Raw genomic sequence first — 72,089 nt, forward strand, 5'->3', positions numbered from 1 at the left:
GTTGCAAGCCAGGAATTGAATTCTGTTGTCTTCAAATTGTTGTACATGAAGGGACTGTATCCAGCTTTAACGTTGAGCATGAACTTGTTTACATTCTGCTTGTGTAAAATTGGAAACAACATCAGACTAAGATTAATTCATGGGACATGCAATACTTCTGTAAACAAGTGGGACTGCTCTGAACAATCTTTTTCCGTTCAGTCACGGCAGATTCAATCTTTTGATGGCTTTCCGATAAACCTTGACTCGAGCTCTAATTGGTGGATAGCCAATATCCATAATAGTTCATTCCTCTTTCTTCGTTGTTCTAGAAAATCAATAACGTGTTGGATTTTTTCAAACTATTGAAATATGAATGTTTGCAACAATTGTCAGCTGTAATATATATATCTTTTCCGAAAAAGTTCTGGGGAGCATATACTTGCACACCTTGTGCATCTGGCATGCTTTCCGGAGGTGCCGCAGCGGCAGGTGACTTCGGGAGGTGGCATTGAGAAGCTGAGGCAGGAGCCTCGCGGGTCGGAGCCTCACAAGTCAGAGGTGGAGCCTCGCGGGCTAGTGCCCAGGCCTTGCGGTGGGGCCTTGCTTGTTTTCTTTAATAGCAATCATGGCTGTGGGATAAAAAAAACATTTACTTGTAGTGGTCAGGATTCTAGGAACAGAAATGTCAGTGCATAAACTATATAGAATGGCATACTGTCAGAGATAAAAGCAAGGAACTCAGTCTCTCCCTGTTGAAAAACGTGTCCTTAAACACAGAAAGAGGCAGAGTGTTGGTGTAACTCAGCAGGTCACGCAGCATTTTTTGGCGATAAAAGTTACTGCAGATGCTGGCTTACAAAAAAAAAGACACAGTGCCTGAGTAACTCAGCAGGTCAGGCAGAATCTCTGGAGATGAAAGGATCTGCAGATGTTGGTTGACAAAAAAAAGACACAAAGTGCTGGAGCAACTCAGCGGGTCAGGTGGAACATGGATAGGTGCTGCATGAAGAAGGGGCCAGAACCAAATTGTCACCTATCCATGTTCTCCAGAGATGCTGCCTGACCCACTGAGTTACTCCAGCACTTTGGGTTTCATACTGATAGAGGTGGTGTTTTTCAAATGAAATGTTAAATTGAAATCCTGGCTTTACTCCTTGCATGGATGTAAAATATCTCATAACAACTATTCAAATAAGAGCAGGTGAGTTCCAGCTGGTTTACTGCCCAACATGTATTCCTTATACAACATCACTAAATAATATCTTGACATAAAAATTAAATAAAACAGGAAGAGGAGGAGGAGGCCCACATGCCTGAGAGGCTACCTAACCATTCAACTTAATTTTAGTGTAGCTTGCAGCTTATAGGACTCGATTAACTGCTATTTCCAGTGACTTCGGTCAAAAGTACTTAATTCATTATAAACAGTTTAGGACAGTGTTTTCTTTGTGGACTAAAAGGTGCCAGTACGCACGGTTAATAAACATAAGTGTTTATAATAATCATGCACAATAATCATGTGGTAGGAAAACAAAATAATGACTTTTAACATTTGAGAGGTGCTGTGCCAGCACATAACATCCCAAAAAAACATAGAATTAAACGTTGAAAAAACATTATAATATTCGAAGGCTGTAAATTGTTGTTTACCTAAATTGAAAAATTATCAATTCAATATTTCTGTCTTATTTTCTCCTTCAAATTGTAATGCGTGCATCTATCTATACACAACTAAAACTCTCATCTTGTTATCTTCCGGTTTGCATTGTTTTTACTTTTGCGCAAAAACGATATGCGATAGCATTATGATTTTTCACCACCTTACTCACCGTTGTCCTGTGCTGCAAATGCACCAGGTTTTGCTCCGATCGGTGGTATATTTTAAAAATTATTAAGGTTTAAAAATCTTAAAAAGTGTCTGCGCAGATTGGTCTACTCTCCTGTCACCAGCGCCGCACTGATTGGCCGCCTCTCGCTGTCAGTCACCGGACGCGGCCCGCCTCCCTGCCTAGCGCCCACCTTCCTGCCGCGCGGCCCGCCTGCCTGCCTGCCAGACAGTTTGAGAGGTGAGATGGGAGAGTGGGGGAAGAGGGGGGATAGAGGGAGAGGAGGGAGGTTGGGAGGGGAGAGGAGTTAGGGAGGGAGGGAGTGGGAGGGAAGGAGAGAGGGAGCGAGAGAGGGTGGGAGGGAGGGAGGGAGAGGGGGAAGTGAGCGAGGGAGGGAGGGAGGGAGGGAGGGAGGGAGGGAGGACTGAGGCTAGGGAAAAGGAGAGGTGAGGGAGGGGTTGAGGGAGGGTAGGAGGAGAGGGGAAAGAAGAGGGAGGAGGTGAGGAGGGAGAGTGGGGGAGGAGGGGGAATAGAGGGAGAGGAGTGGGGAGTGGGGGAAGGTAGGGAGTGGGGAATAGAGGGAGGGAGCAGTTGGGGAGGTGAGGAGGGAAAGTGGGGGGATACGGGAGGTGAGGAGTGGGGGAGGTGGGGGATAGAGGGATAGGGAAGGGGGAAGGGAAGGGGGAGTGACTGAGGGTAGGGGAAAGGAGAGGGAGGGAGAGATGAGGGAGGGATTGGGGTAGGGGAGGAGGAGAAGGGAAAGAAGAGGGAGGTGAAGAGGAGGGGGATAGAGTGCTGGGGGATGAGGGGAAATGAGCCGTGCCTGAGCAGTTGGGGGCTATGGGTGAGTGGTGGAATATTGCGTTGGGTGACCAGGCCTCCCGTGTGACCGGGACCCAACGGGTCCCACTTAGTCTAGTGCTTGATACAATCATGAGATTGGTGAAATTATTATACTTTTAACATTCAGAAAGCTTAATTCCATGTTTTATTAATTAGTATCTTAGTATCGCATTAATATTTATATCGGGAATTTGCACAGGGGAACTACAAAACTAAATTTTAGTAGACTAAAAATCTGACCTGTTTACATAATGTGTAGGTATCTGATTACAAAAATTAGATACATTTTGAAAACATTTCCTACTAACTTCCAAAAGGAAATGTGACTGGAAAATGGAGGGTGGAAAATAGAGGAGGGTGGTATGTTTTGGCTGAAGTATTTTCCTTGAACCATATTGTTTATTGGAAAGCACAACATTCTAGTTACTGTAATACTCTGTGTGACGTTCATTTGTGCAGTCGTTAACTGTTTTGAAAACAATTTTGTTAAGAGTTCATTGAAATGTTCGCTTTTAATGTGTACTTCAGGCAGCTAATGTTGCACAGATGTGGAATTATCCTACGTGTAGATAAAGAGGCCACAGTGGTGTAGGCTTTAACCTTTACACATGCCATGAACTCCAAATACATAGGTTTTACAGTTTCACACAAATAATGCTGACACAAACCATCTTAGTGCAATAATGCAGCAATTTAGAGAAGCGGGTATAGATTGATAATTCTAAAGCTATCCTAATTGCCTAAAGTAAGCACTAAAATCAATTCCAGTCAAGTCAAATCAAGTCGAGTTTATTGTCATATGCTCAAGCACAATGAGATAGAGCTACAATAAAAATGTTACTTCTCGCATCATCACAGGCACATAGACAAACACAAAAATATAAATGATAAGGTAATTACAAATAAACATTGTGCAAGACCGACAAATGAAAAGAAACTGCAATAGAAAAAGACAATGCAAAGCACAATTAGAAAAAAAACAAGTCCATACTGCATACTCCAGGGATATTGCCTGACCCGCTGTGTACTCCAGCATTTTGTGTCTTTCCTTGGTAAGACAGCATCTGCCGTTCCTTGTTTTTACATCAACGGGCTCACTCTTTGGTATTCTGCTAGCTACAACCTCAAAAAACATTGAGCAGAATATATCTGGCAAAAACAATTTCCCATTAATTTATTCATGTTGACCTGAACAGTTCCATCTTCTTCTTATTGTGCATGGCGTGCACAGCCTAAAGTTGTAGGACAACTTCTTATATTTGATCTTATTTGGTAGTGCACGCCAGGTTGATTGTATTCGTCGAAACAGGCCGGACCACGTGAAGGTTGCAATCTCCCACCCCAACAGTTCCATTATTGTTACCATTCATTAATAAGCCATTGGCTTATGGAGCCATTGGCATGGCAGGCACAGCACTGGGAGCTGCACCGGCAGGAGCCTCTGGCTTGGTTGTCGGAGTGAGGGCTGCGGTGGAGGGCCTTGCCTTAAGCGTGGAGAGGGCAACGGCAACGGATAGTCCCAGTGCTTTAACGTTGCCAGACCCTCCAAAGTGGAGACATGTTGTGAAAAATGGTCGACGTCATGCTCCAGAGAACACTATGGTAAGCCAAAATTGCCAAAAAAAAAGCCAATATTACCACCGGGCAGAGAAAGAAATCCACGCTCTGCCTATTATTGGTACCAGAGCTGCGGGTAACATTAAAATGATCAAGACTAAGCTGGTGAGTGTTTTTGCCTCCAAGTTTTCACCGGACCTAAACTCCGAAACTTTATCTGTGTATCTTAAAGAAAAACTTGGCCGTGAGGTTACCTGTCAAAAGATTGACACAGTACACAGTAGATACTGTTCATTTAAAGTATTTACAGACAGGAGCCTGTGTTTGAGTACAAGAAGCTCATTAATGCAAGATATAAGTATGCTGTTCGCTTCGTCTGTAAAAATGAGCAAGCTATGAGGGCTGATTCCATGGCTAAGAAGCTGCTAAGTAACAATGCTACTGATTTTTGGAAAGAAGTGAGAGCACTTAACAGTCGCAAAACATCTCTACCATGCACTGTAGTTGGAATCTCCGGAACAGCTAATATCGCAGAGTTATGGTGACAACATTATAGTATTTTATTCAACTGTGTCCGAAGAATCAAATACACAGGACAAGATGTTAAGAAGTCCCTTGTGCCAATAGGTGGGGAGCATTTCACGACATTCGTTGATTGTTGAGAGTGGTAGACGCTCAACATCGGTGGGGGGGCGGGGGGGGGGGGGGGAGGGGAGTGGATACGTATATCTTGGCCTGGGTAACCTTCAGGACAGTTGGGCACAGGACACATCATCAGTAGTGTACCCTTGCATCACTGGGTGTTTCGGCCTTTTAACACTATACACCCTCCACAAGGGCGGCCCGCTGCAGGATGATCAGCCCTCAGCGCGTGTCCCGTGTCAAACCGTCCCAAAGATTCACCCTGAAATACTTGGGGCCCAGCATGGGTCTTTCCGCTTGAGCCAAATCCACCGGCTGCTTCTTTCAGCCGCCTCTTAGAGTGGTCTTATGGTCTTCCGCAGAGCCTGACCGTGGATTCCAAGCTCCTTCAGCAGTCTGATGGTAGATGACGCAACAAATCCTCTGCATCCCACTTCAACTGGATAGACTTTGGTGTTCCAGCCACGCTGCGTTGCCTCTGCTGCAAGCTCTGCGTAACGCAGCTTCTTACGCTCATAGGCCTCCTCAACAGAGTTCTCCCATGGAACTGTGAGCTCTATGATGTAAGCAGTCTTCTGTGAAGGGGACCAGAACACCAAGTCTGGCCTGAGGTTGGTGGAAGCAATTTCAGGTGGAAAAACTAGTTGTCGGCCGATGTCCGCCAGCATCCTCCAGTCGCGGGCCCTGCATAGGTTTCCTTCTTCTGATCTGGTGGAAGGATGTTTAGATGTTTTCTGTCCTTCTCGGACAAAGGTTGTTGCCCTTAGGGAGGGGGGGTTGCTTGCTCTCGGAGGCAAGGAGTTGGTCGCACACCGCCTGTTCTCAAGGGCTGATGCCAGGCTTTTTAGTACCTGATTATGCCGCCACGTGTATCTCCCTTGCGTGAGGCTGGTCTTGCAGCCTACCATGATGTGTTTGAGGGTCGCTGGAGTTGGGCAGAGGGCACAGGTTGGATCCTCGCCGTACCACTGATGGAGGTTCTTTGGTGATGGAAGCACGTCATAAGTCGCTCTGATGATGAAGCTGATCTTGCTTGCTTCCATTTCCCATAGTTCTTTCCAGCTGATCTTCCTCCGCTCCACACCTTCCCACTGCATCCATTGCCCCTGTTTGGCAAGAGAGACCGCCTTTGCACTTCTTGCGGCCTCCTCTTGTCGCCGCACCTCCTCGACCACCAATGTCCTCCGCTCTGATGTTGTGGCCTTTCGCCAAGTTGGTTTACTTGTCGTAAGGCCAAAGCCTCCTCTTCCCTGCTGGACTTGCCCCACGATGTCTTTGTGTCTCAGGGCTGATGAAGCTTGCTGTACTGCATCAGATGGTGTCCACTTCCGGCCAGTTACTAGGGGCGGCGCAACAGCACTGATGGTCTTGTCTCTAGAGTCCCTCAGTGTCATCTGAAGTCTTACTTTAGAACACTTGTATTCCTCTGTTAGACTAGTGAGAGGTAGTTCCAGGAGCCCTTTGCCATATAGGCCGATGTTAGTTAGACATCGTGGGACCCCGAGCCATTTCTTCGCATATGAAGTTATGGTTCGCTCCATCTTCTCCACAGTTGTTATTGGGGCTTCATAAATGGTCAGTGGCCACATTGTCCGAGGAAGGAGTCCAAACTGTAGGCACCAGAGCTTCAGTTTCCCAGGCAGTAGGGTCTGATTGATGTTCTCCAGGCCATTGACAATTTCTTGCCTTAGTTGTTCCACCTGCTCTTTGTCCTTGAGACTTGCGTTGTACCATCTGCCCAGGATTTTAACTGGCTGTTCAGACACTGTTGGTATTGGGTCGTCGCCGATACAGAACCTTGTGTCTCTAAGCACCCCCTTGACTATGGAGATGCTTCGAGATTTACTTGGTTTGATCTTCATTCGGGCCCACTTGATGTTCTCCTGCAGCTTTCCAAGTAGCCGCTTGGTGCATGCTGCAGTAGTGGTTAGTGTGGTCATGTCGTCCATGTATGCCCTGATGGGTGGCAGACGGAGCCCAGCCCTGGTTCGTTCACCGCCCACCACCCATTTTGAGGCCCTGATGATGACTTCCATGGCCATTGTAAAGGCCAAGGGTGAGACTGTGCAGCCTGCCATGATGCCTACTTCCAAGCGCTGCCATGTTGTACTGAAGTCAGCTGTTGTGAAGCACAGCTGCAGGTCTTGGAAATAGCTCTTGACCAGTGTGGTGATGAGCTCTGGTACATGGAAAAAGGCAAAAGATTCCCAAAGGAGTTCATGGGGAACTGAACCAAATGCATTGGCCAGATCGAGGAAGATCACATGTAGGTCTCTCTTCTCCTTCTTAGCTGCTTGGATCTGGTGCCAGATCATGCTTGTATGCTCCAAGCAGCCCGAAAATCCTGGAATTCCTGCTTTCTGTACAGATGTATCAATGTACTTGTTTGTTACCAGATAGGTGGACAGCCTTTGTGATACAATGCTGAAAAAGATTTTTCCCTCGACGTTGAGGAGACATATTGGCCGGAATTGGCTGATGTCTGACGCATCCTTTTCTTTAGGTATTAGCACGCCGCCGGCCCTTCGCCACGCCTTAGGTATTGTTTGCTTCTTCCACACCACCCTCATGAGCTTCCATAGAAAGCGTAACACATCCGGTGCGTTCTTGTAGAGCTTGTATGGTACTCCGTTTGGCCCCGGAGCTGATGCTGCTCTTGCTCGCCGGACAGTGTTCTCTACCTCTTTCCATCTTGGAGGGCTGGTGTCCAGGTTGAATTCAGGTGGTTGAATAGGCGGGATGTCATGTGGGATGACTAACTGCTCATGCCTTTTCGTGTCTTGGTGGGCCTTTTCCAGGTGTTCCTCCAATTCCCGTTTTGATGTTTTCAAAGTTCCACTTTTTTCCTTTGCGAAGAGGTCTTTGATGAACTTGAAAGGGTCTTTGTAGAACCGTGTTCTTGTGTGTTCTTTCTTCTTGCGAAGTTTCCTCAAGTTCTCTGCTTTTCGCAAGGTTGCCAATCGGCTCTTGATGTCCTCTTGGAGTAGCATGAGACCGTCTCTCTCTGCCTCAGTTGCTTTTTTCCATTGCTTTTTCAACTGTCTCCTCTCTCTGATTAGCCTCTCGATCTCCTGCTGCCTCCTGGACTTGATTGGTGTTGGTAATTTCTTTCCACCTCTCCCTTTACTCACCCCAAACCGTTCTTCTCCATAGCTGTAGATTGTGTTGCCCATCCTTTCAAGCTTTTCCACTGCTGTGCCCGCTTGTTGCTCCAAGATATGTATAAGGTCACTGTTGACCGTCTCCCACTCTTTCTTTTCAACAGCTTTGGGCCATTTCACTCCAGGTTTGTGCCCTTTGATCTTTCCCTCCAATGGAGGTCTTTGTCGTTGTTGCGTGGGCTCCTCCACCGGCATTTCTGTGCTTGTATCACCCTCTTCAGTGACATGGGTGCTGATGCTCTGCGAACTTTGGTTTGAGTCCTGTCGCTGTGCTTCACTCGACTGATTTGACTGGTGCTTCGTAAGAAGTACTGGTCAATGCGAGGCCCATGTCTCTGCTCTCTCAAGCACTTTTTCCTCCCTTGGTGGATCTTCAAGCCCTTCACTGATGTAATTTTCTCTGTGTCCAAGGTGATTTGTATAGGGTGGACAATATTGAGAGTAATGACTCAATGGTGATTATGTCACATGAGGTGTATCATGCCACGAACAAGCTGTCCAACAACAAAGCAAGTGGCTTGGATCATATTTCTGCTGAACATCTTAAACATGAGGATAGCTCCTCTGCTTGCTATTTGTTTTACTGGCTTTATGATTCATGGCTTGTTACCAGACTCAATGTTGTCTATTCTGCTAGTTCCGGTCATTAAGGACAAAGCTGGTAAAGTAGGCAGCTTAAATAATTACAGGCCCATAACTTTAGCCAGCATATTGTCAAAAGTCTTAGAAAGAGTTCTGCAGGATAGAGTAAATGAGTTTGTTAACTCCACAAATAACCAGTTTGGTTTTAAAGCTAAACATGGCACTGACTTGTGCATATATGCCCTAAAGGAGATTGTAAACAAATATAGAGGCAAAAACTCTTCAATTCTTATGTGCTTTATTGATGCTTCCAAAGCCTTTGACTGTGTTAATCACAGAAAGCTGTTTGTTAAAATGAGTCAAAGAGGGGTGCCTATATACATTGTGAGAATTCTGGCTTACTGGTATGCCCACCAGACTGTGCAAATAAAACGGCCAATAGGGTCTCAGTCCCATTTGGGGTTAGCAATGGTGTTAGACAAAGGGGGGGGGGGGGGGGGGGGGGGGGTTGTCCCCAGTCCTTTTTAATCTTTATATTGATGATCTGTCCAAACAATTGAAAGCCTGTAATACTGGGTGCATGATTGGTAATATTTTAGTGAACCATATTATGTATGCAGATGACCTTGTGGTCTTTAGTCCATCTAGCGTTGGTCTCTAGCAGCTCCTTACTATATGTTCTGTGTATGGTGTGGAACATGATATTAAATGTAATGCTAGTAAGAGTGCTGTTATTATCTGTAGAACCAAAGAGGATAAATGTCTAAAATTTCCTGATTTTAAATTGTCTGACAATAATCTCAGTGTCTGTAATAAGGTAAAATATCTTGGGCATTTTACTACAGAACAAATGACAGATGATGATGATATTTATAGGCAACAACGTATGCTGTATGTACAGGCGAATATCATCTTGCGTAAGTTTGGTGCGTGTACAGATGTGGTGAAGATGTCGCTGTTTAAAGCATATTGCACACCACTCTAGACTGCGCACCTGTAGTCAAACTATGGAAAGACAAGTTTGCAGAGACTAAAGGTGTCCTATAATGATGCCATGAGAACACTGCTAAGGAAACCTAGATGGTGTAGTGCTGGTAACATGTTTTTGGCTGCAGGAGTCAGTACTTTAGAAGGTATCCTAAGAAATCATATGTATAAATTCATTTGCAGGATAAATGACTAAAAATGTAATTATTGTGGCCTTGTCAAACATAAGGTTCAGCACTACACGCTACGAATCCCAGTTGTGGAGACACTGGTATCGTTGTCTCGTTGCAGGACATTGATCATTCTTTTTTATTCTGGATTTTAATTCATGTATTGTGTTTTTTTAAATTATTATATATATAATTTATGATGCTTTTATGCAAGGTTGTCCCTTGTCTGGACCTTGAGTCCGAAATAAAGTTTATTACTAAAATAGTGCTTTCCCTACCATGATATCGGGCCTGCGGGTCTGTAGTTCCTTAGGTAGGCCAGTTACACTTGCTATCTTTCAATGAGAACGATTCTAGCTCCCCATTCATTCCAGACCTGCATCCTCCATATTGCAAGGATCTCATGCCTTCTCCATGAAGACAGACACAAAATATTAGTTTGACTTCCCTGCCATATTCTTACTTTTGGACTTCATTCCTCTGAACTTTCAGTCACCTAATACTATAATGGACATGGTTTCAAGAAAGCCCAGTGTAAGCTTAAGAAACAAATCTCATCTCTTGCCTGGGCATGCTGATGCTCTCAAGAGCCAATATCAGGTTATTCCTTTTTGTGTCAAATCTCGTCGGTCTAATGTAAAGGGCCTGTACCACTATACGAGTTTACCCAAGAGCTCTCCCGAGTTTAAAAAAAAATCAAACTTGTGGTAAGTAAGTAGAATGTATGTAGCGGGTACGTCGGAGCTCAAGACGTCTCTTAGCGGCTCATAACGCTAACGGCAGGTACTCGGGAAAAACGGTAAGCTCATGAAGTTTTTTCAACGTTGAAAAAGGTCCACGAGAGCTCCGAGTACCTACGAGCGGCTATTACCGTAATTCTCCGAGTTCGAATCAGGGGAAACGCGGGAGAACTCTTGAATTACCTCGTACAGTGGGACAGGCCCTTAACCGTCTACCTTAACTCAATTTTTTGCTCTGTGTAGATGCCGCCTGTTTCCAGCAGTCTCGTTTCATCTTTCCAGCAACTGCTGTGTTTAGCCCATCGCAGTTCCAGCGTGATCTTTTGATATTTATTTTGCAACTGCCCAGTTTCATCTACAAACTAAAATGGCTCTGAAAGCATTGTGCCACTGAGACAAGCTTGGTTTCTACCATGGTAGTTATTCCTTTTTCTCTCTCCAGTCCTTTGGCTCTCTGCAACTTAAAACATGTTATCTCACTTCTGCAGATCTGATGAAGTCCATTCATCCTGAATATGAATATGTCTTTCCTCACAGAAAGCTGCCTGGCCTTCAGGATATCCCTAGCGCTTTCTGGTTTTAATTAGAATTTCCCTTGTCTTGTCTGTAAGGCAGCCACATTAACTTCTACTAATCTTTTCCTCTTTATGCATCCATATAAACTTTTAGTTGTTTATATGTTTCTTGCTAGTAACAGTCTGCAGATTCTGAGGGATATAAATCTCACCATAATTGCAAACATGTCGGTGGAAATTCTTCTGCGTCACAAGCAAAGAAAGGGCAATGGGTACAACTACTGTGTACGAAGGAACTGCAGATGCTGGTTTAAACTAAAGATAGACACAAATGCTGCAGTAACTCAGCGGGAAAGGCAGCATCTCTGGAGAGAAGGAATAGGTGACTTTTCCGGTCGAGACCCTTCTTCGGACTAGTGAAGTGACTCGTGACTTCACTTTAGTCTGAAGAAGGGTCTCAAACGGAAACATCACCCATTCCTTCTATCCTAGGTTGCTGCCAGTCCCGCCGAGTTACTCCAGCATTTTGTGTCTATCTTAGGTACAACTACTGTACTGGGGATGACAGATGGCACAATGGGCTAAGTGTTCGGCTGGCGACCGGAAGGTAGCCGGTTCGAATCCCGCTTGGATTGCATACTGTCGTTGTGTCCTTGGGCAAGACACTTCACCCACCTTTGCCTGTGTGTGAATGTGTGTGAATGTGTGTGAGTGATTGGTGGTGGTCGGAGGGGCCGTAGGCGCAGAATGGCAGCCACGCTTCCGTCAGTCTGCCCCAGGGCAGCTGTGGCTACAGAAGTAGCTTACCACCACCGAGTGTGACTGAGGAGTGAATGAATAATGCGATGTAAAGCGCCTTGAATATTAGAAAGGCGCTATATAAATCTCATCCATTATTATTATTATTACTGGATTCACAAACAGCTATAGAAAACGATATTCTAAATTAGAGATCATTCTTATACCTAGCAGAGAGTTAGTGCAATAAATCTAAAATGTAGGGAAATTGGCTTTGCTCATGGAGCTACAGTAAATGCATGCATAAGTATTTCTCACCAACTACAGTCAGTGAAGATATAAAAACCCTGTAGATGCTGGCAATCTGAAGCAAAAACAGAAAAGAAAAGAAAAACCTAGGTCAGGCAGTAACTGTGGAAATAGAAACAGGCAACTTTTCAGGCATGTAACCCTTCATCAGAACAGGAGTATTTTGGTTGGTGTGGATCAGTTGGGCTGAAGGGCTGGTTTTCATGCTGTATGACTCCATAACTGACTATAATCACCTCTCATTTGATTCCATTGATTTCAATACAGCCAAATGTCAGGAGACAAATACGAATAACATCTGAGAGACGGAGATGAAAGTATATTTTTCAACCATCTCTACTGGAATTTTACTTCGGAGTCACGTGAGTGATTCCGTGAAGAACCCGCTCAGCACGCATGCGCGGCATTACGTCCAGCAGAGCAACAGCGGCACAGCGGGAGTCAGGCGCTCCCGCTATGGAGGTGAAAGAACGGACCGTCAGGTAAGCTGACGTCGGGTTTTCTTTCACAGGGAGCCTTCTGCTTTCAGGCAGAGAAGAAAGGCTCTAGAACAAACCTGTCCCCCGCTCGACTCCACGGAGGAGCGTCCATCTGGGGGGGGGGGGGGCAGCATCAGAACAAACCTGTCCCCCGCTCGACTCCACGGAGGAGCGTTCCATCTGGGGGGGGGTAGCATCAAGGCGGTAGGATCACTTACCCGGCGCTCCGCTATCCCGACATCGTGCCGAGCCCAGCCCCGTTAGCGCCTGAGCAGCGGGATGGAATTACCGCCACGGAAGAGGCGTCCGGCCGGTGGCTCCGACTTATCGGACGGGACGTTTTTCCACCCGCACGGGGGGGAAAGACAGCCGCCTGAACAGACCTGCCCCCCGCTCGACTCCACGGAGGAGCGTTCCATCTCGCGGGGGCAGCAACAAGGCGGTAGGACCGCTTACCCGGCGGTCCGCTATACCCTGACACCGCGCCGAGCCCAGCCCGCTAGTGCCTGAGCAGCGGGCTGGAAGTAAAGCCATGGAAGAGGCGTCCGGCCGGTGGCTCCGACTTATCGGACGGGGACGTCTCTCCACCCAGGCGGGGGAAAGACAGCCGCCTGAGCGGCTCTTGGAGCAGGAGCTCCAGCGAGGTGCACCCCAGGAGGGGCGCTCTTGCAGAGGGGGGTCAGGCACTCCTTCCACAGTGCCTTGTGCACTGTCCATTGCTTCCTCCTTTCCAGAGGATAGCTTTGGTGACCAGGACTGGGCTGGTCAAGAACAGGGGCAATGGCTGAAGATCTCGGGAGTATGCAAGGGGTGCAGGAACAGGGAGAGCTGCTAGGTGTGGTGGACAGCTACGTGGAAACCCCACGTCCAGGAGGCCGTTAAAAGCCTGACGTCAGCCATCACATCGTTTCTCCTCGTTCCATGGACAAATACGGAGATGACCACAACCTTCGTAAACAAGTCATAAGACCTGCCATAAATCCTACATTGCGGGGTTGTGCATACCCCAGCGACTGAGCCAGACCCACTGCTCTTTGGCAAAAACCTCACAAAGCATATGAAGGACATGCAAGAGGTTTTACAAAACTTTCGGCTCATGAGGGCAGGGCCGGGACGAGCAAACCAAAAACAGTCATTCCTACGCAGCAGCACCCCATCGCGTCCATCAGTCAACGTCTACCATATCGGACTGATGAAAGCTCAGGGTCCGCATTCTATCACCGAAAGTCTTCTTTAGACCAGGGCCCATGGAAAATGTGCCACCCCCCAACGTCACCGCCACGTCAGACGACGTGCAACACTCGTTGGACCGGCAGGAAACAGAAGATTACCCATAACCATTGAGGTAGGTGGGTCTGGTTCCTACCAGTATATAGAGCAATACTAACACATGGGAGTCTATCACGAGTGATCAGTATATACTCAATGGCATTAGTGAATACAAATACAGTTCATACTAGAAAAATTGCCACCAGGTCAACATTCACCCCAGAGGGTATTTTTCCCCTCTCCGTTAAAGAAACAAGCGGGACAAGCTGAACTGGTGAGAATAATTACAAAGGGTATCATGGGAAAACCTGAACCCTTGCAATTCGTATCAAATATATTCACTATACCCAAAAAAGATGGTGGATGTCGCATCATCATTGACTTAAGTTCACTAAATATGTTTGTTAAGTATATACATTTCAAAATGGAACCGGTTGTTACTGCCAAACAACTAAATTCCAAAGGATACTTCATGGCAAACATTCATCTTAAAGATGTTTACTATTTAGTACCATTCACAAGGATCATCGCATATTTACCTGGATGGGGCAGCTATAGCAGTTTAAAGCATTACCCAATGGGTTCACATCAGCCAAGAGTGTCACCAAGACACTAAAAACCAGCTCTGGCAATATTCAGAAGACAAAAACATATTGTCATGGCATATCTTGATGATATCCTAAATGGTAGGCAAGACCATGAAATTGACTATGTTAGCTGTTCAGCTACCAAACAGTTATTCGAAACCCTGGGGTTGTCTTACATCCAGATAAATCTAAGTTGAAGCCATCCACTATCATGGACTACTTGGGCTTCACAATTAATTCAGTCTACGTGACTGTAACATTGCCAAGAGACAAAATAGTTGAATTGGCACAATCATGCAACAATTTAATGGTCAACAAACTACCAACTACCCGACAAGTTGGGAAAATGGTAGCAGCATTTCCAGCTACATAATTCGGACCTTTGTACCAAAAACGACATACAGGTCATTATGATCATTTCATGAAGTTACCCACTGAAGTAATATCAGAACTACAGTGGTGGGCAAAAAACGTTTGACATAGTTTTCAGCCTTTTATCATCACTAACCCTACGTCAGTTATCCAAACAGATGACAGTGCTCAAGGCTGGGGAGCAACTAACTCTATATCCAGCACAAGTAGTAGATGGACTAACCCTGAATCATCGTTACCACTTACACTTATAATTAATGGGCATTAATTATCTAGAGATGTTGGGTGACTTTTATGGTTTAAAAGCATATGCATAAATATGCATCACTTGCATGTACGGTTATAAATAGATAATACTACGGTGGTGGCCTACATTAACCATATGGGCGGCATAAAATCGGTATCATGCGACAAGTTGGTCAACACAATTTGGCAATGGTGTGTCCAAAGACATATTTGGCTATCAGTAACTTACCTGCCAGGTAAGCTAAATACAGTGGCAGACACCAGGTCACATAAATTTAATGACAACATCGAATGGATGTTAAAAACCCCCAAAAAAAATTTCACAAAAGTTATCAAGCAATAAGGCACGCCAGATATCGATTTATTTGCATCAAGGCTAAATCACCAGGTACCTGTGTATGTCGCTTGGGAACCAGACCCTGAGGCAGCAGCGGTAGATGCGTTCGCGCTGGATTGGGGAAATTCTTCTTCTATGCATTTCCTCCCTTCTGCCTCATCAGTCGGGGACTACGCACAGTACAAATGGACTCTGTTTCAGGTATTTTGATAGTACCCGGCTGGCCTACACAGCCATGGCTCCCAATACTCCATGACATGGTTGTTGAAACTCCGATGGTATTCCCCAGTGACCCAGAGTTATTAACACCCAGTGTCGGGCACAAGCCACCCGTGCCATGAAAAAATCAAACTCCTGGGTTGCAGATTCTGCACAAACCACTTCTGGGACTGGGATTATCATAACAAACCGTCGACACCATGTCAGCATCCCTCCGAACATCCACTAAAAAACAGCACTTGTCCAGCATCAAAAAATGGGAGAAGTACTGCTTGGATACAGGGACCACCTATTCAACCGCTACAGTTACCAACATACTGGAATTCCTGGCGAATCTTCACCACGATGAAGGACTCAGCTACAGAGCCATCAACACAGCTAGAATTGTCCTGCCTGTCTATTTAAAACCAGCTCCAAGACAACAGGCCATGGGGTCCCACCAGCTGGTGGTCAACCTAATGAAGGGTATTTACAACTCTAACCCCCTAGACCAAGGTACACCCATGTATGGGATGTCAGTGTGGTCCTGACATACCTCAGGGGATGGCCACCAGCCAGATCCCTCAACCTGGAACCATCTATGCTCAAAACACCCATGTTGATGGCACTTGTATCTGCACAGAGGGTCCAGCCACTACACCTATTGCGACCTGACACCATGCTCACAGCTCCAGACCAGATCTCTGTCGTTATCCAGGGAATGATCAAACAGAGCAGACCAGGAACACCTAATCCAGTCGTGGAATTCCGGGCTTACCCGTCAGAAACACGGTTATGTGCCATGACCCTACTATCCTACATAGACACAACCAAAATACTCGAGGGAGATGAAAAGCCTTGTGGGTCAGTCATAAAAAACCTTATGGTCGGGTGACGAGCCATTTCGAGATGGCTCAAGCAGGTGCTAAAAGCTGCTGGGATAAAAACTAACATGTACAAATTTCATTCCACCAGGGCAGCATCCACGTCGACGGCTAAAAGAATGGGACGTGCCTATAAACCACATCCTGGCTACAGCAGGATGGTGGGGGGAAAGACCGTTCAGAAATTTTATAATAAGCCGTTGGCAAAACCTGTTTTATTTGCAGGCAAGATTTTACAGACTGCAAATATTTAATTTGAAATCTTCACGGAATCACTCACGTGACTCAGAAGTAAAATAGTAAGATTAAACGAGAACTTACCAGTTTGAAGTTTGATCTGTATTTTATGAGGAGTTACGATGAGGGATTACGTGCCCTCCGCTCCCACCCTCAATAATATGGGTCAAATTCGTAAACTGATGTCTCCTTGTCTTTACTATGTTTACTTCAATAACTGTGTCTATCTGTGATTCCACACCGCTGCTTTGAAGTATGCCGCGCATGCGTGCTGAGCGGGTTCTTCACGTAATCCCTCATCGTAACTCCTCATAAAATACAGATCAAACTTCAAACTGGTAAGTTCTCGTTTAATCTTACTATTAAATGTGCGTAGCCTGTGAAGCATACTGGTAAAAAAAAGTGTGCAGTGAGTGACAAGTTACAGAATAAAAAACATTAATTCTGCTGATATTTCACATGCTGTAAGTGGTTTGCTGATTCAATTCGGTGAATGTTCAGTTCAACATCCATTAATGGAACATACACATTCCTAACTCAGGTGTCAAAATTGCTACTGCAGATATTACAACAATGATAATGATAAAGAGTATATTGCAAAGATGTAAGGAGAGAGCAATCTGGAATATTATTTAACTGAGCATCCTAAAGTACTAAACAGATCATTTATTGTACTCTGGTAAAAGTGCTGCAGAACCTTTAATTAAGTGTTTGACGCTAAAGAATAATGTTGTTCAAGTCTGAATCATACTGTTGATGGCTTTCATAAAGCAACCAAGACCCATAGTTGAGTACATCATGTTCTAGTCAAAGCTCATTGACAACACAGATGATCGTAAATCCACTATGAAGCCGATGAAAGAACTGGCACTTTTTAATTTGATATTTTCAATTGATACAAATACATCGATAGATGCTCCTGAACACATCATCAGTGATGTAGTCACATCATCAATATTTTAGTGCACACTTGGTTGCTTGATTTAAGTTCAAGCCCAAGGGTCCTAGGCTTTTACCTTGATCATCAAAAGATATGCAATTACCAAAAATAAAAGATGTGATAACAATGAAAGTGATTACAATGTGTTAAAGAACTGGAAGATCAAGACTGTGATTATTGAAGATAGCACAAAATGCTGGAGTAACTCAGCGGGATAGCAGCATCTCAGGATAGAAGGAATGGGTGCCGTTTCGGGTCGAGCCTTCTTCAGACAGTGACTATTGAGATTATAAGTGCCTCTTTCGTGGATTATTCTGGATAAACTCTTGCACTGTTGTCAGTGAATAGGAGGAACTTGATGGTTGACAAGATGAAATTGTATGTTCATAAATTGAGGATTACATTATTATCTATGCTGATATATTCATGGCAATGACAATAACTAACCCTTTTCACTTAAATAACCCATTTTATGGACCACATCAACATTTTTCATTATTATAAACCACAATCAAAAGCTGTAAGTCTGCGTGACCCTAGGTTTTCATTCCTTCACTACAAACCAATGTGAGAGGCAAATTCTTAAATTCATTAGGAGCACCAGTAAAATATACATCTCTCTCTTTACTGAATATAGATGATAGCGCATATTCAGATGGAAATATGCATTTTCTTCTGGTCCTAGAAGCAAATCTGTGCCTAAAAAAGTACAATGTAACCCCATTTTAGTCAATATTTTCCATTCAGCAGGTTCTGACTTCAGCACAACTAAATCAGACAAGTCTGATTTATCTGCGGAATTCCCTGCCTCAGAAGGCGGTGGAGGCCGGTTCTCTGGATGCTTTCAAGAGAGAGCTAGATAGGGCTCTTAAAAATAGCGGAGTCAGGGGATATGGGGAGAAGGCAGGAATGGGGTACTGATTGTGGATGATGAGCCATGATCACATTGAATGGCGGTGCTGGCTCGAGGGGTCAAATGGCCTACTCCTGCACCTATTGTCTATTGTCTAAGTCATTTTTGTGAATAATTGAGGTATTTGGATAACTGAGGTATGTGCCTACATCCTGCCATCTGTGCTGAGACTAGATTCTGAGACTAGAAACAGCTACTTTAATTAAAGGAGATTAACATGGAATTTTAAAAGTTAAAAATGACTTCCATTACGCCAGTTGGCTGACAACTTTCAGTTTATAATAAACTGCCAATGTGTTTATTTAACTTTAAATATATTTTGAATTGAAGTTACTTCCGTGCCCTGCAAATATCACTTATTATTCATGACTCAGAAATGGCTCCAAATTACTTTACTGTATGTCCTGGGAACATTTGTAAAGGTTACATGAGATTATAGATTTAATGAGTTTTTCAGTTTATAGGCTGTCCCAAAGTGCATACATTCCCGTGTGTTGCCATGAGCACTTTATAAACACTGCACTGTAAAGAGACGTAATGCACATTGGGTAATTACTTCTGACCTGACCCATTTGTACTGTCCCTGGGAACATCAGCTTTCATTGTCCATGAAATGGTCAAAAATAATATGTATAATTATCTGCAAAATTTGAGACCAGATGCAGATTGCAAATGCATTGAGACATTATGGTCAAATTTGAAAACCTTTCAGTCCTACAATGTTTTTATAAACAATTATCTTGGATACAGTATCTTGTGCAAAGAAGAATCATAATATGTTTATTTCTGCTTTGGAAGATTTAAAAAAAGTTATATGATATTTCGTTTTTCTCAAGCAAAAGACAAGTTTGTGTTTATCCTTTCTTGCAAAATTTTTTTTTAAAGATCTCAACTATCCAGTGCAGACACAAAATGCTGGAGTAACTCAGCGGGACAGGCGGCATCTCTGGAGAGAAGGAATGGGCGATGTTTCGGGTCGATGCTGAATTGTCTGTAGAAGACGATACCGCATTATATCCTAGGGATCAGATCACTTACATCATCTGATCGCCAGATCAGCCCAAAGACAAAATTATCAAAATATTCAAAAAGCAAATTATAGCAGATGCTGTAAATCTGAAATAAATCAAGAATATCTTAGACATAGGTACCATGCAAGATTTCTGGAGAGAGAAGCAAGGTTAATATTTCAGCTTTTTTTGTCCAAAATTTGCATTAGTGGTCCATTAATAGGTTAAACATACTCAAATGGAAACAAACCATGTATTGACATCTGAAAACACCAATGTTGTGTACTTAAACCCCGTTATTTCAATTACATTTGCTAATTACATTCATTTACATTACATTAAAATTAATTTAAAATATTTAAAATTAATTTTAAAAATTGAAAAAAGAAGCAAAGTGCTAGAGAAACTCAGGTAACATCTCTGGAGAGCATCGGTTGGTATTGTTTTTGGGCTGGGAGAAACTGGGTTGGGTTGGCCCACTGAGGTGCTCCAGCATTTTGTGCCTTTTTTGTTGTAAATCTACATCTGCAGTTCCTTGTACTTCAAAGATTGAAGCTGGGATGTACAACAGCCCTGCCACTAGCCATTCTCCTTCCCACCATTATCAGTGACTACCAATAGCATGAATGCAGATGCATACTTGGCATCAGATTCTTGGCACGATGTTTGTGCAGTTTCCATCTCTAAGTGATGAGAGATCTTCACAACATGCCAAACACCAAGGGAAGTTGTGCTTTGAAGTGGTGGCAGCCAACTTGACGATTATTTTTCGTTGCATAATATAGAAATTCCAAAGTAGTTGATATTAACTCTAGAAAAATTTCACCAACTGTGCCTTGCAAAATCCAGGCCAATTACATATTCTTCAGATCATACTGTATAGATATCACGGTTCCATATGCAGTGATTTGCAGATATCCTTCTTCCAATTTAGCTAATACATTTTAAACTTGAATAATCTTGTCAGAAATATGCTATCCATGTTCGTTTTTGTCTTCCTCTTCATAGGCAGATGCTTAGAATGGAAAATGACTTACTTTCACTATAATTTTGTAAGCTATGATGGCTAACTAAGCCAATGCGAGAACCATACATTCTTCCACAGATGGGCAGGAGGAAAACTGATGATTACTTTCTTACTGCTTTTGCAGGCTGCCTTGATGCATTGGCTGTAGGAAGGAACTACAGATACTGGTTTACAGAACATAGACACAAAATGCTGGAGTAACTCAGTAGATCTGGCATCATCTCTAGGGAAAATGCCTTTAGGCTGTGGGCCGAGCATCACAAATGTGTCTAGAAATAGGTTTTCGTGACCCAAGTCACCAAACTACATGATATTTTCCACAGATTTAGATGAAATATAATTGAGAAGGATGTCATAACTCGTCATTGCCAAAAGTTGCACATTAATTAATTAAACTAATTAGAAAATGAGATCGGGAAAATAAGCGCCATCTAGTGGCCAATGCCCGTATTACACCATAGCAGCCTATTTCCGTGTCGCAGTCCATTTAAACTATATATTATTATACCAATATAATATATAACCTGTTAATATGAATGTTATCATATATAATTAAGTATAATTATATTATATAAAAATAATATGATGAATATAATTGTGTGGTTTTTTTTATGACACTGTCGCAGAGGTCCTGCTCCTGAACCAGCCTAATTAATGGGTTAGGGCAGTTCTTGTGGGTTCCTCCCTTTACTGAACCCCACTGACTGCCAGTGTGCAGAGTGGGGGTGACGGACATAGTGGTACCGGGGCAGTGCCAGGCAGGCATGTTCCAGTCGCTTTAATAGGAAATTAAATGAGACTGCAGCAGATGTCCCAGGTTTTAAGGGCTCATGAACCTGCCTAATTAAAGGGTCAGGACAGATCCTCTAGGTTTCCTCATTTACTGAACCCCACTGAGTGCCAAAGTGGGGAGAGTGGGGGTAACGGCCATAGTGGGACTGGGGCAGTATATTTATGTTATAGACCCCCCCCCCGATGGTGCCTTTGCAAATGAGGGCTATTACCTTTGACCTAAAATAACCCTAAAAGTGTTGCATTGTTTATCTCTAGTTCGTATGTGTGTCTGTGTATGCCTTTCAAACGTGTATCTGTGGATGTAAGTGTGTATGTACGTGTGGATGGATGTATGTATGCATGTATGTTTGGATGTGTACATGTATGTCAGCGTGTGAATGGATGTGTGGATGTGTGTGTGTGTGCAGATTTATGTGTGCATGTATGTGTGTGTTTGCATGCATGGAAGTGTGCGTATGGATGGATGTGTGTGTGTGGATGTGCGTATGTATGTATGTATGTGTGGATCGGTGGGTGGATTGTCGCAATTCACCGGCACGCCATTATCATAAGTAATTCACATTGTTTAAATAATTTGACCAAATAAACAGTGAAACGATCCACATTAAAATAAAACTTTATATAATCATTTTTTTCCAATCCTCAAATATATCTTTTCATTTTTCAAAGTATCATATGACCATAAGTAAAAAGATTTGTTGTTTGAGTCCTATCATTACCTTTCTTCCTTCTAGACTTTGCTATCGCTCGATTTATTGTTGTTATGTTGTGAAGATGTTGTGAAGTGACTATAACACTCTGCATGATAACCCGGGATACACTGCTGCCTCCTAATAATTGAAGATAATATGTGTCAGGGTGTATTTTACATCTTTTCATGTTTTATATTATTTAAGACAATATCGACATATCAATGAGGAAATTAAACATGTATGCATGTCCAGGTAGATGGGATGGCAAGTCTGCAAATTATCAAATTAGTGTTCATTAAAGCACAGTGAATGTCCACACAAAACACTTTTGTGTGGACAGGCTCTGAAGAGTGGAGGGCAGAAGTTGCAGAAAAAAACCCTCTCATATTACTTAGGTCTGCATGGACTTCAATTCATAAAATGTCAATCTCTTCTTAATGTCAATGAGACTTACACTGTAATTTACTTCCATAGATAGGACTATAAGTTCAAGTGCAGGAGCAGAGGGTGCAGAATAGCTAGAGAAAGAAACATCTCATAGTACCTAGGTCTGCATGGACTTCCAATCATAAAGTGTCAACCTCTATTTAATGTCAATGAGACTTACACTGTAATTTACTACAATTGATAAGTTATTTCAAGTTTAAGTAGAGGCTACAGAAAAAAAAATCTCATAGTCATTAAGTCTGCATGGATTTCAATTAATAAAATTTCAACTTCTTAATGTTAATAAATTTTGTTAATTACTAATATTTAATAAATTAATTAATAATTGTTAATAAATAATGTTAATTAATCTTAATAAAATTCCACCTCCAGTTTAAATTCCATTTGGAATATTTTGGAGGACCAAGAAACCAAGAAGAATGTTAATGAGAATATCAATAGGTTACTACCATAGAAAAACGAGTTCAAGTTCACATATCACCAATTCATTTCTACAGAAACATCAACCATTTCTGACAATTTCTCACTGCAATGGAAGCCTATAAATAGCGATCGATATCCCTCCGTTTTTCTCCTGTGGTCGGGGTCTGAAAACGGCCGCTACAGACGGCACTATGTACAGCCTCCCCCCCCCCCCCCCCCCCCCCCGCCCATGGAGATGATCCGCGGCTCCGCGTTCGCGAATCGGCCGCTTCTTAATTGAGACCGTGGCTTCACTATACCGCGGGTACCTAGGCCCCACGATCGGAGCACTTTTTCCCGGTAAGTTATCGCAGGCAGCTCCGAGATTAGCTGTTAAAGACTTATTACTCTACACCAAGCTGGCATTAGTGACAATTTTTAATTGACTGTGTTAAGGAAACATATAGTTTAGGCCCTCAACCATGAATGAATGAGTGAATGAATGAATGAATGAATGAATGAATGAATGAATGAATGAATGAATGAATTTATTCACATTATAAAAGGGTGCAATTAAATTAATTAAAGCCCATACAGATAGATTTTCATAAATTCAGACTTTAGATCTTACCTTTCAGTTAGAGTTGATTCCTGGCTGTCTTCTTTGTGTTCCAGCACCTCAGCAGCGACTTTGCTTTCAAGGCTTTCTTTCACTTAGCAGCACATTCTTCAGTCTTTTTAATGCTTTTCTCACTAAATTCAATTACCCTGCTGCAAGTTTCCACGACATGTATTCCACAGAACAAATCGGAATCTCCAGTAAAACAGGCATCAGTGAAGCCCCCTCAACCATTTTGTGTGCTAGCCTGAAGCAAAGCGCGTGATTAGCCAACTGGCAGACAACTCAATGTTAAACGTACTTTGATTGGACTAAAAATTACCCGAAATTTTTCCGTTTTTTCTCTAATTTAATCAAAATGTGCAAGTCTTGTTCATGACGAGTTTCAGGGGTGATTTATATAAATTTTTTACACAATATGGGAAAGTTTCATGTAGTTTGGTGACTTGGGTCACGAAACTGTAGAATAAAGCTACTTGGCCCACAGCCTACTTCTTCAGACAGTATTTTGTGTCAATCTTTGATGCATAGTCTTGTGATCTCAATAATCATCTACTTGACTTTAAGCCGTCATGATGCACAGATTCCCAGCAGTCAACGATCATTTTGTATTTCTTCAAGGAAACTTTGTGCATATTCTCGATTTTTCTCTCTGTCCTCCTGGTAATCTCTTTCCATCAGAAAACTCAGAATGGAGTACCTGTTTTAAAGTCTGGCATTGGACATTTGAGTGATGAAGTCTGCTCAAAGCGGCTGACTGAAAATAAATAGGACTTCAATGCAGACATTGGTTCATTTTATTCTTTCAGTGAATTTGAAGATATTATGAAGACAACACTGTCTCCACAATAATCAGCTTCTGTAAAATTGTAAATTATCCCTAGTGTGTGGGATAGTGCTATTGTACAGGGTGATCACTCATCGGTGCAGACTCAGTAGGCCAAAGGGTCCACGTTTGTATCTCTAAAGTAAACTAATGTAAAATTAAGAAATTAGCTTCTCGAGAAATTTCATGTTAAACATAACACCACAGGAATACAATTATACTAGCGTACAATTAATTAATGCTTTTTTTGGGGGGGTGGGGGGGGAATTGGAAACATTGAAAAGAGTTGGATATTTACTCAGAAAAACATACTTTTGATGAGGTCTACAAAATGTTCATTTCAGGGGGGAAAAAACTACTTCTCTGTCCTGGGGAGTTCATCCCCATTTCTTAGCTCTTAGTAGGGTGGGTTCTTGGGTGTTTGTACCATGGGTGGCTTCAACAGCACTAAAGAACCCATGCACGTCGTTGTAATCAGCAAGCACTGTGTTTCCTGCACTCTCCCCATCCATCAATTGTTCTTTAATCCATGGTATTATTCAGTACACGCTGGTTCCTTTCAAAATGATGAATGTAACTTCATTTTTCTTAGTTGCAACAATGCAAAAATAAAATGACTTATTTTTTACTTGAATTAATTAACATCTACTTAAATTTGATCACATTAGCTCTTGTCACTTGAAAGGTCAGCAATAGCTGTACCTTCATTTGCACACCGGTCCAATCTGACTGAATTGTTTTGTCACTGCTCCCTCTCCTGTTGAAATATGGGACTGACAATCTTTAGGGATCAAAAATTTGTAATTGCCTTCCCGCAAGAATCTGTTTAATCATCTCTATTTACTCATTTCACTGCATCCATATATCTAGTGTTGAACAATCAGAATTATTAATGATAATGGTATTAATACTAGGTTGAGAAACATATGTCAATACTTTCATAATGACCAGGTTCCAATGGCAACTACACAGTTCACTCTAGTTCTCACTCCGAGACCTTTCCCTCTTACTGCGTAAGTTATGACATTTTAGACAGTTACAACTGTGATATACTGTATAGTATCTTAAATTATAATAGATGGTATAATTTTATACCTTGAGAAAAAGTCTTGTAAAAATTGTTACCTGTGGTAGAATATTTTAAGGAAAACTTGAGAGGTGTTCAAGCCGAGGTAGGAGATGGCATATGTGTATATTTACTTTGACATGGGCAAGTAACATGTTGCAACCTTATATATTATCAACCAAAGCTTACACATTGCAAAAGTAATAACTCTATGACCACATGGGTTTTCTCCTGGTGCACCGGTTTCCGCCCACACTCTGAGGACGTACGGGTTTGTAGGTTAACTGGCTTATGTAAATTTGTAAATTGTCCCTAGCGTGTAGGATAGAGCTAGTGTACAGGGTGATTGCTGATCTGCGCGGACTCAGTAGGCCAAAGGGCCCATGCTATATCTCTAAATTAAATAAACTAATGTAAAATCAAGAAAATTGTTTCTCGAGAAATTTCATGTTAAATGTTACACTACCAGCACTGGAATAGCAGACAATGTATTATTGTTTTTTTGGGGGGGAAATAAAAATAATCCAAAGGCTTGGATATTTACTCGGAAACAAACACCTTTGATCCAAAAATTACAGATACTGGTAATTTGATGGAAAAGTAAAACATTTTAGATACAAAAAAGCATAAAAAAAGCAGGTCAGGCAGCATCTATGAAGGGAAGCAGAATTAACTTTTCAGATCGATTCATTTTCATCAGATGACTGCTAAAAATCTATTCCATAAAAATTCCATAAACTCCCTGAAATATAAAGTTTATATAAATATAAACAAATAGAATGCATACGTTGGAAGTCATTGGAGTTAAGTGCAAAGTTCCATTGATGCCACACTGGTCAGAGATCATAAGGTTAAAATTCCTCTCTCGCATTCTGAGCATAAAATCGAGTCCAGCAGTCTAGTAATATGCTGAGTTCATATTTTGAACATGTTTTTATTGAACATTTTTTAAAGTAATTTTGGCAGGCATTATGTATTCATTATGGAGAAAGACATTGTAGTAGGACAATTCTGGGAGGGGGACTGTGGAATTCAAAAGCAAATTACCATACCTTTGAAAAAGAACTGGCATTTAATGTCTTAATAAGTTTAAAGGTGGATTCATCTCCAGGGCCTGATGAGATGCATGAACGGCAAAAGAGGAGATGGCTGGAACTCTAACAGGAATTGTCAAATCTTAATCAGTCTTTAGAAGAAATGCCAGATGAGTGGAGGATAGCAATTTATTCAAGAAGGGCAGCAAGGATAAGCCATTTAATTAAAGGGTGGTGAGTGTAACCGGTGTTAATTGATTGAATTATTTGAATTAAGGTAAACAATTAGTTTAGCTTAGAGATACAGTGCCCTTCGGCCCACTGGGTCCCTGCCAACCAGCAATCCCCACACACTAACACCATCCTACACACACTAGGGACAATTTACATTTATACCAAGCCAATTAACCTACAAACCTGCACGTCTTTGGTGTGGGAGGAAACCGAAGATCTCGGTGAAAACCCACGCAGGTCACTGGGAGAACGTACAAGCTCCATACAGACAGCACCCGTAGTCAGGATCGTACCTGGGTCTCTGCCGCTGCAAGCGCTGTAATGCAGCAACTCTACCACTGCGCCACCGTGAGGAATAGCGTTGACCTTCATTTGGAGAAGCAGATATTGATTGGGCTTATATTTGCTGGAATTTAGAAGGGTGAGAGGAGATCTTATAGAAACATATAAAATTCTTAAGAGATTGGACAGGCTAGATGCAAGAAAAATGTTCCCGTTATTGGGGGAGTCCAGAACCAGGGGTCACAGTTTAAGAATAAGGGGTGGCCGTTTAGGACTGAGAGAAGGGAAAACCTTTTCACCCAGAGAGTTGTGAATCTGTGGAATTCTCTGCCACAGAAGGCAGTAAAGGCCAATTCACTGGTTGTATTCAAGACAGTTAGATATAGCTCTTAGGGCTAATTGAATCATGGGATATGGGGAGAAAGCAGGAACGGGGCACTGATTTTGGATGATCATCCAAGATTATATTGAATAGTGCTAGTTCGAATGACTGAATGGCCTACTCCCGCACCTATTTTCTATGATTAGCATGGCTTTGTTAAGAGGATATACTGTCTTACCAATATGATTGATCTTTTTAAGTGGATGACTAAGTGTGTTGATAAGGGTGTTGCAGTTGATGTAGTCTACATGGACTTCAGTAAGGCTTTTGATAAGGTCCTACATGAGGCACTAGTCCAAAAGGTAAGAGCCCATGGGATCCAAGGCAATTTGGTACATTTGGTCTGAAATTGATTTGGTGAAAAAAACAGAGAGTAATTATTTAAGGTGGTGTTTGTGATTGGAAGCCTGTGATCAGTGGCGTAACAGGGATTATTGCTGGGATCCTTGTGGAAATTAATTTAGAAGACATGGTTAGTAAGTTTGTAGATGATCCAAATAATGGCGTTGATAGTAAGGAGTGTATTTTTTGTATATTTGGCGGATTTCTCTATATGAGCCTTACCTGAAGATCTATCGTTATCATTGAGCTTTACTTAACATTAGCAACAGCCTCAGCAATTTTCTTTTTAGTGTTGATATTAGGGATAAATATTGGTTATTTAGCAAGATGGGCAGAACATTGGCAGTTGGAAATCAATCCTGAAAGAAAGAAACCTGATGAATTTTGGGAGGAGTATTAAGAATAGAACTCATGGTGCTCATCTATGGTATGATCTACCTGGACACACAGATTAGGGTGCACAGGAGAATAGGCCAATACCAAGAATCCTTGAAGGCAGCTGTGCAGGCAAATAATGTGTTTAAGAGGGAATACAGGATATTTAAATTAGTTAGCCAGGAAATAAAATAGAAAAGCAGGGAGATTATGGTACAATTATATATGTCATTGCTTGGGTCATAATTGGAGTTCTGTAGGCAGTTCAGATTACTATGCTATGGAAAGGTCATGGTTGTATTTGAGAGAGTAGAGGTGATTTACTGGGAAATTAGAATAGAGCTTTTCAGCTATATCAAGAGACTGGAAAGATTGGGTTTGTTTTTCTTGGAGCAGAAAAGGCTGCGGATTTGATTGAAGTTTACAACATTAGTTGGAACCTAGATAGTATAGACTCTTTCCCTTTAGTAGAGTCTATGACCAAAGGGAAAACATAGTTTTACGAAGAAAGTAAAAATTTAAGAGGAAACCTAAAGAAGAATTGCTTCACCCGGTGTTATTAAAATCAGAAACACAGTGCTGGAGGGCAAATACACGCACAAGATTTTAGATGTATATAGGTAATCACTTGAACACCAAGGTGTAGAAGTCTAAAGCCCAAATGCTGGAAAATATATAGGAATCTAATGGATTAATCCTAGGATAAGGTGGGGGATGAAAGACGTGTTTCCATGTTACATAGAAAATACGTGCAGGAGGAGGCCATTCGGCCATTCAAGCCAGCACTGCCATTCATCGTGATCATGGCTGATCGTCCCCAATCAATAACCCGTGCCTGCCTTCTCCCCATATCCCTTGATTCCACTAGCCCCTAGAGCTCTATCTAACTCTCTCTTAAATCCATCCAGTGATTTGGCCTCCACTGCCCTCTGTGGCAGGGAATTCCACAAATTCACAACTCTCTGGGTGAAAACGTTTTTCTCACCTCAGGCTTAAATGGACTCCCCTTTATTCTAAGACTGTGGCCCCTGCTTCTGGACTCGCCCAACATTGGGACCATTTTTCCTGCATCTAGCTTGTCCAGTCCTTTTATAATTTTATATGTTTCTATAAGATTCCCCCTCATCCTTCCAAACTCTACTTGTACATCAATGCGTCATTGGTGCCATGACTCTCTTTCCAAGATAATTCTGATTCATTGAGGTCAATTACTTGCACAACATGGTGAAGCTGCAACGGAAACATAGATATATAAACTGAGAAAAATGTTATTTTCTGAATAAGAGAATTGAAATACACATTAAAAAAAAGCTGCATTATCTATTTTCTATTAGATTTTGTTTCTTAGATAAACTGAAAATAATGGAATACCATTTCCTTCGTAAAGTGGTTTGAGAATTTGTATCTGCAATTTTATAGTCCCAGCATTGCAAAGCTACCATGCAATTGTTGTAATAATTGACAAGCATTATATATGCATTGCTACTCGTTTTTTGTCTATTAACCTTGACAGTGAAAACAAGTTTTGAAAAAGAATACTGTGCTGATTGGCAAACAGACATTTAAATTGATGCAGAAGATTCTTATTGCTTTGACAATTTTATTTGGTCCAGGGAAGCTGCACAAAACAATGTCTGAAAATGAAACAAGAATGAATTATATGGAGAACTCATATGTATAGGGTATTTCATAATTATTGTTACATATCTGGGACCACAATATTTGAAAATAATCACCTTCAATGTAGATCATAGAAATTAATCAATCGGAGTGGCTCTCTGGAACTCAAATGCCAGACTTAACCACCTCTTTTAAGTCATTTTTGACAAGGCCAGCATTTATTGACCATTTCTTATAATCCTTGAATTAACTGCCTTGTTGGTCCATTTCAGAGTACCGTTAGGAATCAACCTCATTGCTCCATAACGAGAGACACGTAAAGAATATTCAGATAAGCATGAAGACTTCCTTCTTGAAAGTAAATTAGTAACAAATTAGTTTCATAGTAGCTTTTTTCATTCCAGATTTTCATTTAATTAACCAATATTAAGTCCCCAGCAACCACCTGGGGATTTGAACTGAAGTTCACAGAATTTTAAATGCCATATGACCACCATGCCACAGCACTAAGAAAACAGCTACTAGAACAGCAAAAGCATTCAGATTAATTTTGCAATTGAAATTCCATTTAGAAAATTCTTCGAATAAAATAAGCTAAATGTTTCAATGAATGTATGCTAATCATTTAGAACTGCAGCAAAAAGCAGATGAGGCTTGTTTTTGTGCCAGATCAGAGGCTGAGCACCCACATCTTTGACCCATTCATCAGAAGACATGAGAGGATGGGATTATACACCGCATCCACAAGATGAAAGTTCTCTACCAAATTGCAAACTCTCCCTATCCCAACACCCCCGTCACCACATCAAACATACAACAATGAAGCTTCACAATGACACTAGAAACGGCGAACCAATTCCCATATCTTAAGAGCAACCACTCAGTGAAGGCAGATATCAATAATGAAATTCATCCCACCAATGTGTCAGCACAAAGTAGACTAATAAAAAAGGTATTTGAAGATCGAGACTTGGCACAGAATCTTAAAGTATCAGTAATCTGTAGCAGTGATCGCTGCCTTGTATATGCTTCTGAGACTTGCACTACTGAAGCAATCATGTTGGTATTGGTAGTGATTTATTATTGTCACCTGTATGAGAAACCATAAAAAACTATTCACTATTCATAATCATACCAAGTGCAATCATACCCTTCGTGGGAATATCTGGTGTTAAAAGAGAAACAGTGCAGATTATAGCATTATAACTACACAGAAAGTGCCAATAAAAAGTGCAAGGGCCGCAATGAGGTAGATTGGAAGGTCGAGAGAAATGTCACCAACACTATCTCCAAATCATAAATCTTAAAGGATAAGAAAACCAGTGTCAATATACTCTCCAATCTAGATCCAAACCATTGAGACCCTCGATACACTCAGTTGGTTATGTTGGGCAGGTCACATCATTTGTGTGCCTGAAACAGTCATTCTATTTCAAGCGAGAGGAGAGTCTGAAGAAGGGTTTCGGTCCGAAACGTTGCCTATTTCCTTCGCTCCATAGATGCTGCTGCACCCGCTGAGTTTCTCCAGCATTTTTGTGTACATTCTATTTCAAGAACTGTGACAAGATACCAGACAGAGAAATAGATTGAAGGATATGCTCAAAACCTCCTTAAGGAGGTCTACTATCCCCACCGACTGCTGGAGACCTCTGGCCCATGATGTCTCAAACAGGAGGAGATGCATTTGGAATGGCATTGAGAACTCTCTGAGGCAAACATCAGGGGTACATAAAAGCCTTGTCTATTTAGCAATTGATGTGCAGCGCCTCACAAACTACCCACCAGGCCACTCCGTCATTCACTTCCTACCCAATAGAGAAAATAAACTGGTTTCAACATTGGTCTCATGGGAAAGTCCACGTGACAGCTTGGAGAGACAGCTGACAGGAGGGAACAGACCCCACTGGGGCCGTCATGGGCTAGCTACCCATGATAGCAGTCCCCAACGCTGTTTCAGTTAGTTGGAGACACCCGCTAAATGCTACTAAAAGTAAATTAAAGAGAATACCCCTAGAGCCTGCGAGAGCGGGGGCGGAAGATGGCTCACCGATTGATAACATGGTTACAGACCCAGGAACGGAAACGACTACGGACAAGGAGAGCATGGCACATGAGACATCCACAACAGCTGCGGGACACAAACTTCAGGTGTGCATTTGTGGTTGGGAGAAAATTACATCAGTGAAGGGCTTGAAGATCCACCAAGGGAGGAAAAAGTGCTTGAGAGAGCAGAGACATGGGCCTCGCATTGACCAGTACTTCTTATGAAGCAACCAGTCAAATCAGTCGAGTGAAGCACAGCGACAGGACTCAAACCAAAGTTCGCAGAGCATCAGCACCCATGTCACTGAAGAGGGTGATACAAGCACAGAAATGCTGGTGGAGGAGCCCACGCAACAACGACAAAGACCTCCATTGGAGGGAAAGATCAAAGGGCACAAACCTGGAGTGAAATGGCCCAAAGCTGTTGAAAAGAAAGAGTGGGAGACGGTCAACAGTGACCTTATACATATCTTGGAGCAACAAGCGGGCACAGCAGTGGAAAAGCTTGAAAGGATGGGCAACACAATCTACAGCTATGGAGAAGAACGGTTTGGGGTGAGTAAAGGGAGAGGTGGAAAGAAATTACCAACACCAATCAAGTCCAGGAGGCAGCAGGAGATCGAGAGGCTAATCAGAGAGAGGAGACAGTTGAAAAAGCAATGGAAAAAAGCAACTGAGGCAGAGAGAGAAGGTCTCATGCTACTCCAGAGGACATCAAGAGCCGATTGGCAACCTTGCGAAAAGCAGAGAACTTGAGGAAACTTCGCAAGAAGAAAGAACACACAAGAACATGGTTCTACAAAGACCCTTTCAAGTTCATCAAAGACCTCTTCGCAAAGGAAAAAAGTGGAACTTTGAAAACATCAAAACGGGAATTGGAGGAACACCTGGAAAAGGCCCACCAAGACACGAAAAGGCATGAGCAGTTAGTCATCCCACATGACATCCCGCCTATTCAACCACCTGAATTCAACCTGGACACCAGCCCTCCAAGATGGAAAGAGGTAGAGAACACTGTCCGGCGAGCAAGAGCAGCATCAGCTCCGGGGCCAAACGGAGTACCATACAAGCTCTACAAGAACGCACCGGATGTGTTACGCTTTCTATGGAAGCTCATGAGGGTGGTGTGGAAGAAGCAAACAATACCTAAGGCGTGGCGAAGGGCCGGCGGCGTGCTAATACCTAAAGAAAAGGATGCGTCAGACATCAGCCAATTCCGGCCAATATGTCTCCTCAACGTCGAGGGAAAAATCTTTTTCAGCATTGTATCACAAAGGCTGTCCACCTATCTGGTAACAAACAAGTACATTGATACATCTGTACAGAAAGCAGGAATTCCAGGATTTTCGGGCTGCTTGGAGCATACAAGCATGATCTGGCACCAGATCCAAGCAGCTAAGAAGGAGAAGAGAGACCTACATGTGATCTTCCTCGATCTGGCCAATGCATTTGGTTCAGTTCCCCATGAACTCCTTTGGGAATCTTTTGCCTTTTTCCATGTACCAGAGCTCATCACCACACTGGTCAATAGCTATTTCCAAGACCTGCAGCTGTGCTTCACAACAGCTGACTTCAGTACAACATGGCAGCGCTTGGAAGTAGGCATCATGGCAGGCTGCACAGTCTCACCCTTGGCCTTTACAATGGCCATGGAAGTCATCATCAGGGCCTCAAAATGGGTGGTGGGCGGTGAACGAACCAGGGCTGGGCTCCGTCTGCCACCCATCAGGGCATACATGGACGACATGACCACACTAACCACTACTGCAGCATGCACCAAGCGGCTACTTGGAAAGCTGCAGGAGAACATCAAGTGGGCCCGAATGAAAATCAAACCAAGTAAATCTCGAAGCATCTCCATAGTCAAGGGGGTGCTTAGAGACACAAGGTTCTGTATCGGTGACGACCCAATACCAACAGTGTCTGAACAGCCAGTTAAAAGCCTGGGCAGATGGTACAACGCAAGTCTCAAGGACAAAGAGCAGGTGCAACAACTAAGGCAAGAAATTGTCAATGGCCTGGAGAACATCAATCAGACCCTACTGCCTGGGAAACTGAAGCTCTGGTGCCTACAGTTTGGACTCCTTCCTTGGACAATGTGGCCACTGACCATTTATGAAGCCCCAATAACAACTGTGGAGAAGATGGAGCGAACCATAACTTCATACGCGAAGAAATGGCTCGGGGTCCCACGATGTCTAACTAACATCGGCCTATATGGCAAAGGGGTCCTGGAACTACCTCTCACTAGTCTAACAGAGGAATACAAGTGTTCTAAAGTAAGACTTCAGATGACACTGAGGGACTCTAGAGACAAGACCATCAGTGCTGTTGCGCCGCCCCTAGTAACTGGCCGGAAGTGGACACCATCTGATGCAGTACAGCAAGCTTCATCAGCCCTGAGACACAAAGACATCGTGGGGCAAGTCCAGCAGGGAAGAGGAGGCTTTGGCCTTACGACAAGTAAACCAACTTGGCGAAAGGCCACAACATCAGAGCGGAGGACATTGGTGGTCGAGGAGGTGCGGCGCCAAGAGGAGGCCGCAAGAAGTGCAAAGGCGGTCTCTCTTGCCAAACAGGGGCAATGGATGCAGTGGGAAGGTGTGGAGCGGAGGAAGATCAGCTGGAAAGAACTATGGGAAATGGAAGCAAGCAAGATCAGCTTCATCATCAGAGCGACTTATGACGTGCTTCCATCACCAAAGAACCTCCATCAGTGGTACGGCGAGGATCCAACCTGTGCCCTCTGCCCAACTCCAGCGACCCTCAAACACATCATGGTAGGCTGCAAGACCAGCCTCACGCAAGGGAGATACACGTGGCGGCATAATCAGGTACTAAAAAGCCTGGCATCAGCCCTTGAGAACAGGCGGTGTGCGACCAACTCCTTGCCCCCGAGAGCAAGCAACCCCCCCCCCCCCCCCCCCCCCTAAGGGCAACAACCTTTGTCCGAGAAGGACAGAAAACATCTAAACATCCTTCCACCAGATCAGAAGAAGGAAACCTATGCAGCGCCCGCGACTGGAGGATGCTGGCGGACATCGGCCGACAACTAGTTTTTCCACCTGAAATTGCTTCCACCAACCTCAGGCCAGACTTGGTGTTCTGGTCCCCTTCACAGAAGACTGCTTACATCATAGAGCTCACAGTTCCATGGGAGAACTCTGTTGAGGAGGCCTATGAGCGTAAGAAGCTGCATTACGCAGAGCTTGCAGCAGAGGCAACGCAGCGTGGCTGGAACACCAAAGTCTATCCAGTTGAAGTGGGATGCAGAGGATTTGTTGCGTCATCTACCATCAGACTGCTGAAGGAGCTTGGAATCCACGGTCAGACTCTGCGGAAGACCATAAGATCACTCTCAGAGGCGGCTGAAAGAAGCAGCCGGTGGATTTGGCTCAAGCGGAAAGACCCATGCTGGGCCCCAAGTATTTCAGGGTGAATCTTTGGGACGGTTTGACACGGGACACGCGCTGAGGGCTGATCATCCTGCAGCGGGCCGCCCTTGTGGAGGGTGTATAGTGTTAAAAGGCCGAAACACCCAGTGATGCAAGGGTACACTACTGATGATGTGTCCTGTGCCCAACTGTCCTGAAGGTTACCCAGGCCAAGATATACGTATCCACTCCCCGCCCCCCCCCCCCGCCCCCCCCACCGATGTTGAGCGTCTACCACTCTCAACAATCAACGAATGTCGTGAAATGCTCCCCACCTATTGGCACAAGGGACTTCTTAACATCTTGTCCTGTGTATTTGATTCTTCATTAGTCATCTACGATCCCACATAACCAAATGTAAGTACGTCATCAAGTTCCAAAAACTGCCTAGGGATGTCAACTGTTGATCTATATCATATTTGAATGAACTATGTAAATATTTAAATTAAATACTCTTAGATCTTAATTGATAAACTGACTGCTTGTGTTAGGAATTTATCAGTAATTGCCTTGCTTTTTTTCCTCTTGCGATGGCTTTTTATTTGTTTTCCTATAAAGCTGTTGTTCTGATGATGAATTTTCCTCTAAAATATTAATCTGTGCATTTTTCTGCAGATGTTGATGAACCTGTTGAAATAATTTTGTTAATTATAATTTTTCTATTTAAAAAAAAATACTAATAGCTTACTGTTACAATAAAAGTTACTATTATACCCAAAATGTCACCTATCCATGTTTTCCAGAGATGCTGCCTGACCTGCTGAGTTACTCCAACACTTTGTGTCTTTTTTTGTAAAGGACCTGTCCCACGAGCATGCGACAAGCGCGACCAAACCGGAAGCGGGGGCCGCGCGGAGGTCGAGTGATCCCCGTACAGGGCCAGTCCCACGAGCATGCGACTGCTTGCGGCTAGCGCGACCAAACTGGAAGCGGGGGCCGCGCGGAGGTTGTGAGTGACGTGAAGTTCGCTCGTGACATATGGCGTCAAGATGCTGCGTCGAGACGCTGCGTATGCCCATCGAGGCGGTGCGTACGGCATCGAGGCAGCTGCGGGCCGGCAGGCCGATGCCACGTGGAATTTTTGAACACTGTCAGTTTTTTCGGAGCCCTGCGCGGTCGGGACCAGCTCCGCACAACTCCATACGGCTCCGGCGATCGAAGTGGGACCGGCCCCGCGAGGCAGTACGGCTCAAGTGACCACGTTAAATCAGCATCTGCAGTTCCTTGTGTCAACAAAGTCAACTGTTATAACCACTCTAATTATTTACAGATCTTAGAGTGCACAGAAGCTGAGAGAGAAAAACACAGTAAATTATGAATTAAACATAGCTTTGCCTTCCATCTACTTTATAAACATTGCAATTATTATTATTATTTATTTATTTATTTTTGGTGAATGATTCTTCCAACTTTTCAGTTCATCCTGCTAACTTTAACAATGCTGCCATCAAGTGGTGGGTTTTATATTTTTTCCTCATTAATAGTTTAAATTTAAATACACTTCGCCAACAAAGTTTGACAATAATTTAGTTTCTTTAAAATAGAATAATTTACTGGAATTTACTTGGTAATTTACTGGAATTTGTCAAAAAAGTTACATTAAGATGAGTGGACAAGTCACTTCTTCTTCTTCTTCTTCTTCTTCTTCTTCTTTCGTGTCCATCTTGTTACAAACGTTGACCTTGCTGTCATCGTCCGTCCTGAAAAGGACGCAAGCTTCCGGTGACAATCAGTGGGAGCCATCACTTGTCACAATAGAAGATGGTGGTAGCAGAATTAGCTCAGGATACTTCCAGTTTACAGCAGTTTACGTGGACACTTCTGCTGTGGGCCCGAATGGACAAGTAAGCAATAGAGTGATCAATGAGATTGATTTTATTTCCTTCATTACTTGTGCCGCATTCAGTTGAACTAAGCCAACCCAAATCAGTTTAAGCAGTGAGCTTCCTACTTAAGAACTCAGTCCCTTACTTGAGATTACACCTCCATTTGCAAACTCATCTGTAAGAGGAAACATCCTCTTATCAATCCCTGCCAATCTCTCATGGAATCTTTCAAGTCACAATATAATTTAAGTGAGTAATGGCCAAATACGACTCGATGCAATGAATACAAGGTAGGTAAGGATACCAACACAAGTACACTTCATCATATCAGTTCTCCTCAATATCCGTCCGGACACTATATTTGCTGGTGATAACGAAACCAGGTGAGATCATGCGTAGGGAGGAAGGTGTAAAGTCAATATAGGGAAAGTGAATTGGCGAGAATAGATTGAATAGTTTGGAAAAATGTGTTGTCATTTACTTTATTGTGCAAAACAGAAAACAGTGTTCATTTAAATGGTCTCATAGTGTAAATGTTTATATTCAACGAACCTAGACATTATAGAAAACAAGTCACGAAAATTTAAAAAAAAAGTGGAACTCAGCACGTTAACCAGCATCTGAGGAGGGAATGGACAGATGACATTTCGGATCAGGATCCTTCTTCAGACATGATGACATTTTGCGTCAGAACCCTTCCTCAAACTGATGTGATGACGATGCTTCAAGAGGGGAACCTTCTTCAAACTACACCCTCTGACACTGAAAGTTCACATGGCTTGCATGATTCAGTTACACAGAATATTTGCTTCCAAGAATGAAGGGTGGATGTGGATGCGTATGTCAATTAATATAAATTCATGTTACCTCCCAGCCAATGATCTTAGGAGCCTAAATTCTTTCAAAACCTAGAACCCATGTTTTCAACAATTTGGCCACAATGTTTTCTGCTGAAACTCTATGGAAGTCTTTGATGATTCAATGTTTAAGAAGGATCTGAAGATGCTGGAAAATCGAAGGTAGACAGAAATTCTGGAGAAACTCAGCAGGTGAGGCAGCATCTATGGAGCAAAGGGAATAGGTGACGTTTCGGGTCGAGACCCTTCCTCAGAAGATTTGATGATTCAATGATACTTTATTGTCACTTGTACCCAGGTACTGTGAAATTGTTTTTATGTACAATCCGGTAAAATCACAGCAGACTCACGTAGGCAGTACGCAAAGGATTCTCACGTAGGCACTACGCAAAGGGTAGCCCCCCTTCAACCTCAGCGGTCCCCGGCCAGGTCCCCCCATGTTCTTGGCAGTTGCCGCCAGGACTTCTTCTTTCTCGGAGCCTCCCTCGCTGGGTTGCTCTGGACGGCCCCCCTTGACTGCGCAGGTTTCTCTAGGCTCACAGTGGGCCCCGCCGGATTTCTCTCGGAGGCACAAGTCCCTCCTCATTCTCAGCAGCCCTCCTCACCCTGGTGGCCCCCTGCTTGGTTGCTCTCACAGGGCGGGACCCTCCTCGCTCTCGGTGGCTCAGAAAGGTAAGCAAAATGTGATTTTGGACAGTTCTGAATGCTGAGCAAACTGAATAATTAAAGCAAGTTAAAAGTAGCAATGCCAGTCTTATTTCTAAATAAACTTATATTAGATTCACAACTTCACACCTAGAATCAAACAATACACTAAAAGGATATTCAGCCCATCGTGCCTGTGCTAACCTTTTGAAAGCCAATCGGTTTGTCTCCCTCCTCGCTCTCAGCGGCCCACTTGCCGAGTCGTTCGACTCTGGTGCATCTCAGGAGCTTTCTGTCATCGCTCAACGCATCTCCGGTTCCACGGCACGCGATCCAGGTGTGCCATTGGGATGCGGCCATACATGGCTCACAATTCCTTTCACCGTGCACGGCTCGCAGATATTCATGTGCTTTTCACATACTCAACAAACATACTTTAACATTGCACACACATTATTTAATTAGTGGGCATCATGTTCCCTCCTGATAGGGTAGAATAAACCCTCCTTGTGAAAAATGTTTCAACCATTCATCTCTGTAATCATACTTCAATATCGTGGAGATCAGATCAGCATCCAATAAAAAAGTGCCTTAAATAAAGTGGCCTCCAATTTCCTGAAGAGGAGTTAGTCCGTTATCAGCCAACAGAAAGTATGTGTGGCCAAGCACTCTCCAAAGCAAGGAAAACTTTGACAGTAACCAGCAAAGCCAGTGAGGACCACAGGCTTTGATCTATTTTTAATTGGACTTTATGGGATTCCAATGTTATATCTTGCACTGAATGTTGTATCCTTTATCCTTTATCTGTGCACGGCTTAATTGTATTCATGTATAGACTTTTTTCTGACTGGCTAGTATGCAAACAAAAACTTTTCATTGTACCTCAGTACACATGACAATAATGAACTAAAAATGGAAAAAAGAGAACCCTGGACTCTGAGAGCCCCAAGAAGATGCCTATGAGCAGTCACCAGCGTAATGGATAAAGTTAAGGGCCTGTCCCATGGCTCCGGACTGGTGTCCCGTCAGTCCAGGCAGGGCTGTAGGTTAATCTGGCGAGACAGGCAGAGTTGAGCTGGATTTAGCGCTGCTTCTCCGCGCTGGCTGTAAACCTGGGCCGTCGTTCCCGTAAGTCCAGGTAGTCAGATGGAAATTCACCAAGAACAAGCTTCAATGCTTTTATCACAAAGCACCTGCATCTCGACTACTGGGAGCTGAAGACGCGATGGGAAATTAAAGGGCCAGTCCCACTTACGTGATTTTTTCAGCGACTGCCGGCACCGTCACTAATTACCGTCCACAGGGCCCACGGCTGAAGACTCCGAAGCCTCCCGTGTGTGTGTGTGATTGTGCGCATGTGCGCGCGGCCGCCAAGAAATTGTGCCCTCCCGGTCCCCCCCATGTTTTGATACCGATTTCCGTGCCTGCCTTTAGGGACAGATAGTTGGAGCTTAACATAAACGGTGTATGCGAATAAAGCAGAGTTTGCCCCAGGATCCAGCTGGTGTCCTTTTGGTTCCGTTAAAAGTATAAAATGCCTGGATAAAACACACTTAAAGTGATATTGGTCAAAGTGCTCAGAAAGTGTAGTGCAACAGGTGTTGGTAGATAGTTGGCAGAGTAAGTTTCAAGCACCATCCCCAGATCTAGTTATATGAAGTCCGTTTGTATAAAAAACCCTTGTAAAAAGGGTCCAAGTAGTTAAAACATACCTGAAAACATTTGTGACACAAAGAAAAACATTAGAGCAATTTTGCCTGTCCTTTCCTTTTAAGTATATAATTATTTTGTTAAATTGATGAAAAAGCAGTCAAGAAGAACCTTCCCTCTTTAGGACATGAAGGCTTCTTGGGGTTTTCTTTTCTCTGTTGTGGAAGACTCTATAGTTCCAATGACCCACATCTGATACTTTGTCAATTGCAACATACGTGGTAGCAACTGTGTTACTAAATCAGTCAAAAAATTGTTGATTCATATCCTGCTCCAGAGACCTGGGTAGTGTACAAGATTTCAGTACAGAACCTAAAGGCTTGCTTCATGCTTCATTGTTGGAAGTGCTGTAGTTCACACGGAAACCAATTTGGGTGTTTTTTTTAATGCCATTACCACCTGGGAAATGTCTTGTTTCTTTTCCAATACACCAGTACATGCATCATGATACCAGTTACTGTATAATGAAAGACAATTTCTGTATTGCCAGGATTATGAACTGATACAACAGAATCTTATGTTTAAGAAGGAACTGCAGATGCTGGAAAAATCGAAGGTAGACAAAAATGCTATAGAAACTCAGCGGGTGAGGCAACATCTATGGAGCGAAGGATTAGGTGACATTTTGGGTCGAGACCCTTCCACCTATTCCTTGGCTGCGTAGATGCTTCCTCACCCGTTGAGTTTCTCCAGCATTTTTGTCTATCTTCAACAGAATCTTGTCATTCAGTCATACGGTACAGAGGCAGACGACTAAGTCTGCACTGACCACCAAGAACCCATTTACCTATACTCACCCATGCTGTGCTTGCCCTAAATGATAGAGGTCACAGGTTAGGACATAACTGTTGAAAAAACTGCAGTAGGCATCTTGTAAATGCAACACACTGCAATCACTGATGGAGGCCATGGATATTTGTTGTTTAAAACACAACAATATGATAGATTCAGCTGGCAATTTTCTATTTGTCCACAATTGGACATTCATAAGATTTCATTTTATAACTGTAGAAATAATAAACCATCATTTTTCAGCCATATGGTGCCTCAGAAAGGGCGATTTTTTTATATATAAGTATTTCTCAGTCAGTTACCAGACATAATCAACCCCTCTATCTTAACCCCACCATCTACAAAATCAACTTCACCACTCAGGTGTTGGTCAAGTTTCGGGACGCCTTGACATACAAGTAGATATTACTGTTGTGATGACGAAGCAAAACTCTCTTTTGTTTCTTCTGCCTTTCGGTAATCAGGTGTAGTACGGAATTTTCGATTCCAGGTTTCCCTAGCAAAGACCTTTGAAAATCATGTTGTAAATCATCCAGTAGACCTTTGAAATCTGACATTGAAAATACAAAACAGATGTTAGGCCAGAGTTGAATAAAGCTCTGGGCAGATTAATGGAGGAAACAATCCAGGCATGCTCAGCAGTGAGTGGAAAGCTGTAGTGATGACAATAAGGACAGATTCCATCAATGAGACTTTTATATCCTTGATTACAAGACATTAAGAGCTTATCTAATTGAGGTGTTGCATCATTACAGAAATTGACAGGTAACACATTTCTCCTGATGGGTAAAAAAACAAAGAGACATGATCTTAAGATCAGGGATGACGAACCAGGAGCCAGGCTGAGCCCATGCACCTGAGATGAGAGTCCCAGGAACCAGTCAGGTTCAGACATCCCATTATCCTGTCCTTAGATGTTTATGTTTCAATAAAATCACTTCTCACTCCAGAGTATCGGACTAATGCCAACTACAGAGAGTTTTAAATGTATGTATTCAGCCATAGTTCATGGCACAATCCCCAAGAATTAAATCTATTTGACCTCCAAGGCAAGTGGACCAAAAGATGACACTTTTGTTGGTTCACCTCTTCCTTGGTACTACCTTGAGAATGTCAACCTGGAGCGTGTACAGATGACTCTGGAACACGGTTTAATATGGTAACAACCTAATATGGTAACAACCCTAAATGCACAGAAACTTCATGTCATGTGACACTTATATATTACAAATATTTCCTACATTTTTAAAGTGGTTTGACAAGTTGGGATAATTAGCATTCGTATTTGATTGCTGTTAACAACCAACATCAATTTAGTAGGAGACATTGCAGGGTTGCTCCCTCTAAACTGCTAACGCATTCAGAGATTTAGGCTGTCATTAAATATCAAATAATAACTGGTTTGGCATTAACAATTGTCGTTTGCACATAAATCAAAATAATGCACTTTGCTTGTTGAGATGGGTTGAAACCAGTCTAGCCTGAAAATCATCCTAACAAACCTTTAGGATGTGCAGAATTTTGCTGAATTTGAACCGAACAGCATCCTCCTTGCACTTAGTAAGCAAAATGTGATCTTGGACAGTTCTGAATGCCTAGCAAATGGTACCCCTGAAAAATTGAACTAAGTTAAAAGTAGTAATGCTGTAGTCCTATTTCTAAATAAATGTATATTAGGCCGTGGGCCGAGCATCGAAAAAGCGTATAGAATTTAACTTTCGTGACCCATGTCTGGTATCTACCTCAAACTTGGCGCAGGTTTAGATAAAATATCATTAAGGAATTCGTAACTCGTCAGCGCCAAAAGTTGCACACTAATTAATTAAGATAATTATAAAATTTATCAGAAAAAGTAACAGCGCCCTCTTGTGCTCAATAATAGGTAAATTAATATTACACTATGGGGAGCTGGATTCCATGCTGCGGGCTATTTACTTCCTGGGTCAGGGAGATCACATAACGGGGAGAGCCCAGGACGGGGCAGCCAGCCTTCCGCCCAGTAGCTACCCGCCAACCACCACCTCCACCGGTTGCGACTTGGCCGAAGGACACTGTGGCTGGTGGGCCGGCAGAAGGCACTGAGGTGGCAGCCGATTCTACTGTCCAGTCCCGGCGGCTGTTCGCAGCCACCCGAGCTACTTCCCTCCCCGGCTACAATGCGGTGGCTCCGCGCCAGGAACACCGCGCCAGCGGTGAGTGAGTGAGTTGCTGGCATGATCCCCAACCCTCTCCTTCTCAATGCTCCTGCCCTCCCCGCAACTTTACCCCTGGCGGCCCAGCCAAGTTTGCTACTTTGTGCAGCCCAGGCCATGCTGACCTGGGTCAGACTCCCCACATGCTGTGGAAAGGAACTCTCCACCAACACGTTGGAAAGTTTCTTCTGCATGTTGTTGAAGACCAAAATGTGTTTTGTTTCCCCCCTGCGGCCGAGGCCCGCCAGGTCTTTCTTAGCGATAGCAAGCCAGGCCTGCCGCCACACGTGGCCATGGTGGGGGTAAGGAGGTTTGGCAGCTTCCTCCTACAGGCCTCAGTCCGCAGAGTCTTTCATCGTCTGGCCACCGGGTCTGCTGGGTTCACGGCTCCGCTGCGTCCGGGCAGCTTGCAAAATATATTTGAGCATATATTTATGAATGAAGTTTCTTATTTTTAAAAGTAAAACTGCATATCTTGATAAAAATAATTCAGCCCAGGTTAGTAACTTGTTTATTTTCCTTTATGTCGTTATTTAATTTAATGTGTTTAAAATCAATTTGATACATATAAAAACAGTACAGAATGCATGTGACCTGGATACAATTGTGCTTTACAAGGTGGAGCAAGAAATGTAACCGAACATGTATCTGTCTGCACCACAGGTAGAGCAAAAATGTAACCGAACAGGTGTCTGTTTGTACCTCATCTCCTGTAAGATGGTCAGTGGCTTCTTGGATAAATGGCAATGTATTAGAAATTCCCATGAAACCATGAACTTGCTTCATGTTTTTCAAAGCAGCTTTAAGTATTTCTTTAAGTATTTCTTCTATCCTAGAAATCTCTTACTGTGATATCTTATTTACATGTCCACTGGAGCTGGTTGACCGTGATTAAGTTCTTGATTCCGGGGATGCAGGCCTCGAATATTAGTTCACTTAACCTGTCAATGTGTTTGGAGAATTTTGCCAAGGCACCTCTCTAGTGCCTATTGTAGGTGAGTCATGTGTCCAAACATACGGGGAAGATATTACTGCTGCCTAGTAAATCCCAAGCTTAATTCTGATCTTCAAAATCTCTTCTTGGATGAGCAAAGGCTGTGATGAAGCACTGGAGGCATTTGTTATTGCTGTTTGCCTTCACTGCAGGTGGCTCCTGATGCATGCAGTGATCAATTTCTTCCAGTGTCTCATTGTGGAAGACTAAGATGAGGATTGGAATAATGATGCAACCTTACTTGATCCCTGTCTATGTTAGGATTCGGTTTGAGGCCGCACATGAATTAGAATCACAGCTTGCACGTCAACAGATGTCGTATGAAGACACATTTCTTTGGACAGCCAAAGTTAAGAAGAATTTGCCATAATCCCTCTCAGTAGCCCGGTAATAAAAAAAACCCCATGTAACATGGCTGATGCTGCTCCCTATATTTTGCTTGGGTGTGATACATGGCGAAGAACACATCCATTGCACCACATGATGAAAGGTATGTGCATTCTATAAATATTCTGGACCCAGCTTTTATTTATTGTTCCATTACTGCCATCTTTTGCATGCACTACCATTCATTTTACCAGTTAATCTCTCTTATCTTTATGGGGCAGTGGGCAGGTGCTATAGACCTGCACTGAAAGGTAGACGCTCCCGCCCCCATGAGTCTCGGACAGATGGGGCTCGTCAGCCTGGGAATCTAGGAGAGGGAAAACTCTGATTTAAAACCTCCACTGCCTTGTGGCAATATCCAGTCACGGAAAAGGCTCCAGGAGTAAACCTCAAGAAAATCCGGAGTCAGAGCCCCTAAGGCAGGTCTACAAACTCGCTCTGGCAGTTCCTGTGACGGCGCTGGTGCCAAACTGTAACAGCCCAGCTGTTCCTTTGGAACGATCAGCGACGTGGAGTGGGGGGACGTGCTGCATGGGCAACAGCCTGTCCTCCATATGACATCGCCCAGGCTTGCATCCGACCACACATCACCTGCAAACCTACACCCAAAACCTGGAGAGGACACTCCAGTTTTGTCTGCAGTATAGACACAACATGGGGAGCAACAGTTACCGGTTATAAGTCATCGCTAGATTGGCGGAAAGCGAGGCTCCAGTGGTTGCTCCCGATGGTGGGAGGGATTTTCGGATCTTCACCCATGGTCAGTCATGACCGAGGGGGGCCTACTTTTGTTTTTGTCCCTTTTCCCTTCTAACTTTCTCAGCAAATTTAAATTTGCTTTATCTATAGCATTTTCTGGTTCTGATGAAAGGTCTGTGACTGAAATGTTAACAATTACTCACTTCTTGAATATTGCTCAAACTGCTGAATATTAGCGGGAGGCGGCTGATCTGGAGGTCCGGGCCGCTGAGGAGGATGTTCACCGTCAGGGATCGGCGTTGGCGTTCCACCAGCCTGGCGTGAGGGCCTGAACATCGGGCCACCCGGGGCGGCGACTGCGGGTGCTAGGAAGGCCTCGACCACGAGTGAGCAACTGGGAAGAACGGAGGGGAGGCTGGCTGGACTATGGTGCCTTCCTCACCTTGGTGCCACTGTGTTATGTTGTGTCGTGGACTTTCAGTGTTTGTGCTTTTTTTTAAATTCTATTTTATTTTTAATTTATTTTTAATATGTTTTATTATTTATTATTATTTATTTATTTTTATGATACTGCCTTTAAGGGAAATTCATTTCGTTGTTTCTAACTGAGACAATGACAATAAATTTGAATACAATACAATAGTTTGACAAAATAAAGCATGAGAAGAATTCAGAGCAGTTACTATAAACTGTGTTTTCATTGCTTTCATTTGCAAATGTTGCACTTGATGAACAATTTGGGGGTGGTGAAGGAACTCTGCAAATATTAAAATTCCATAAAATCTGTTTGTATGCAATACAGTAAACTGCTAACAAATGTGAATACTCTTTGCTGAAGAATTTGGAATTTACTTAGCATATGCAATAAATTTGTTACAATGTTGTCAAATTAATTAAGAATTAATTTAGCACTCTCCAAACACATTCAGTAATACGAATAGAAATCAATCCACCCACATGAGGAAACACGTATATCCAAGGGCAAAATTAAAAGGCATTACCAATATGCAGAAAACTGAGGGATGATAGCAGACCTTTGTTGCATTACCTCTGTCAGAAATGTTTCCTTCCTTTGATAGGGAGACCAGATCTGCACATGACATTTAGGTTGAATTTTACCTGAACCTTATATTATTCAGTAATAAATCTTTATTTGTATATTTGGCATGCTCAATGGTTGAAATTCTTTTTGCATAAATCACACATGCACAAGTCGTCATATTTTGGCGTCATTTACAACAAGTCCAAAGTCCACTCCACGCACTCAATGCACTGGAGCACCACCCAATCCAGGAGAGACCCAGGCTGCTGCAGGGCCTCCTCCATCACCCTCGACTGGCTTGGCCCACGAAGCAACATCCCTGACCTCGCCCAGTCTTTGTGTCCTGAGGGTGCTGCCTGTAGCCGACCTTGAAGGCATTGGATGCTATACCTCGGTTCCTCTCCTACAGGCTCGTCGTTGCCATCGGCTCCCTCTTCTGTTCTCCGTTCTTTGAGGTCAAGCTTGTTGGCTTCCGATCTTTCTCCCTGCAGCCGAGTCCCGCCAGCTGTTTCTTCATGGCAGCAAGCCAGGCCTGCCGCCGCACGTGGCCACAGTGGGGCTCAGCCGGCAGCTTGTAACTAATGCTAATGTATCATTTGCCTGGTTTGAAGGTAGACACAAAATGCTGGAGTAACTCAGCGGGTGAGGCAGCATATCTGGAGAGCCTGGTTTGCATGCTTTATCACCTCAGTGGGCCATGTACATGGATGCCAAATGTTCAAGAAAAATCCTCGAAAATGTGGATTTTTTTTCCCTCTAAAAAATGTATATCATTCACCATTTAAAAAAATATTTCTACTTTTTAATTTTTTATTAAAGTATGTGGCGTCGGAGATGACCACACTGACACTCGCATATATATTTTATTTACAGAGGTAAGAAAGTCCAGGGGGACTGTCTCTCGCTGTCTGTGCGCATGTGTGGTGAAACTGGAGCTCTCGGGCTTGACCCAGCAACTCAGTCTTGGTCTTTGAAGGAGACGTGGCGATCTCAGGCTTCTCCCTGAAGTTCATGCTTGCCTTGAGATGAGGCACTGGCGGTCTCAGCTTTATCCTGGCAATCTGAGTTTTATTCTGGCAGCTCAGCTTTTGGCTTGAAGAAGCCGGACTGGCAGTCTCTAGATTACCCTAGTGGTTCAGTCTTTGCCTCTGGGTGTGATCTCAGTCCCTCATTGTCCATTGGCATCTCAATCTTGCCCGGGTCACTCACACTTAATCTCAGTAGGGGCAATGGCTGTGTAGAGCATCTTCATGGCTTGAGTCTTGGCTATATGGTGGCACTGTTGGTCTCTGTTTTGTCCCAGTGGCTGTCTTCCTCAAACGCATGATAGTGAAGTTCTTTGTTTTCGCATACACAGCACACAAAAAACTCACCACAAGGCACAGAGAAAGTCACAAAGTACCCTTAGATATCGTTGGTCTCCCACCACTGCCACAAGTCCCTCTTGTTCTCGTTGGCTCCCCCACGCCGGTCCCCCCCCCCCCCTTTGTTCCCGGCGGCCATGCCATGCCCCCTTTGTTCTTCCTGACCTCGGCCCCCGAGGACTCCGACCTCATGTTCCATGTCCCTCCTCGTTCTTGGTCAATGCCGGTGGCTCGGGCCCGGGTTTGGAATCTAGAGTGTTTGGGCCTACCCGTCCTACTGGTAGGTCCTTTGTTGACGGTCCGCCGGAAGCAATCTGGAACGGGCGATCCACCATTGTCAAAATGCGGCGGCAGTGAACCAGGCCTGCTTGCCGAGATCATCCCATTGTCGGTCCTTGGCAACAGTGAGCCAGGCCTGATTTTTAAATTTTTTAATCAAAAATAATTTAATCAATTATAAAAAATAATTATTATAGTACACAATAAAACAAAACAAAACCCACCAGCATAGTACGAGTCAAACAAATACTCTAAATGAACTACTATATAACTATATTACAATCCCCATCGAGGATGACTTCCACCCCACATGGTGCCCAACGGTGCTGCAAATTCCGCAGGGCGCCCATGGACAGCGCGTAGTCCCTCTCATGTACCATTCTGGCACAGACGTAATCCCAGAAAAGGGGCAGGCAGCCGGCTCGGGCAGAGCCCTCTTCCGCCTGGCGCCGTGACTCACGGATGTCCAACTTGGCCAGGCCCAACCCAAGCAGGACATCTTCGGCCCTACCCTATCCCCTACGCACAGGGTGTCCAAAGATGAGGATAGTGGGTGAGAAGTTCAGCTAGAAGGCAAGGAGCAGCCCCTTTAGATGTTGGAACAGGGGCTGCAACCTCACACACTCCATAGACATGTGGAACACAGACTCTTCCAGCCCGCAAAAGTGTCAGGCGGCTGGCGAGTCTGAACTATGAGATAAACTGGTTGCAAAGGACTCCTCAGTGTAGTACCCTCCACCCCAGGTTCCCGATGTAGAGGGGGGAATCCCTGCGTAGAGAGATCCCCACTGGGGTAGCCAGGCCTGCTTGCCGAGACCTACCCGTCGTCAGTCCACGGCGAGCCAGACCTGCCTGCCAAGATCCACCTATTGTTTCTCTGCCCTGAAGGCTGCAGCGCTCTGTGGGTGCCTTCAGCCGCGAGCGGCCAATTGTTAATATCCACCTGTAGCTTTTCGGCATCAGCCCCAGCTTTGTGTGGAATGGGTTGCGTTGGGGGACCAGGCCTCCCATGTGACAGGGACCCAACGGGTCCCAGTTAGATTAGTTTTAAATCAAATTTTCAAACATAAAGAAAAGCTAAACAAAAACATGTGGCGTCTGGGATGAAGCTGAATTTCGTTGTGACCATGCCAAAACTAACAGTAAGGTGAACTCACATGATTTATTTTATTTACATTGGTAAGAAAGTCCAAGACAGCAAACGGATGCTGTCGCTCATAATCAGGATGTATGTACAGTGATGCTGGCAATATCAGGGTTGTCCTGGCAGCTCAGTCCTACTCTTCAAACGCAGGATTCTCCCTCGAGTTCACTCTAGCTTGATGGACACCTTCTTGTGTGGCTGCATCAGGCGGAGCTTAGAGCCCAAGGCACGTGGGCACCAAGTGTCACTACCTGCTGAGGTTCTACCTGTCCCCGGTGTTACGAAGGATGGGCCTGGCGCAGATGCCACGCAATGTGCCAGTCAGCTGGACATTGCCGCACCATCTATCATTCGTGGAAAGGTTCTTCTAGACCAACACCTTTGACCACAAGTCCATTGGGCAGTGGTCAGCATGGAACGTCCTGCAGTCACTGCAGGGAAATGACTCCATGGATCCTGTGGCATGGTTCCAAGAGCAGACTGCCCAGCTTGTCTGTCAAAATGCCTCATCGCCAGAACTCACCAACAAGCACCAAGACCTGGCTTAGCTGGCGATGAGGTGAGCCCTCCCAGTCAGATCCTTCCTGCACCGTCGGGACCTCACTACCAGTGCATGCTGCCCTCGGAACGGCTGCTATGGAGTGGAGACGGTTGCCCACCTCTTTGCAGAGTGTGGATTCGCAAAGAGTCTGGAGAGGTCTGCAAGGGTCCCTGTCACGGTTTATTCTGAACAGCTCCGATACAGAGGACTCTGTGATTTACGGACTGTTCCCAGGGACGCATTCAGAGACAGACATCGAGTGCTGCTGGAAGGTCATCAACTCGGTGAAAGACGCTGTTTGGTCTGCCTGAGCGTTGTTCACCATCCAGCGGAGCGAGATGTCCTTCGGGGAATGTTGCCGACTGCCCCGCTGCAGACTGCAGGAGTACATGCTCAGGGTCACACTGAAGCTTGGTGCAGCCAACGCCAAGGCTCGGTGGGGGAGGACCACAGTCTAGGTTCCTTCCGCTGCTCGACATGAGGGGCAGGGTGTGGTGGAGACACCCCTCAAAATAAGGGAAGGGATTCCACGCCAGTGGGCCACATGAGTGGCAAGGGTGGGAGATAAATTTGAGCAATGTATTGAGACTGTATTGAATATTTTGTATAGCCTCCGAAAATGTCGGATGAATTTTGTGCATGGTTCATGTATTAGATATATTTATTACCTGAATAAAGTCTATTTTGAATTTTTTTTTAAAGATTGGCCTCTCCTGGTCAGTCAGCTAGTGAAAGGGATCAGAGCGGGCTCCGAGCGAAGCAGCGCTGTATATGCATTTTGAAAAAAAGCACATTTTAGAATTCTCAGTTTGGAATATTCAAGCAAGGATATTGCACAACAGTAAAGTAAATTTAGTACATAACATTAGCATTGTAGAGATAGTTAGATTACCAATAAAAGTTTAATTGAATCTTATATAATGAAGCATTTGGTTTTTGGGAAAGGGTGTGTAACATAAGTTCACACCAAGTGCTTTTAGCTCATCGAAGTGAGAAACTTAGGGGCAACACAGCTTGAAGACACACTTAATTATTGCCAAAACAATTGACACACTTAATTATTGCTACAGCCAGACCCGGGCCAAGCAAGCCGACCTGGGCGCTACAGCCAGACCTGACAGCCGACCTGGGCGCTACAGCCAGACCTGACAGCCGACCTGGGCACTAAACCAAACCCTTAATCGTGTCCCGCCAGCTTTATTTCAACATTTAGCAACTCACAATGGGGGTGCGTCTTCGACGCAGGTGCGTCCTCATTGCCGGGAGATACGGTATGAAAAACCGAAGAAGGGGCTCGATCTGAAACATCACCCATTCCTCCTCTCCAGAGATGCTGCCTGTCCCGCTGAATTACTCCAGCAATTTGCGTCTATCTTCGATGTAAACCAGCATCTACAGTTCCTCCTACATTGTTCTGGTATATGTTGTCTGCGCTCTCTGCGCTCTCTGCCATGCTTTCGCGCTGTACAGTGCAGTGCCCAATATCCCAGCCTTATTGAAACCACTGTTTTAAGGAAGTTCAACACAACCTCCTTGCCTTTGTACCCAGCACCTTCAGTTACAAACTCGTGCAAATGGTTGGCATTGTTGATACTGCATATTTTGCATAGTGCATTTACTGCATAGTGGAGTATCTTGCTGGATGATCTTTGGCCGGTGCTCCGGGTGGCGTCCTCGAAGGGCGGGATCTATGTGACACGTGATTTTTTTTGCCTGCCATCCGGGGCAGGATCCATGTGTGCACGTGATAGATGTGGCCCGCCATCCGCTCACAGACATGCGTCCGGCCCCTATACAGAACAAGGTTGCCGACCCCTGCTCTACGAGCTGGATAAAGCTGATGAACGAAACGGCTTCCTTCTGTGTTGTAGAAATATATGGGGGAAAAAACATTAAATAGTATCATGTACTGACGTATTCTCTAGGGTTATCCAAAATCAATATAACTCAGAATAAATCCCATTATGCAATAATTGTCAGAAACAAATAAATGGTCCAGGCAAAATTTCAAAAGGATCCCAACCCGAAACGTCACTTATTCATGTTCTCCAGGATTGCTGCCTGTCCCGTTGAGTTACTCCAGCTCTTTGTGTCTTTCTTTGTCAATGAGCATCTGCAGTTCCATCTGTCTATATTCACACATAAACCAGTTTTATGGTGTCAGGGGCACACCTAATTACATCATCCATTGCACAACTTAAGTCTCCACTTGTATCAACATAAATTGAAGTTTAAACAAATTGAAACTCAATGTTCTGCACGCCAACTGTCACGGAGCAATCTAGGCAAAGTTGGAAGCATAACGTCATGATTTTGCTTTTTCTATTTTTTAAAAACAAATCCTACCGACATCGAGAGATCTGGCTTGGCAGTCTCAGGATGAGTACAGATTGATCAAGCAGCATCCAACATCCACAGAGCATGCAACAACTAACAGGGAGTGTTTTGTTCCAACAGTTAGACTGCTGGGCTACTCATTCAGTACATTTCTCAAAAATAGCACTGCTGGCAGAACACCATTACTGGAGGCTTCAGGATAGGTGTGGCAGGCCACTTAGGGAATATTGAGTGGACGTAGGACAGATGGCAACATTCTTCATCTCTTCCCTCAACCAGTGTTAATTATTAAACTTTATTTCACTCAAGGTCCAGATAAGAGACCTTACATAAAATACATTGCATATAAAAACACCATAAAATACATATAAAAGCTTAGTGTATTACTTACAAGAGCATCATAAATTAGATACAAAAACACAATACATGATTTAAAATGTTAAGATCAAGGATTATTTGCTTTCACGCAGATTTTGTGGTTCTAAAGTGAGCTGATGAAGTAAAACACTCAAAATCCACCAGAAGAACAAGAGAAATACTGCTTGCATGCCTGACATCAGAGTCATGGAACAGACGCGATTCTCAGTTCTGCCATGTAATGAGATTGACCAGGCTGTCAAACGAAAAGATTTATGAACATTCTCAAAGACTCCTTGAAAAAATGCAACAGCTGTTTAGAGGAATTGAGTCATTCTTGCTTCAGAGCGACTGCCTAAGAAGATGAATATCTTTGCCAATTGCCCTTTACACACCCTTCCAGAGGTCTGTAATAAGACTATGCTTCATCTCTGAGAAATGCATTGAATGAGTACTCTCAACAATTAACTGCTGGAAAAATCTCATCGGCTGTTGCAAATGAGACTGATGGAGAATTGCAAACTCTGCCACATATGGGATGGGTGGTAGCCAAAGAGGTTGAGGAGCAGTAGAGGAGAGGTTAATAGTAGTTAGAAACACATTGTTGCTGGTGATCATGTGCAAGGTTTGTGTGTGCTCTCAATGCATGGATTTTACGAATCTCAAAACCATCCCAAATTCTCCTCCACTTTGAGTAGTCATGAGCCAGGGATTCCCAGGAGTTTGTGGAGGTGTTGCATTTCTTTAAGGACATTTTGAGGATATCCTTGAAACTTCCTCAATCACCTGCTTCCCTTTATTTCATGTTAGAGAGCAGAATAGCAGGCCTGTTTCAGAAATCTAGCGCTAGTCACACAAATTATGTGGCGTCCCCAACGTAGCGGAATGAATGGGTGGTTATGGACTGGGCAGTTCACCACTTTTTGTAATCTTCTTCATTCCTGAGTGTTCCTACCTCCCAATATGCACCCTCAGCAAATTTAAAGATGGAGTAGAATTATGTTCCATAGTGTTGGAAGTGTTGCTGCCAATTTGTACTGATTGAGTTCTGCTGTTGAGGATTCAGTTGTAGAGGAATGCAGAGACCCAGTTCCCGAGCTTGGTAACCAGTTTGAAGGGGATGATGGTGTTGAATGCTGAGCTGTAGTCTGTGAACAACAGCCTCTCATATATGTTTTACTGACCAAGTGGTCCAGTGCAGAATGGAGAGCCAGCGAGATTGCATCCTCCATTGACCTAATGTGATGGTACATTTGGCCCAGGTTGTTGTTGATGTAGGAGTTGAAATGTGCCATAAGGAACATCTCAAAGGCGTAGCTATGGGCACGAGCATGGGCCTTAGCTATGCCTGCTTCTTTGTACCTCCGCTACCTTGACGACTGCATTGGTGCCACCTCCTGCATCCATGCAGAACTCACTGACTTCATCCATTTCATCACTACCATCCGGCACTCAAATTCACCTGGACTATTTCCAACATCTCCCTACCATTTCTAGACCTCACTTTCTCCATCCGTAACTCCTTGGTCAATTTATCTCTTCCCACACAAACCACCCCCTCCCCTGGTTCTTTCCCTTGCAACCACAGGAAATGCTACATTTGTCGCTTTACCTCCCCTCTCGACCCCATCCAAGGACCCAAGCAGTCTTTCCAGGTGAGGCAGAGGTTCACCTGCACCTCCTCCAACCTCATCTATTGCATCTGCTGCTCCAGGTGTCAACTGCTCAACATCGGTGAGACCAAATGCAGGCTTGGCGATCGCATCGCCCAACACCTCCGCACAGTTCGTATTAACCAACCTGATCTTCCTGTGGCTCAGCACTTCAACTCCACCTCCCATTCCGAATACAACCTTTCTGTCCTGGGCCTCCTCCACGGCCAGAGTGAGTCCCACCGCAAATTGATGGAGCAATACCTCATATTTCGCTTGGGTAGTTTAGACCACAACAGTATGAACATTGACTTCTCCAATTTCAGGTAGTCCTTGCTTTCTCCCTCCTTCCCCTCCCCTTCCCAGCTCTCCCACAGCCTACTGTCTCCGCCTCTTCCTTTCTTCTTCCCGCCCCCCACCCCATCAGTCTGAAGAAGGGTCTCGACCCGAAACATCACCTATTCCTTCGCTCCATAGATGCTGCCTCACCCGCTGAGTTTCTCAAGCATCTTTGTCTACCTTCACAAAATTTGTCCATCTGAAAAAACCCTATCTCCAAAGTGGGATTTGGAGTGGCACTGTGACGTAGTAGGTAAAGCTGCTGCCTCTATACCAGAGATGTTGTTTTGATACTGACTAAGTGATGCAGGTTAATTGACTGCTGTAAATTGCCTCTAGTTTGCAAGTAGTGAATGCGAAAGTGTGGGATAGCATAAAACGAGGGTAAACAGGTGATCAAAGGTCAGCATGGACTCAGTAAGCCAAAGGGCGTGTTTCCATGCTGCATCTTTCAATCTCATAAACTGCATTCAGAGACACCACGCCTACTTACCTGATGTGCATGCACAGGCTCAGATTTTTGAAGGCACGAGTCTATGCATACCTTGCAAATCAGATTGAGTCTAGGTACAGCAGACTCATCCAATGGCATTCACAGAAATATATGAAATTCTGTGGAAAGCCTATAGGTCATATTGTGACTACTCTGCTCTCTCCTTGAAGGTCAAGGTGACATTGAATATCAGCTTGGTGGTCAGTGGATTATTTCAAGCAGCAACTACAGACTGTATTTGTCAAATCGTTGCACCAACTGAGGCCCAAAAGTTGAGGCCCGTTCCTCACAAACATCCCATCAACTCTGACTTTAGTGAGGAGAAAATGACACCACAAGCACTGAGATTTGCTAACACTGCTGGCTTCCATGATGCAGGCAAACACTGACTGCACACATATGCTCATAAGAGACCTGATTAATAGCCTGTCCTTTTATGACTAGAACTGGTGCACAGCTGTTGGTGAATCATGAGAATTACCTAATGAGCATTTCCTGAAAGCAGCCACGACTCGTACAGTAATGCCTAGAGGGATGGATCCAGGAGAGGTTTGAGAGGTGTGAAAGGTTATCCAATACTTCTGTTAGTATACATGAAAATCCACGCTCCAATCACATCAGGTACAAGAGCCATGCAAATGATCTAAATAATAATAGAAATTCTTCTGAATCTCAAGAGATTCCATTGTAAAGTCAAATTTACTGTCAATATACGCATGTATGATGAAGTACAGTACAATGAAAAACATGCTTGCAGAGGCATCACAGGCACATAGACTCAAGCAACATGCAAAACATAACATAAAAGATAACGTGGACTTACCATCCGGAGCCTGGGATCCCTCGCCGGGGATAGCCAGAAAAGAGCTCCGACCACCGGCCTACAACATCCTGAAGCCGCGGACTCCAGTAAGAAAGTGCCGATTCGGGACCTCCTGTGTTCGACCGTCCTGACGAGAGGGCCTGTATATCTGGCCGTCCGGAGTGAAAACTGCGGAGGGTTTTATGGCCCCCGGCCACCGGTGATCAAGGAGGACTGACTGAACATTGTCCCTTCCACCTCGGTGAAGATGCTGTGGTGGATGTTTGTGTTGAATCTTATTGTGTGTTCTTTTTTAATTGTACCCCTACTGGCAAATTCATTTCACTGCACCTTCGGGTGTATGTGACGAATAAAATTAACTATTGACAAAAACTGCAACAAGATATCAGTGCAAAAACAATGAGAAAAACAATTTCATGGTAGTGCATGAGGTATTCCTTTACTGAGGTAGGATTTGGGTTGGTTCAAGAAATTGATGGGTGTAGGAAAGTAGGAAAGTAGTTGTTCCCAAACCCAGTGATTCTGCACATCCTGTCTGATTGTCGCAGTTGGAAGACATAGCACGGATGGCAGTGATCCTGGATGAAAAATGCAGCCTTCATGTAGATGCTTTGATTGAGGGGAAGGCTTTGTTCATTGTGGACCAGGTTGAGTACCTGGACGGTTCATAGGAGATGTTAACAGCCAGAAATTTGAATCTGACCCTACTTTCCACCACCAACCCACCAATGAAACTGGCATGTATTCTCCCTTTCAGAACAATTAATTTCTTTATTTTTTTTACATTGAGCTAACAAGGTGTTAATGAGCTTTCATTATGATAGCATAAATGTGTTGGGCCCAGGACAGATTTTCAGAGATTGGCATGTCCAGGAACTTGAAGTTGTTGGCTCCCTCCGACCTGCCGATTACGTGTACCAGTTTCATTGTCGTCCTGATGAGTTTCACTGTCTTGTGACATTGTGGGCTCCATCCTTCCTTGATCATCGTTACTTGTTTGCAAATCTTTCATTCATTTGTTGTATATCACTCCCTTTCATCATCTATATATTCCCTTTCTCCTGACTCTCAATCTGCAGATGGATCTTGACCTGAAATGCCACCTATTTCATCTCCCCAGAGATGTTGCCTGACCTGCTGGGTTTCTCCAGCTTTTTGTGTCTATTTTTGGACCTGTCGACGAAGACAGGTTCGTTGTTCCTCGGCCTTCTTCTTCTAAAATCCTTGGTCTTAAGGACATTCAGAGCAAAGTTGTTGTTCAGGCCCATTCAATCAAATGATCGATCTACCTCCTATATTCATTAGGTTTTGAGAACGCGACCAGTTACACCATGAGTTCCAGATTCTTTCTGAGAGTTCAGCCTTTCTGATATCGGCCTCGGTGACTGAAATTATAATACCAACCAAGTCGATGGGGCCCCAAGAAGGCACATCAGTATTTTCCCTTTCGAAGCATGCGTAGAATGCGTTAGGCTCATCCAGGAGTGATATCTCGCTGTTCCGGCACTCATGCATGCATTTTCTAATGGTGAAGTACATGTGGTAATGAAGGAGTCTACTGTAGTCCTATACTGCTTGCAAAGTGGCTTGTACCTAGTCTATAAGGTGATAATCTCCTCCAGCCTGATGAGATGCAACACCCGAGTCACCCCTCTTATGCATAGTCTCAATCTCCCATTTTTGCCCTGAATGAGTGATAAAATTGAACCTCTCTCCAATAGCTATGCAGTGGCTGTGCTACTGTTCAACGTGAACCACACCAATCATGTTTTTGCACTTTGTTTTCCTTATGCACAACATATTCATGCTGTTACAGATTGCTTTCTATTCACAATTTTCTTAGTACTACCCTTTCTGGCACTTTTTCCATTTTCTTTGTGGTTTAGTTACCTTCCTCCCTAACTTTGTATCATCGGTAAACTTATTCACTTCTGGTCCCCTACTCGGCCGTAGTGGCCGCAACACATGCCTTTCAGTAACTTATTGAGCCAAATGAACTCACAATAATTCTAGCAGTCCCTACAACCAGCAAATCCCACACCATGCTAGTCTCATTGACAAAAAAGTGACCATGTGTGCAGTCCTTAGCAATGTTTAAGGCACACCTACACAAAACAAGTTAATCAAGTCACATATTGGGCTATATAAGTAATAACATGGTTGATTTTATAATTATATCTATCGTGATTATAATCTGCACGCCTGAAAAGAGAAATCTATCCCAATTGGAATTCCAGACATTTGAGAAAATAATTGTTTGGATATTTTAGAATTTTATTTTGATCTTGGATAATACTTTGTTGTATCAACAATATCTCCTTACATCACTGAATACAAATAAAGGTAGTGCTGGTAAATGTAATAAATGCCTCTCAAATTACATTTAATGTATGATAATTTTGCTTGGTAGTTAATCTTTCACAAGAGTTGAGTCATTGTTACTAAGGCTAGTCCATTCGATTTTGAAACATGCATTTTAAATTAGGTAGCGCTCTTTATCTACATTGCCACGTTCTTCGGTCAATGATATCTGATAGCAGCAGTAGATATCCACAGCGCATTTTATCACTATCCACAAGTAAATAGCTTAGTGAAAGTAGAGCGATTGTGGATTATGACTTTCAACTGTACAGCTATTCATATACAGTTTGAGTGCACTAATTCAGGTCCCATTTCTTTATCCTGAGTTGTTGTATCTCACTTCACTAGTCTTGAAATCCCCATTCAATCCCCTTAGTGAATAGTCAAAGGCTTAGGTGCACCAAAACATTCTCAACAAAACCAGGATTGCTGATGCGGAGGGTAACTGCTGAAGCCAAAGCAGATTCCAGATACCAGTGGCGCAGCTTGGAACAGGCACACAGTAGGTCAAAGAGTGATTCTCTGATCAGACCTCGTTCTGAGCACTGGAAGGAAAAGCAGCAGCAAAGAAGTACAACTTTTTAATTTCTGTACCTGGAACCCACATTGACATGATATATTTTCAAATGTGAAGTTCCTATCAAATTTTAAATATGTTTGCTAATTCACATTTCATTATGTATCATCTGTGGCGTCGAGGATGACGCTGGGTCTGCAATGACTACACCGACACTCGCAGTAAGGTGAACTCATGTGATATGATACATTTATAGCGTAGGACAATAGTTATGAGAAGACCCGAGTCCAAGTGGGGCGCAGTCTTACGTCGTCAGTGTCCATGTGAGGAGACTCTGGCATTCTCGGGCTTGTCCTGGCGGCCAGGAGATGTGCCAATACTGTGAGATGTGGGAATTTGTCGACACCATTGTCGACAATGATGCTCCCTACAGCTGCAGTAAGTGTTTGAGGCTAGCGGAACTCGAGCTCCGCGTTGATGAGCTGGAGACCCAACTTCATACGCTGCGGAACATCAGGGATGGGGAGTATTACCTGGATGTTTTGTGCCAGGGGATGGTCACACCGACCAGTTTAACTAATTCAGTAGTTAGTGAGCAAGGAATGGAAGGTGTGGCCATAAGCGAGGCAGGTAGGGGGAACCAGGAGGAGATGCGGCAGGAGCCACAGCCCTTGTCCCTGACGAGCATGACCGAGGCTCTTACTCAATGTGAGGACAGGATCAGGGGCTGTGGGAGGGATGAGCAACCTGGCTGCAGCACCGTGGATCAGGGGGCCATTCAAGAGGGGGGAGTTAGAAGAAATGCCGTTGTGATAGGGGATAGTATTATTCGGGGGGTAGATAAGGTTCTCTGCGGCCAGCAGAACATGTCCCGAAGGCTGTGTTGCCTACCCGGTGCTAGGGTTAAGGATATCTCTGCGGTGCTGGAGAAAAATTTGCAGAGGGAGGGGGAGGATCCAGTGGTCGTGGTCCATGTGGGGACCAATGACATAGGAAGGACGAGGAAGGAGGATCTGCTGAAGGAGTTTGAGCAGTTAGGGAATAAATTAAAAAGCAGAACCTCGAGGGTACTAATTTCCGGATTGCTACCTGAGCCACGGGCCAAATCGGCGAGGGTACGTAAAATTAAAAAGCTGAATGCGTGGCTCAAAGACTGGTGTGGGAAAAATGGGTTTGGTTTCTTGGGCCACTGGCACCAGTACTGGGACAGGGGGGATCTGTTCTGTAAGGACGAACTTCACCTGAACGGTGCTGGGACTGGGGTCCTGGCAAATCATATAACTAGGGCAGTAGAGAGGTCTTTAAACTAAGTAGCGAGGGGGAGGTATCAAGGGGGGTAATAACGGCAGGGGTAGAGGAAATAGAGCAGGGTATCAGTGGGGAAGCGGAAAATCAAAATGTGACAGGAGGATCCAGAATGTGTGAAGATAAAGCTCTAGATGTAAAAGGGGCAAAAACGGAAAGGAAGGGTAGTAAAAATCACCTGAAAGTCCTTTATCTAAATGCACGGAGTATTCGAAATAAGATAAATGAATTAACGGTGCAATTAAGTATATATAGTTATGATATCGTGGCCATTACGGAGACATGGCTGCAAGGGGATCAGGACTGGGAGTTAAATATAGAGGGGTACTCGACAATTAGAAAAGATAGACAGGAAAGAAAGGGAGGAGGGGTGGCCCTTTTAATAAGGGAGGGAATAACGGCAATAGAGAGGAAGGATATTGCGTTGAAGGATCAGGATAGTGAAACAGCTTGGGTACAGATAGAGAATAACAAGGGGAAAAAAACACTAGTGGGTGTAATTTATAGACCTCCAAATAGCTGTGACGCTGTTAGTCAGAACATAAATCTGCAAATAGTTGACGCATGTAAAAAGGGAACTGCTGTAATCATGGGGGACTTCAATTTTCATATTAATTGGGCAAACCAAACTGGGCAGGGTAGACTAGAGGAAGAGTTTATAGAATGTATTAGAGACGGGTTCCTAGAACAGTATGTCGCAGAACCGACAAGGGGGGAGGCAATCTTGGATCTGGTCCTGTGTAATGAAGCAGGATTAATTAAAAATGTCATAGTTAGGGACTCGTTGGGAACAAGTGACCACAATATGGTCGAATTCCATATTCAAATAGAAGGGGAGCAGGTTGAAACTCAGGCTAGGGTGCTTAGTCTAAATAAGGGGGATTATGAAGGTATGAGGACAGAGCTGATCAAAGTTGACTGGGATAGCAGACTCAAGAATAAGACGGTACATGAGCAGTGGTGTACGTTTAAGGATCTACTGTATAACCTTCAAGAAAAATTTATTCCTATGAAGAAAAAAAGGGGTAAGGGTAAGAACAGTCAGCCATGGCTCAGTAAAACTATAAAGGATAGTATTCGGCTGAAGGCAAGGGCATATAAGGTAGCCAGAGATAGTGGGAGGGCAGAGGATTGGGAAGCATTTAAAGGTCAGCAAAAAATAACTAAGAGATTAATTAAGACGGGGAAAATAGACTATGAAAGGAATTTAGCGAACAACATAAAAACTAATAGTAAGAGTTTTTATAGCTATATAAAAAGAAAAAGGGTGGCTAAGGTGAACGTTGGTCCATTGGAGGGTGAGACTGGAGAGTTGTTGGTGGGGAACATGGAAATGGCAAAGGCATTAAACGAGTATTTTGTATCAGTCTTCACCATAGAAGACACAAAAAATATTCCAACGCTGGATAAACAGGGGGCGGTAGGAATGGAGGAGCTAAATACTATTAAGATCACCAAGGAGGTGGTATTAGGGAAATTAATGAGACTGAAGGAGGATAAATCCCCTGGGCCTGATGGATTACATCCAAGGGTCTTGAGGGAGATAGCGGTGGGGATTGTGGATGCATTGGTGATAATTTTCCAAAACTCCCTGGAGGCAGGAACGGTCCCAGTGGATTGGAAAATGGCCAATGTAACACCTATATTTAAAAAAGGAAGTAAACAGAAGGCGGGTAACTATAGACCGGTTAGTCTAACATCGGTGGTGGGTAAAATGTTAGAGACAATTATTAAAGAAACACTAACGGGGCACTTGGATAAACATGACTTCATCGGACAGAACCAGCATGGTTTTGTGAAGGGGAAGTCCTGTTTAACGAATCTGCTCGAATTCTTTGAGGAAGTAACAACCCGGGTGGATAAAGGGGAACCGGTGGATGTGGTATACTTGGACTTCCAAAAGGCTTTTGACAAGGTGCCACATAAGAGACTATTGCTAAAAATAAAAAATTATGGGATTGGGGGTAATATATTAGCATGGGTAGAGGATTGGCTAACAAATAGGAAGCAGAGAGTGGGGATAAATGGTTCATACTCGGGATGGCAACCGGTAACTAGCGGGGTTCCGCAAGGGTCGGTGCTGGGACCCCAGTTGTTCATAATTTATATAAATGATTTGGAGGAGGGAACCAAGTGTAATATATCAAAATTTGCGGACGATACAAAAATGGGAGGAAAAGTAGGGGATGAGGAGGATAGGAAGAGTCTGCAAAAGGATATAGATAAGCTAGGTGAGTGGGCAACAACTTGGCAGATGAAATTTAATACTAATAAATGTGAAGTCATTCACTTTGGGAAAAAAAATGATAGGGCAAGTTATTTTCTAAATGAGGAGGAGCTGCGTTGTAATGCAACGCAAAGGGATCTAGGGGTAGTAGTACATGAATCACTGAAAGTTAGTATGCAGGTGCAGCAAGCAATCAGGAAGGCCAATGGAGTTTTGGCCTTTATTGCTAGGGGGATTGAGTATAAAAACACGGAGGTCTTGCTGCAGCTGTACACAGTATTAGTGAGACCACATTTGGAATACTGTGTACAGTTCTGGGGTCCATACTTAAGAAAGGATGTACTAGCCCTGGAGGCAGTGCAGCGAAGGTTTACAAGATTAATTCCTGCAATGAGGGGATTGACATATGAGGAAAGGTTAAGTAGGCTGGAACTCTACTCTTTGGAGTTTAGAAGAATGAGAGGCGATCTCATTGAAACATATAAGATCGTGAGGGGCCTTGATCGGGTGGATGCACCGAGGATGTTCCCAATGATCGGGGAAACTAGAACTAGGGGACATAGTCGCAGAATAAGGGGGGGCTCTTTTAAAACTGAGATGAGGAAGAACTTCTTCACCCAGAGGGTGGTTAATTTATGGAATTCACTGCCCCAGGGAGCAGTGGAAGCAGAAACGTTAAATATATTTAAGTCTAAAATAGATGGTTTTTTAGCTGCCAAGGGGATAAGGGGCTACGGGGAGAGGGCAGGGATATGGACCTAGGTATGGTTAGTATAGTAAGACCTGAGTGATCTCCTGGACAAGTGTCGATCGCCTGGATTGGGGTCGGAGAGGAATTTCCCGGATTTTTTTCCCGAATTGGACCTGGGTTTTTATCCGTTTTTTTGCCTCCCCCAGGAGATCACGCGGTTCTTGGGGTGGAGAGGGGTGATAGCGGTATAAAGGGGTGGGTAGTGTCTTGTGTTCTGTGTCTTGTGTCTACTGTTTGTGGGTAAGTGTGTCTGTTTAGTGTTCAGCCATGAGCGAATGGCGGTGCGGGCTCGACGGACCTGGTGGTCTACTCTCGCACCTACTTTCTATGTTTCTATGTTTCTATGTAATCCAGTCTCAGCCTCGAAGGAGGCTATGTCCATCTTGGGCTGTTCCAGGCAGCTCAGTCCCAGTCTTGAAGAAGGCGTCACAACTTCAAGCATATCCCTGCAATTCAATCTTGGCCTTGAAAAGGAGGGGCAATCTCATTCTTGTCTCTACAGTTCACTCCTGCTTCGTGAGCTGGCAGGACTTCTCATGCTTGTCCTGCCAGCTGTCTGTCCTGTCTGCACAGAGCTTTGATGCCCCTTTCTTTGCTGCATCATGATCTCTCACTTCTTGGTCATTTACCATGTCACTAACCCATGGTATCTTGATCTGGATTTTCCTACCAAATAACAATTCGGCTGGACTCTTCCCTGTTGGCTGTGTGGTATAGTTCTTATATGCTGCTACAAATGATAAGAGCATCTCCTTCCAATTTTTTGCCTTCTGCTTGGGCAATTCTCATCCTCTTCTCTAGAGACTGGTTCTGATGTTCCACTTCTCCATTAGCTTGCGGCCACTTTGTGTTGGTACACACCTGTTATCTTCATGTGGTCAACGAACCTCTGAGAAATGAATTGAAGCCCATTGTCTGAGTATATCGTCATTGGTAACCTGTGTCTTGTGAAGATTTCCATTAAATCTGCTAGTCTTTTCCGATGTTTTAGACTTCATTATCGCATACTCATATCTGCTGTGATGGTTAATCACAGCTAGTATTGACTCTCCTGATGGGAGTGGGCCTAGAAAATCTTCAGCAGCATCTTCCCATCGTCCTGTCAGTAACAACGTACTTCGTATTGACTCAGGTGGATTGGGTCTGCTTACCATCTTACTCCCACATCCTTTTCCATTCCTGGCTACCTTGCGTTTGTACGGAGATTTTGTTTAGTTCCAACAAATCCTAAATGTTCTTCATGAGCCAACGCAATCATCCTTGACCTCAGCTTTGTTAGCACTACGATCCTATTTCCTCTCCTTCCAATTGTGCATAGTTAATCGCTGATAGCCGTCCTGTGTGAACATTCCTCCCAGTCACCTCTTTGGACCGCTCTCTAATATCATGTAGTACTGGATCATTGTGCGACTCATAGAACATAGCAAAAAAAATAGGTGCAGGAGTAGGCCATTCGGCCCTTCGAGCCAACACCGCCACTCAATATGATCATGGCTGATCATCTAAAATCAGTACCCCGTTCCTGCTTTTTCCCCATATCTCTTGATTCCTTCAGCCCTAAGAGCTAAATCTAACTCTCTTGAAATCATCCAGTGAATTAGCCTCCACTGCCTTCTGTGGCATGGAATTCCACAGATTCACAACTCTCTGGGTGAAAAAGTTTTTCCTGATCTCAGTCCTAAATGGCCTGTCCCTTATTCTTAAACTGCACCCCCTGGTTCTGGGCTCTTCCAACACCGGGAACATTTTACTTGCATCAAGAACGTCTAATCCTTTAAGAATTGTATATGTTTCTAAAGATATCCTCTCAGCCTTCTAAATTCCAGTGAATACAAACCCAGAATATAATGCTTTCATTATATGTCAGTCCCTCCATCTGTGGAATTAACCTTGTGAACCGATGCTGCACTCCCTCAATAACAATAATGTCCTTCCTCAAATTCGGAGATCAAAATTGCACACAATACTCCAGATGCGGTCTCACCAGGGCCCTGTACAACTGCAGTAGGACTTTGCTCCTAAACTCAAATCCTCTCGCAATGAAGGACATGTCATTAACTTTCTTCACTGCCTGCTGTACCTGCATGCTTACTTTCAGTGATGTACAAGCACACACAAGTCTCGTTGCACCTACACTTTTACTAATCTGACACCATTCAGATAATAATCTGCCTTCCTATTCTTGCCACCAAAGTGGATCACTTCACATTTATCCACATTATACTGCATCTGCCATGCACCTGTCCACTCACCCAACCTATCCAAGTCACCCTGCAGCCTCATAGCATCCTCCTTGCAGCTCACACTGCCATCCAGCTATGTGTCATCCGCAAACTTGGAGATGTTCTTCTTCTATTTCCCTTGTTCCCGTTGCTCTTGGTTTGGTGTACTGCAACAAATCTAACAAACAATTCTGCTTCTGATTCTGTCTCCAATATAGATCCTTGCAGCTTGTCTTCCTTCAGCAATCTGGTTGAGTCAGCTATATTGTTTTTTCAAGCGATGTGGATCACTCTGTATTTGTACTGTTGAAGTCTAAGCATCCATCTTTCAATCCGGGCACACGGTTTGGATCGAGGGGTGTAGAGTTTCTCCTTCGGTTTATGGTCTGTCCACAACTCAATACCAATGACATACAGGTATGCATGAAAGTGTTCACATGCCCACACCAAAGCCTCCTTTTGTCTGGGAGTATCTTATTTCTACTTCCGTCAATTACCTGCTTGCATACGCTATGACTCTCGACTGTCCTGCATGCAAGTACAAGTACGGCTCCTAGTCCCACTGGGCTTGCATCTGCAATAAATTGGGTTGATGCCTTTGGATCATAGTATCCCAACGTATAGGCACTCATCAAACTCTATTTCAACATCTGAAATGCATCTTTGTTCTTGACCAAACACAAAGAGCACATTTTTCCTTGTCAACCTCCTCAGTGGCTCTGCCACAGTAGCTATTTGGAATAAATCTTGCACAAAAAAATCACTAAACCAAGGAAACTCCTAACGTCAGTTGGATCTCGAACATCTGCCACAGGTTTAATTTTGCCCTCAGCTGGATTGATGCCATTACTGGTCACCTTGTGGCCCATAAACACCAATTCTGAAATACCAAGCAAACATTTGTCCGCATTCACAGTCAATCCAGCAGCCTTCAACCGTACTAGTGTCTGCCTGAGTCTCTCATCATGTTCCTCACGTGTGCCACCATGAATAATTATATAATATGCGGTAGAGTCCACAATGTGTGACAAAAGTACTTATTGTCCTTGATTCTGGGTCTGCATCGAACTGATGATAACCCCACTTTAGATCATATTTGAAAATACTTTGCTTGTAGGTAGCTCTTGGAGGACCATCAACAGTAGGTTTTGGATGTCTCTCTCTCGTATTTTTGCCACATTTACTTGTCCAGGCAAAGCCTTATCTCTCTGTTTGGTTTAGTTAATACTACAACTGCACTGACCTATGGCGTCGATTCTTCAACAGGTTCATTGATATCCTGTTCAATGAGCTCTTGGATCTAGCCTCAACCTTTTCTTATTCCAAATGGAGTTCTTCTCGTTGGTTGTGCTAAAGGCACATTTGGGTCTATCTTGACTTGACCATCTCGCAATTTTCCAATGTTTTCAAATATGGTGTTGAACTTCTCCTTTAAGTCTACTCATGACTTGTATCACCAACAACTTCTCCTGGACCACCCATATTGAAGTAACACCCAAGAAAGTACACCAACGTCTCAATTTCCTTAGAAGGCTTAAGAAGTTTGGCATGTCCCCTACAACAGTCACAACTTCCACAGATGCACCATTTTATCAGGATGCAACACAGCTTGGTTTGTGAACAGCTCGATCTAATACCGCCAGAAATTGCAGCGAATTGTGAACGCAGCCCAGACCATCACACAAACCAGCCTCCCTTCTATTTACTTCATTTATACCTCATGCTGCCTCGGCAAGGTTAGCAGCATAATCAAGGATGAGTCGCATATTGGCCACTCCCTCTTCTCCCCTCTCCCATCAGGCAAAAGGTATTGAAGTGTGAAAATGCACACCTCCAGATTCAGGGACAGTTTCTTCCCAGCTGTAATTAGGTAACAATCATCCTACCACAACCAGAGAACAATGCCAAACTATTATCTACCTCTTTGGTGACCCCTCAACAACTTTTCATTTGACTCTTTCCATTTCCTCCAAATCCAAAGCTTAGCTAGGACATGCGCATGGGCCCCAGCTATACCTGCCTCTTTGTAGGGTACGCCTTGTTCGAGGCGTACCGTTGCCCTATCCCCAAACTCTCCCTCCGCTACATCGACGACTGCATTGGTGCTACATCCTGCACTGACTTCATCCATTCCAACACTAACTTCCGGAAGTGGCGGCGCTGTTGAACGGCTGCGGCTCGCCTGCAGTCCGTTTGTCTTTACTTTTTTGTGTTGTTTTTTTTCGTTTTGTCTAGTCAAGTTTTTGGTTTTTAGGTTGTGTTTATGTGGGGTGGGGGGTTGAAACAGGGCTTGCTGTCTCTCTCTTCGGGGGAATGCGACTTTTTTGTCGTATCCCCCTTCTCTGCCTCCGTCTGCGCTGAGGCCTAATGGCGGAGCTGGCGACCTCGAGACTCCGGAGGCAGCCAGTCAAGACTCACCCTGGGCTCGCTCCTGTGAAGGCGGCCCAGTTCGGGGCTGGAACGGCGCTCCCGTGAGGGGGTGTGGCGCTCCCGTGAGGGGGTGTGGCGCTCCCGTCGGAGCGGCCCATCGCGAGGGTGGAATGGCGCTCCCGTTGGAGCGGCCCAGCTCGAGGGTGGAATGGCGCTCCCGTCGGAGCGGCCCAGCTCGAGGGTGGAATGGCGCTCCCGTCGGAGCGGCCCATCCCGAGGGTGGAATGGCGCTCCCGTCGGAGCGGCCCATCCCGAGGGTGGAATGGCGCTCCCGTCGGAGCGGCCCAGCTCGAGGGTGGAATGGCGCTCCCGTCGGAGCGGCCCAGCCCGAGGTGGAATGGCGCTCCCGTCGGAGCGGCCCAGCTGGAGGGAGGAACAGCACTCACGTGAGGGCGATCCGGCTTGGGGCTGGAACGGTGCTCGGTTGGCTGGGACGGCGTTCTGGCGGCTATGACCTGAGTCCTGGGTTCAGCCGCGAGCCAGCGGCTGCGTCCGCTGGACTGGAGGGCGGCAGCTTCGACCACCCCAGGTGTGTGAGCCGGCCCGTTTGCAGGGTTCGGTGAGCCGCGGGGCTGTTTGTGCCATCGCCCGGTGGGGAATCGTCTCAGCGCAGAGGGAGAAGAGACTGCAGCCCTAAGATTTTTGCCTCCACCACTGTGAGGAGGTGCTTGGAGGATACACTGTGGTGGATGTTCATTTGTGTTTAGTGTTGTTTATTATTGTATGATTGTATGTATGACTGCAGGCACGAAATTTCGTTCAGACCGTAAGGTCTGAATGACAATAAAGGAATTCAATTCAATAAGGCACTCAAATTCACCTGGACCATTTCCAACATCTCCCTACCATTTCTAGACCTCACTATCTCCATCACAGGTAACAGACTACTGACCGACATCTACTACAAAGCCACTGACTCCCATGGCTATCTGGACTACACTTCTTCCCACCCTGCTTCCTGTAAGGACTCTATCCCCTACTGCCAATTCCTCCGTCCACGCCGCATCTGCACACAGGATGAGGTGTTCCACACCAGGGCATCGGAGATATCCTCATCCTTTAGGGAACAGGGGTTCCCCTCTTCGACTATAGATGAGACTCTTCTATATCCCGTAGCTCTGCTCTCACTCCCCTTTCCCCCACTCGTAACAAGGGCAGAGTCCCCCTTGTCCTCACCTTCCACCCTACCAGCCATCACATACAACAGATAATCCTCCGACATTTTCGACCTAAGCAGTCTTTCCAGGTGCGGCAGAGGTTCACCTGCACCTCCTCCAACCTCATCTATTGCATCCGCTGCTCTAGGTGTCAGCTGCTCTACATCGACCTCATCTATGTAGGCCCTGATGGTCGGGCATCGTCCATGTCTGTTGTTCGAGCAGGGAACAAATGCCGGACGAAGTCCGCTTAATGCTCGCCGTGGCCGACTTCAGCGATCCCCAGCACCTCGCAGAGAGAGCCGACGAACTGTAGACCCACAGATGGCGGAACGTTTGTTCTTTTACCTGCCCCACTGCCACGGCTAGGGTGCAACCAAGAAGACATCGGGACGAAGGTCAGGATCCGCCCAGCGCCGAAGAAGCATCGCCACAGCCGGAGGTGTACAGCCGATGCCGTTGGTGTTATTAGCATCTCTGTTACGGTATGGAAGCCCGAAGATCTCGAAGCCTCTGCTCGTTTCAGGGAAATGCATCAGCCGATCGCCCATAGAGGCGAACGCGATCGGCCCGAACGAACGCTTCTACGTCCATGATCGCCATCCTGTCACCGACCGCCTGAGATACCCGCGTCGGTAAGGTAGGACCCTTCCTCTCGGCCGTTAACGGGAGCGACATTTGAACTTACGGCGCGCGGACCCTGGACTTAAATTTCGATTCCCACCCATATAGGTGGAAGTTCACCGTTGCCCAGCCCAGCCGATATTGTGGGCCGACATCTTACGCCCATTCTCCCTGTTAGTAGATGTGAGGGGCGGGCGAATGGTTCCGTTGTCAGACCTGTGCCCTGCCGAGCTGCATAATCCGTTCACGCCCCAACAGCAACTTGACGAGGTAGCTGAGATCCAGCAACCTTTCGCAGCCTTTCTCACCGACTTCCCAGGGTTGCTCACACACCGGTTCGATGGGGCCGTGACCCGTCATGGCGTGGTCCACCACATTCCCACCGAGGGCCCACCGGTTCACGCCCGTGCGCGCCGCCTCCCGCCCGGTAAACTGCACATCGCACGAGACGAGTTCCAGCTTATGGAACACATGGGGATTGTCCGGCGGTCGGATAGCCCTTGGGCTTCCTCTCTGCTTATGGTATCCAAAGCGTCCGGGGGATGGAGACCTTGCGGTGATTACAGGCGTTTAAACGCGGTAACCACAGCAGATCGGTACCCAGTCCCGAACATCCAAAATTTCTCGTGTTTAAGAAGGAACTGCAGATGCTGGAAAATCGTAGGTACACAAAAATGCTGGAGAAAATCAGCGGGTGCAGCAGCATCTATGGAGCGAAGGAAATAGGCAACGTTTCGGGCCGAAACCCTTCTTCAGACCTCCAAGATTTCTCGGCTCATTTGGAGGGCGCTACCTTCTTTTCGAAGGTCTACCTGGTCCGTGGGTATATTCAGATCCCGGTACATCCCGACGATGTCCCTAAGACGGCCTCAACGCTCACCTCCCGGCGGCCCAACCCTCACCTCCCGGCGGAGGTCCGGCTCAATGCTCACCGATGGCCCAACCGACAGAATGACAAACAAACTGACCCTAATCCTAACCCTAGCTCTACATTTGTTATTTATCATTTTAATTTATCAGTACACATTATAACATTATAAAGATAAATCAAATGAAAAACAAAATTATCAGCAAGGTTAGCATTACCTTTATCCTTGGAAACCTTGCTATTGATTTGATATAATGAGGAGGCAGCCATGATCCCAGCGTCCTCGCTGCGTAGCGACCATAAAACAAAGTGCGGGCTTGGTCAATTTGCGTCTGACCTCAATGTCAAACGCGCATTGATTGGGCAATTACTACTAAGAAAATTTGAGGTTTTTCTCATATTTCTTGAAAATGTGCAGGTTTTGGTCTTGACGAGTTTCAGGTATGATTTATATAATATTTTTACACTATATGTTAAAAATTCAGGTAGTTCTGTGAGTTGAGTCACGAAACTAAACGAATAAGCTCCTCGGCCCACAGCCTAATGCCAGAGCGAGTCCCACCGCAAATTGGAGGAGCAGCACCATTACGCTTGGGTAGTTTACACCCCAGCGATATGAACATTGACCTCTAATTTCAGGTAGTCCTTGCTTTCTCCCTCTTTCCCCTCCACTGTGTCCGCCTCTTCCTTTCTTCTTCCCCCCCCCCCCCCCCCACACCACATCAGTCTGAAGAAGGGACTTGACCCGAAACATCACCTAATCCTTTGCTCCATAGATGCTGCCTCACCCGCTGAGTTTCTCCAGGTTAGCATGCAATAAAAGCTCTTCACTGTATCTCGGTACACGAGACAATAAATTTATCCCAATGTGCAGCATACCTAATGCTTGGGCAGTCTCTCTACTCCTGAGTGGCTCTCCTTTCTCCTCGACTATAAATTCAGACAGTGTGCTTATCACCTGCTTTGACCTCCGCCTTAAACATCCAACCCTCTGAAGTTGTTTCAATGATGTTTAGGGATACAATTTCTTCTCACACGTCCTTGAAGTGCACTTTATCTTATTCGGTTTTTAGGTCTTCCCGCAGTGCTCTATCAATAGCATTGCTCTCACTACCGGAGACTAATATAATATCTACTTCCACACCAATTCTTACTGGCATCTTTACGTGCTTATTGTTGATAGCAAAAGCATATCCTGCATCCATCAGCGTTTCATCACATTTACATTATCTCGAACATTCATCAACATGGCGTTAATTTTGATAGTATCCACCTCTCCCTCCTTCTTTCTCCAAATCTATTTGCTTGTCCATCATCTCTTTTTGGTTTGCATAGGGCTCGACACTTCTTTGCAACTGGTCTTCACTGACATTTTCATTCTGTCACTGGCCTAGGGTGTCGTCCCTACTTGCCTCAAGACCTCAACCATTGTGCCAGTGCCCAGTCAACTTCAGGGAGTCTCAATGACTTTCGCCCAGTGGCACTCACCCCCGTCATCGCGAAGTGCTTTGAGCGACTGATCTTGGCTCACCTCAAATCCAGCCTCCCTCCCACACTGGACCCCCATCAGTTTGCCTACCGGCCCAGAGGACGCCATATCTGCGGCCCTACACTCTGCCCTGACCCACATGGACAATAACAACTCCTACATCAGGTTGTTGTTCATCGACTTCAGCTCCGCATTTAATACTGTCATCCCCGCCAGTTTGATCACCAAACTCAGCGGACTTGGCATCACCACCTCCCTCTGCAATTGGACACTGGATTTCCTCACCAACAGACCCCAGTCTGTTAGGATCAACAACCTCACCTACTCCACTCTGACACTGAACACAGGGCTGTGTGCTCAGCCCTCTCCTCTACTCCCTCTTCACCCATGACTGCGTCCCTATGTATGGCTCCAACGCCATCATAAAATTCGCCGGACACCACGGTGGTAGGACTGATCAGGGACAATAATGAATCAGCCTACAGGGAGGAGGTCCAGAACCTGGCAGCCTGGTGTACCAA

Source organism: Amblyraja radiata, chromosome 10, assembly GCF_010909765.2.
Source record: "Amblyraja radiata isolate CabotCenter1 chromosome 10, sAmbRad1.1.pri, whole genome shotgun sequence".
Classification (NCBI taxonomy): domain Eukaryota; kingdom Metazoa; phylum Chordata; class Chondrichthyes; order Rajiformes; family Rajidae; genus Amblyraja; species Amblyraja radiata.